General features: G+C 32.9%; 2 protein-coding genes, 1 long non-coding RNA gene and 1 pseudogene across 5 annotated transcripts; 3 read left to right on the forward strand and 1 right to left on the reverse strand.

The window, feature by feature from the left end:
- Positions 1-2,905: 2,905 nt before the first annotated feature.
- Positions 2,906-8,920, reverse strand: LOC109791993 (integral membrane protein (Protein of unknown function DUF92, transmembrane)). 2 transcript variants are annotated; one of them, XM_020351368.3, is made up of 5 exons: positions 8,417-8,920; positions 7,418-7,671; positions 6,085-6,208; positions 3,983-4,087; positions 2,906-3,557 (listed from the first exon to the last, which is right to left on the reverse strand). In XM_020351368.3, the coding sequence occupies exons 1-5, from the start codon at positions 8,903-8,905 to the stop codon at positions 3,465-3,467; spliced, it is 1,065 nt and encodes a 354-aa protein (XP_020206957.2). In that variant the 5' UTR covers positions 8,906-8,920; the 3' UTR covers positions 2,906-3,464. The 2 variants fall into 2 exon arrangements, with proteins under 2 accessions (XP_020206957.2, XP_020206955.2); XM_020351366.3 differs by having other exon boundaries at positions 6,085-6,220.
- An 18,655-nt stretch (positions 8,921-27,575) lies between these two features.
- On the forward strand, positions 27,576-29,824 carry LOC109791994 (protein FAR1-RELATED SEQUENCE 5-like). The gene is made up of 3 exons (XM_083064823.1): positions 27,576-28,448; positions 28,587-29,663; positions 29,747-29,824. The coding sequence occupies exons 1-3, from the start codon at positions 27,576-27,578 to the stop codon at positions 29,822-29,824; spliced, it is 2,028 nt and encodes a 675-aa protein (XP_082920949.1).
- Positions 29,825-33,653: 3,829 nt separating this feature from the next.
- LOC145952460 (F-box protein At5g46170 pseudogene) lies at positions 33,654-36,366 on the forward strand (annotated as a pseudogene). The gene is made up of 2 exons (XR_014429963.1): positions 33,654-36,254; positions 36,342-36,366. The product of XR_014429963.1 is annotated as an F-box protein At5g46170 pseudogene (transcript).
- A 20,631-nt stretch (positions 36,367-56,997) lies between these two features.
- Positions 56,998-58,527, forward strand: LOC145952615 (uncharacterized). Its single transcript, XR_014430092.1, has 2 exons — positions 56,998-57,359; positions 58,286-58,527. It is a non-coding gene; the product is annotated as an uncharacterized LOC145952615 (long non-coding RNA).
- The last annotated feature ends 13,562 nt before the right edge of the window (positions 58,528-72,089 follow it).

Below are 72,089 nucleotides of genomic sequence, written 5' to 3' on the forward strand. Positions count from 1 at the left end.
AGAAGCCTGAAAATGACTGTGAAATGGTGAATATCTGAGTCACAGGACCCACAAGAGAACGATATTCCTTGGAATAAGATCGAAGGGCATTAATATGATAACGTTATTTCACCTAAAAAATCTCCCTTAGATAAATGCTGATACATGACACCCTACAAGTCGTAGAACAAAAAGATCCTTAACAGTATGAGTTGTATTTGCAACCATACATATAATCAATATTTTTGCTTCATTTTCTTATATATTCGTATATCGAGTGATTGAGAATGAAACAGCAAGACAAATACTGTAGTCTAAAAGTCATATTCTGCATGTGTGAAGCAAAAAGTAACTAATCATGCAAACGTCATTGTGTATTTGCATGCGTACGTGTTCAATTACTTCATCAATACTTAATAATTTAGTATTCCTTCATTTATTATTAGAAACACTATTCAATGTATTTTAGTTTATATAACAAATATGGTTAAATTTATTTTTTACTTCCTCATGAAAGTTATTAATTTAATCCTTATTTTTTTTTTTTCGAAAAAAGAACTTCTTATCATCACTTTATATATATATAATTAAGTCATATATCAACAACAATATTATAGGATAATAGTAACATATTTTAAATTAATATGTGATATATGTAGTCACTTGTCAAAGTAGAATTTTACTACTAGAAAAGTGTTATTTTTCTGTAAAAAAATATTCGCAACAACAACAATGAGCTGTAGTTTATATTTAGAATATTGAGGGATTCAAATTCGAAAGCGAGAGGTGACATTTTAAACACATGGACCTAGAGGTCATAAAATCTTGATCAATTTTTTTTAGGGACGTGCTAAAATGTTGACCATAAACCATAATAGACATGTGGATTTGGCTGACTGAACCGGTTTCATATCCATAATCCATATGTAAGATTCTTCGACAAAGACAAATCCAATGATGATGGACCTTACAAACGCCATGTAATATCTAACCCCACTTGTGCCAACATTGTACTTTCATTCAGATGATGGACCTTAAAATTCCGTGTCTAAGTTTTATTAAATGGATCTTAGCTTAAGGAATGCATATTTTGTACTGATGAAACTTTTTTGATTGCAGAAAAGATATTGTCTTTTTATATAACCAGATTCGAGATAAATTATTTTCTTTCTAGAAGAATTAATATATCTACTGTACAATAATAAAAATGTAGTTATTTAGGAATTTAACATTAAATAAATTTTCTGTGATTAAATGAAAGTTATTTTTGACTAATTTTAATAAATGTGAACTGTACAAGGTTTGTTTGAATATGAAAAAAAAAATTAATTATATAAAAATGTTAATAAAATAAAGGTTTTTATCAATTTATATATTATTATAAATGACGTTATAAATAATTTAAAACTTTAAGATAATATGCATAATTTTTAATGAAGTAATGATTAAAAATAACATACGTGTATATATATAACCTTGAAAGTAATTTTTTTTTTATTGTTACACAATTACAAGCTGTGACCATGAATAGGTAAACAGAAAACATAAACTTCAAATACTATACTATAATTATACTTGATTGATTTGTCAATTGATAGGTGACCTGTTTCCAAGTGCAATGCTTAGTGGTTGACTTATTATGATTGGTTGATTGTAAGCTATAATATTGGTTGCTTAATCATTTCAATATTTTTGAACTTACTAATTGCATTATTGGGGGAGGTAAAATTCGTATGTTATGCTTCTAACCATCTTTTTTTTTTCTTTTCGAATTAATCCTTTGTTTTTGCATTTTTATTCTTTATCTCTTATTTTCAGTTTCAAGTTGATTTTTTTGTCAGGTTATTGGTTTTAATAACAATAAATGCTTAATAGACAAAAATACCATAATTTAGTGGTAAGAACTTCTATAATAATTGAATATTTAAAAAAAAGAAGAGTAAATTGAAAGAAAGGGAGAGGAAGCTAATTAAAATGAAACAAAATGTTTGGGGACCAAATCAGAAAAAGAAAATTTTAAGAACCAATACATTAATATTACTTCCTTTAGGCGGTGACAAACCTTTATGAAGTATATATGATGGGTTTCACGTTCCTTGACAAGTTTTTTTTTTTATTTTTAAAAAAACTTTTTATTGGTGTTGTAAGAACATTTAATATAACAAAGCATATAACTTTAGCATGTGAGAATTTCATACTGAAAATGATCACAAACCTATATTTGGGATGGAATATTCCAATCATAAATCCATTCACTTTAGACTCAATTTCAATCAAACTTAATTCCACAAATTTCAAATCATTTAAATCAAATTCACAACTATAGACAAAAACATACAATAATATATTGGCAGCTTGAAGCTGAAGCTCACAATTCATTATGGTTGTCATTGGTGATACGTTGCAAAGGGAATGACTGGAGAAATGTGAGGTCATGAGATGACAAACTTAACTATTCATGCTTTCCCCAAAAGGGTTTAAACTAGGATATAATACCTAAGTGCCCATGGTAGTGTCCTCTAATCAAATTCTGCTTCATATCTCTAATTTCTACCAATTTTAATTATAAAGATAAGGTAGCAATTACCAAGATGAAATTTCAATAATCTTGATTACAAAATACATAACACCAATACTACCTATAATACTATATCTAAGTTGCATAGAAGATTTATTTATTTATTTATTTTCAATTTGGTATAAAATATCCACTAAATTTGCTGATGATTGATTTACATTAGAGAACCTGCCTAACCGACCACTTTTAGTCAAATCTCTCTTTTCAACCACATTTTTTTTTATACACAATTTGAATCCGAAACCTTACTTAACAATACTAAACCTAATACTATTCGGACCGACAGAATCTAGTAATAAGTAAACAGGTCTATCTCTTAAAATTAAATATACCACACAAGAATGAAAGTCTAACTTAACTCTTCAAATATTCTTTCAAGGACTCTATTTCAAATGCTAGAGAGCATGCACTAAAAAATATGGATCAAGGCCAAGAACAAAGAAACCTCTCAAGTCCCAACAACCATAAATACAAGGGAAATCAAAATAGAATGACAGATAGAAATACTTGGGAGAAACTATTCTATTTCTTGAAATAGAAGTTCACATCTACATTTCGAAAGAACCACTGCTTACCATTCAAGAGACTTGAATCATGGCTACACCTAATACAAATTTGCTGTTTCGATCGCCACTGCTAATAATCTTTGTAACAACCAACATGCTTGAGTATGATCCGAATGAGCTTTTATCCACATTATACTTGCAGATAATTTCGTGTCAGGAAAGGCTGCTTCATATGTGGCACTCAAACATCCGGTAGTATAAATATCCAAGTCAGTTTTCAACGAGAAATAAACATGTAATACACCGCTCCAATGCTCAATATCAGTGTTCTATATAATAAGCACTTGTCAAGATTGCCACTATGTTAGATGATTGAGCTCCTCAAAAACCCTGCAACAAGTTTAGGAACCCCAGATCTGGAGGGCTTGCTGCATTAAGACTGCTATGATACTGCCCATTGATATGTTGATAATATTGACTGCATCATTGTTAAGCTGCAGACAACAGTAAAGTAATCATAAATAACTAGTGGCAAAGGTACCTGATATACAGATTAAGGTGATGAATCAAAGCCCAACATGGTTGACAAAAATAAAATCTAGCTTTGAGCATGTAGTAGAAAAGAAAATATCCATAAAAAATTATGGTTTGCACATTACTAATCGTAGTAACTCAGATAGGTATCATGTATGCATGCACAAAGCAGTCAAGCTCAAGCACTATTAGAATTTGCATCATCTCAAAATATTCAGGGTTCGGACAAATATTTTATCTTATGGGCAAATTCGCATAATGGCATGAAAGAACTTTATTTGAATCCTGTACTTGAACACAAGTACAAAACTTTAATATGCAACGAGATCAGACAGATTTTTGTGACAGCTTCGATAATGAAATATCACTGCTTTCATGAACCTACCCATTTAAATCCTTCCTTCTCTTGAAAAGCAGCACCAATTATGCTCTCACCAAGATTAGCAATCTGAGAAGCTAATACACATATAATTGCTTCATGTGAACCAATCTGTTTAACAAAAGAATAATAAAAATAAAGAATCAAGTCAGTAGCAAAAATTAAGTTCATGAAGTCTTGAGCAATTGACCATTAAGTAGTAATTATGTGTAAGGATTCTTCTTCAATGACTTTGCAATTGAGGTGATTTAAGTGGAAGAGAAAGGGAATGCAGTTGCGGAAGGGTGCCATCCCTTCATCAGTTTCATATCCAAAAGAGAGGGAACACTGTCCAAATATAACTAAATGCATGGGGATATTTCTTGTTGACTCTTTCTAACATAACTATATGGGACCAACTATTCTTAGGGAGTGTTTGAGTATCCGTTCACACACTTTCCAAGAATCCAAACGCGAAAGAAACATTTTTTTTTCCCGTTTTAAACAGAGAGAAGCAAACACTCCAAACCTCCAAATAGATTGGGCAAAAAAATGGGAGTCAATTTATGTTCTCCGAACTTATAGCACCCCCATGATGTTTGGTTGCATAACTTTTGCATTATATTTAACCTTTTTTCCCTATGTTAAAGTTCTATATGCCCATAGAAACCATTTATATTATATCCCTCACAAAACCAAAACAGGGAAATGTATTATTGAACTCATTTATTTTCTTTCATTACTTTCATAATACTCCTTTCATTCTCTTCTCTATGAAACAAAACCTAGCATATTTTTCCAATTTCACTGGCATATCTACAAGTGTAGTTGAGAAATCAGCTTTAGATCAAATAGCTTAATTATGTTTTGTTATATGTCAAATGAACTTAGCTCATGAATTCAAAGTTATGAAACAAGTAAACCGTAACATATTCCAAGGAGATAGACTCTAAATTGGCAATTTAAAGCTAAATTTCAGGAAAAGGAGCACCTCAGCTCTTCTGCTTGGTTATGCAAAATATTTTGTTTCATAAAAGTTCACTGAAGGTACTGATTTCTGCATATCTATAACATATCATCCCCATATTCATTATAAGATGCTTATAGAAACTGTACTTTCCAGTCAAGTGATTTGAAAAGATCCGCATACATACTTTGGTGTTCAGTGAGCAGAAAACTAACAAGTTGATCTACTTTCCAAAATGTCCTTTCAACAAACAAGCGAACAACGAAACTCATACAAACACAATCACTCCCATAGAAAAGCACAAACAGCCCAAAAATCCATAATGTGACCCTCATCAGCCTTGTAAAAAGTTAGCTGTTAATCTCACCCAAAACCCAACTCCAGCACCACTGACCAAGATAGCACTTAAACATATACTGACAGTAGTTTAGAAGGAAAAGATCATTTTTTTTGCCGGGGGGATGAGGAGTCTAATGTCTGTCTTGAGGCAAATTATAAAAGAACAATTCAAAAGTTGTTTTAGAAGCATTAACAAATAACAATTACTCTCTTTGTGCATTCTTAACAGAAACATAAAATAGAAAAAAATAGCAAAGCAAGGGAATAGACTTTCCAAAAATAAGCAGCCATCACCAACAACATTTGTGAGTGAAACCATTCCTCTTCCATCTCTTATGACAACATTTTGAGAAATAAACAGACCATCTCTAGATCATAAACTAACCACTTCCTGCAATTTTGGCACCAGGTTATTCAATTAATTTTACTATTTAGTTTCAAGGGATGAAGTGAACTTAATGTTTTATTTCATCCCTTTTATAGAAGACATTCTGGGGTAACGGGAATGAGCAATAATCATGTCTGAATTTAAACAGAATGATTATAATAACAAGCCTCAAAGCATACTGCTTTATGCAGATAGCATTCCTTAACTGTAGAATTATAGCTACACTGCCATATTTGACTGGGATTATTTTTTAGGACCTGATCTTTTTCAAAAGCTGTCCTAGGAAACTACAAAAAAAACAAAATAAAGAATATTCAAAACAAGCTAACTCAAATATACAGACATCGACCACTGGCACCTGCACACTTGTACTTCCCAAGATGCCACCCATCCTCATCACGTAGACATTTATGGAGTCAGAAATTAGTGAAGTACCTCACCCATGAGAAAACTGACAAATGCAAGAGCTATGGCTGCTAAAATGCCAGCCAAAGTTCCTTCAACACTAACAGCCCCTTCTGTGCCTCTTGGAACTACCTTGAATGTTGTAACTAGGTACCTGGATATTATGCTGGAGGAACTTAGTATTGAAATGCTTCCAAATATAAGATAAGTGAAACATATATCTTTCGGAAGAGCATAGATCTCAAGTTGCCATGATTACCATAATTCAGAATTAACGAGTAACTGCTTTAATAAATTCAGACAAAAAATAATATTGCCAATCAAGTAAAACGAACAAAATATTATACAAAGCCATGTAATGCATAGAATTCATATGGTAATGGATCAGTCCAATCCATGCTCCATAGTTATCAATCAGACAACTGGGGCGCATAACAACCAACTCTAAATTTGCTATAGTGGGAAGCAGGATGATATTTTAAATATTACAATACAAACAAAATAGTTTATTCTACACATGAACACTCAAAAAAAGAAAATAACCAAAAATTAAAGAAACTCATGATAAAAAATAATTCACACTTTACACACAATCACCATCAATCTAGGAGCAATAAGAACATAGTAATGAAGTCAAAAAAATGAAAGATGACTGAAATTAATAGAAAAGAAAATTAATAAGTTAGATAAAAATTAGCAGAATATGAAATAGGAAGTTTAAAGGAAGAAGAAAGAAAAGAATATAGGGGAAAAATAGTGTGAAGTGTGAAGCAATGTTTTACCAAAAAGAAAAAAACAATGATGCATCGAAGGTAAAAATTGGTTTTTGAAGCCTAAATAATGATTGCATTACTATAGCCCGCGATGGCCACTATTTGAATTCCAAAGTAGTCCAGTGCTGCTCCATTACTAGGTTATATCACGCTATTGACTACCATGGTATCCCTTGATTTCCATTTGGAAAGCTTATTAACAGAAATTACAAAATAGCTTAAAGAAGTTCTGCATCACAGAATTAAGAATTCTTGAAGGGCTTCCACCTGTTCAAGGAACGGAAATAATATTACAGTAGGGGGGACACTGGTGCCAAATTTTTAAAAAACAGTTCACAACCACCATTCTGGCCACAACACCAAGGTTTTTGGGGTCTCTACTGCATCATCATGACCAAAATTGTAGCCCTATCAGCCACATTAATCCACAATTTTCCACAATACCAATGATTCTAACAAAACCGCAATTTAAAACCTTGAGATTGGATTCTAAAGAACCTAACAAATAAAATAATCATGACAATTCTTCATAAAAAGATATTGATAACAACATAATACAACCAATATACACACCAGAGTAAACTACTCACGTTATTTTTCCATATGCCTTCCCGATCTCACTTGAGACTGTGTCACTCAACTTGGTACAGAAACTGGCAACAAACCCTAGTCTCCAAAGCCGAGAAAATGCCTCTCCCCCAACACCAAAAATTGTGAGGAAAGCACAAATGCAACCAGCAGCACTGGATCCAATAACACTGCCCGGACCCCTTCTTCCTCTTCTTTTCTCAGCAACCCCCTGAGCTACTTTCTGCGCCATTTTGACCTTTGTCGCAGCTGTACCCTAATAAACCCCAAACAAATCAACTCCAAAGAACACAAAACCTCAAACCCAGAGGCAAAAACAAGAAAATTCAAAATTCTCAGACCCGATTTCAGAATTGCATAGAACACCACGCATAACCAATTCTGCTCTCAAAATTAATCACTCCCCCAGAAACAAAATCTAGAAAAATCTCCAAATCCATTTTCAGAATTGCACATAATTCCCAGCAAAACCATTATTTCCCTCGAAAATTAATCCCTTCCAAATAAACCTAAACTGAGAGAAAAAAAAAAAAAGACAAGAAGTTCCTGCTGACAACAATGAAATGGATAAAATCTATCACTTCCCAACAAAGTCTCTACCCTAGAAACAAAAACAAGAAAAATCCCCCACACCCATTTTCAGAACCCAATAAAAAACCAACTTTGATCTCAATATTTGTCACTTCCAAACAACTCGAGGTAAATCTACACACCCATTTTCAGAACCCACTGAATAACCAACTTTGATCTCAACAATTGTCACTTCGAAACAACTCGAGGTAAATCTGCACACCCATTATCAAAACCCACTGTATAACCAACTTTGATCTCAACATTGTCACTAACAAACAACTCGAGGCAAATCCGCAACCCCCACCTCCCTAACTCCACACCACTCCTCAAAAAACCCAACTTTGCACTAAAACAAACACACCAGTTTGAAACCAAGCTCAGTAGCGAACCCCAAAAAGGAAAAAAAAAAAAAAAAAACTTGAGCTCACAATGACAAAGTAAGTGGCAACAAGCAAGAACCCAGAAGGCCCAAAAGCGCGCCAGGTGAGCGTTCCGAGCAGGAACGCCGCTCCGATGCCGGAGAGCGACAAGCCGGCGACGAGAAGGGGAGTGCCGAGGAGGAAGATCAGAGCGTTGCTGAGAAGTGCGGACTGCCACGTGGCGGGCGACGATTGGACTATGGCCATTGTTCCTCCAACGGCGTCTCGAATGGAAGCGTGCATGTTGAGGGGAGGGGAAGAGCGGCGAAGGCGAGGGTTGGGGGGTTTTGGAGACAGAAGAGAGGGTTGAAAAGAAGAAGAAGAAGCAAAGGAAGGGAGTGGGAAAGTGTTGAGAGTGGAAATTGAAAAGGCCATAAATTTGTATGAGGAGGGGTGGCGTGAAGGGGAAGGAAGAGTCGAAACGGAAAGAGAGAGAAGGTTACTACTCCATGTTGCTGATTCCATGGGATGGTAACTGTTGGCAAGTGTCACCTTCATTACACCACCTAATATCAAGATGGCAATTAATACAATTCATATAATTTCTCTTATATATATAAAAGAGAGTTATAATTATACCTATATAACTTTTATTAAGTATTACATCGTTCAATAACTTTATATTAAATGTGAATTTTGTAAATTTAGCCGTTAAATTGAAAGCTTATATCTCTTAGATTATATATACAAAATTTTATATTAATCCAAGATGATTTGATACTTCATTTTTATATAACAAAATTGACGTAATATATTCATTTTAAAATATACTAAAATATGAATACTTTGATTACCTTCAAGTTGTTGTTCAATTTTAACAAAATTTGATATACACGTATAAAATGATATGAACTTTCAATCTAACGGTTAGAATTACGAAATTCACATTTAATATAAAGTTATTAAGCAGTGTAATACTTAGTAAAAGTTACACGGGTATAATTATAACCCCTATATATATATATATATATATGTACGTATGTATATATGTGACACCCTCTAACACGCATATCATAATACAAATAATAAAATTTGGAATACCACATTCTTTCATTTTTAAAATACCAAACACGTTCAGATAGAGAGCACTACATTCATAACTTAAACAAATAACATAATCAGTGGTAATTATAAAAGAAATAAGGTTAAGGTTTTCAAAATAATTTAGCGGAAACAACATCCTAATTTAATCTTATCTACGCCCCGATGTCACATGTCCTATCAAAGCAAATCCCAACATAAAAGCCTAAGTTTCATCATTAACATCCTCAGCCTCATGCTGATAATCACCTGTATGACAGTCAAAGAAAATAGCACAAGAAAAAAGGAGTGAGAAACATCTCACTTTGGCTCACGGTGTATAAATATATGCCGGATAGCCAAACACAAACAAAATAGGTATAACATAGATAAATTAATAATAACATCATAGTTCACTCATCCAAGACATATCAATTTTTCATATAACATTAAAATACACATGTATGGACACGGACTACATTTTATCATGCATGTGGCGCCAGTAATATATCACATGGCATATTGCCGCTAGCAATACACGAAGAGTAGTCTAGGAGTACATGACGGGTCATACCCTCTGCACACTCTCACTAGAAGGACATACTACTAGAGTCTTGTCGGGATAGCTAAGCCGCGCAAGATACATCCCATGCACATAATGAGCGAGACTAGGACTTACAAATCGAGCTATCCCCAAGGACTAATCCCCAAAGCTTTTACACTAAGGGGCCTTCTCTAGCGATGTATTCTATATCGTACCCTTAAAAACATTTATGAACATGATGCATGTCATTCAAGACTCGATGCTTTTCTCATATCATGTTATCATGTTTCATTCTCATATCACATTGTCATGTCTCATTATCACATCACATGGTCCTGTCTCATCATCATATTCACTTTATCACATTATCACATCTCACTATCATATCACATTATCATATCGTATTCACAATTTTCACAGAGCACTGTAATTCATATCAAAAATCATCTATTTGCGAAATTAAATACATATTCATACATCTCCTACAACAAGAAATACAACAGAACAATCAGAAGGTAAAATAGAAAATATTAGAAATATGTCTGTTTCTCATAGGATTCCCACAGTGCACTCTAATTCATATCAAAACTTCTTTATTTGTGAAATTAAACACGTATTCATACATCTCATACAACAAGGCATACAACAGAACAATCAAAAAGCAAAACAGAAAACATTCATATTTTGTCTGTTACAATTACAAATGCATTCTCTTAGGGCTTCCCATAGGAACCCATAAAGATTTGAAAATTATACATTTATATTTAAATATAGGAAAAGCAATAGAAGAAACATATATAATTAGGAAAAATCCCACATACATGAGCATACAACAGACAACAAACATAGGATTGGGAGCCAATCCCACTACCCAACATACATTCCTACACCTAGAGTAAGGTTTCTCACTCTCTCCCTTACCTCGATAAGAAGGAGTTGAAACTAAAACCGGATCTTATTGGTCTCCTCCTCTAGGTTCCCCTTGGTCTTCAGAGAGTATAGAAGAAAAGATGTCAGAAGTGAAAAAATGTGTTTTTGGAGTGCCAGAACGTTCTATTTATAGGCATCAAATGTGGCCAGAATGACCCGTTTCAAATCCAGAACGACCCGTTCTGGACTCATGCATCATACGTAAATTTCACATCCAGAACGGACTGTTCCAAAACTAGAATGGTCCGTTCTGAAATTACATATTACCTACAACTGCCAAGTTTGGAACGACCCATTCTCAAAGTAGAACGGCCCGTTCTGGAATCACGTATTACTCATAAAATCATGTGTTGGAACGACCCGTTCCAACCTAATCTTTCTAGGCCATTTTAGTAGTTTGGAATAGCCCGTTCCAATTTGAGAACGACCTGTTCTGGGCTACTAAAAATCAAAATATTATAAAATAATTTTCATAAATATTTATTGTTAAAATAGTCATAATTATTAAAAACCTTTAAAACATTCTATAAAACCCACTAAAATAACTATAAGAAAATAATCTCCATAAATATAAAATAAATAATAAATAATTATTATACTAGTAGAAAATTCTGGATGTTACAATATATATATATATATATATATATATATATATATATATATATACCAGATGTCCCGAAGTGGATCTAGGAGGGTAAAGGGGAAAAAGGAAAGATATTAACAATGAACCAGATTTACACGGCGGTAGTCTGCACAATACTGGGTATCAAGGGCACACCTGACGAATTAGGCTTACAAATCCCAGGTTTTCGCAAACGCTTCAGATGATGCAAGAAAGTAAAGAAAGCAAATGAAGAAAGAAAGATTTTATTAACAGAAAAGCTTACAAAGAAATATCTCAGAGCTTCTCTCTCTAATCTCTCTCTCTAGGATGTTACAAAATGAAAGGGTACCTCACAACATGGTCGAGGCCTCCTTTTAAAGACTAAAAAATTACTGTTTCTACAGAACAAGTAACTTGACCTGAACTGTTCATAAGTGAGCTACAGTGCCGGTATCTTGACTGGAACTGTTGATTTCTTCAAATCGGGTAGATATCTACATACATTGCTGGGTTGGAATGATATTTGTAGATAGCCACAATGATATACAGTGCAGGGTATTCACAATATGTAATGTGAATATGTCCACCATTAAATAAAATTATCATGATTAATTTTAAATGAATTGATAATTATCAGATTTCTGCTAGGTTTATACCAAAGTAGTCATCTTCATTTTGATAAAATTCATCTAGAGAAGCTGTAGACTCTGATGAACTGGGTAAGGAGGATTTTGAAGTTTCATCTTCATTTTTTAGTAGAGCCAAGATTTCTTCAAGGTTCTTGGCAAAACTTTCTTTTGTTTTTGCAGACGCCAATGACGCTGTGATTCTTGCCTTTTGATTGAGAAACAATGATGTTTATGGGTCAGCCACTTTTAAATACTTTGTATTAGAGACAAACCAGTTTTTCACTTCTTGTGGGTTTGCCTTACTTGCATCAAATAGATTCCACCATTTGACATAAGAATTTCTTTGCAATGGAGGAGGTTGTAATGGATGTTGAGCTTTTCCGAATTTGTACTGCCATGAATGTATCCATGATAGTGAGAAGCTTGAAAAGAATTGAAGATCTGCTGGGATCCATGTACTTTGGTTATCATACATGGATTTGAAGATCTTAAACCCTTCATCTGCTGGTGATGGAAGGATTTCTTCAATTGGACCAAAGAAGTCCCACCATTGGAGAAACCAACTAGGGAACTTATATTGGACATTTCGTTTGAAATGTATTAGCCATGAATGACGGTTGGTCTTATTTTGATACCAGAATGTTTTACTCCAGGCATCAATATAATCCTAGTAATTATACCCAATGGGGTCAAAAAGCATTGAAAATTTCCGAGTAGTACTCGGGTTTTGGCCAAACTGGCTTGGTGTTAAAACCTTTAAAATTTGGAAGGTTGTATGAGTTACATTAGAAGGATCTTTGGGATCCTTATAATGCTTGATCGCTACAGAATCTGTATCAACCAGGATAAACTCATAAAACTTTCTTGTTTTGTTGAGGGCTAGAGGTTTAAAATGAAAACCCTCAGGAAAATTTTTTTGTGAAATTTTGTTTGGGTTTTTATCCCAAAATTTAGACTCCATTTGAGTGATAACCCAGAATTTATTCTTGGGAATGTAATGAGATTGAGCTTTTTGAGATTTGGTTTGGATTGCAATTTGATTTTGGGAGGTGGATTGGATCTGTTTGTTTGGAGTTTTTCCAATAAGGAGATCCAAAGCTTTTGATTCTTTTTCATCTTCTTCCTCTGACATGATGTCAACCCAAGTCTTATTTGGGATTGAAGTAAGACTTTGGTTTTGAAGACCCATGAGGGTTGAGATTGAAATTGGTATGGCATAGTCAAGCTTGGTTTGTTTTTGTGGTTGATTGGTTTGCTGAGTAGATGACTTGACAATTTGGTTTGGCTGAGTCAGTGACTCTAAAAGCTTGAGAACTGGTTGATTGGTATGCTGAGTAGATGACTCGACAACTTGGTTTTGTTGAGTCAGTGACTCTAAAAGTTTGAGAACCGGAGATGATGGTTCCATAGGTTGTTCCTTCCTGGGAGAAGTCGCCTGTTTTCCTCTACCTCGACCTCTGGCTGAGGCCAAAATTTCCTTTTTAGGCATTTGTTGTACTCTGTAAATATTCACGAGTTAGATAGTCAGGTAGAGAGTTAGAAGTGCCTTTGAGATACTCAATGTCAAAATCAAAAACACTTAAAATTGCTTGCCATCTGACAAAAATTTGTTTTGATGCAAGGTTTTTGACATCCTTTTGCAAAATTTCTCTGGCTGATTTGCAATCAACCCTAATTAAAAACTTTTGATTTAAAAGATCGGATTGAAATTTTGAAACACAAAGCACAATGGCTAAAACTTCTTTTTTAACAGTTGAATAATTCTGTTGTGCAGGGTTCCAATGTTTAGAAGTATATGCAACAATATGCTCTTTTTCTCCTAATTTTTGTTTGAGGATTCCCCCATAACCTAGGTTAGATGCATCTGTTTCAAAGATCTTAAAGGCTGGAGGGATTGGTAAAGAAAGACAAGGAAGGTTTTTGACCAATTGTTTGACATGTTTGACTGAAGTAGTATGATCGTTGTAACAAGAAGGAGGATTTTTCTTTAAACGATCATGCAGAGGTTTGATAATATTATTTAAATTGGGAATGAAATCTCCCACATAATTCAAACACCCTAAGAATCTCTGGAGTTGAGTCCTATCAGTAATCTTGTCAGGGAATTTATCAGCAAATTCTATGGATCTACTAATAGGAGTAATTTTTCCCTGATGGATAATGTGACCCAAAAACCGGATCTTTGTTTGGAAAAGACTAATTTTTGAGCTTGATACTGCTAAGCCATTTTGCTTAATAGTACGGACAAATATGTTTACATGTTTGAAATGTTGATCAATGGATTGGGAAAAGATTAAGACATCATCAATATAGACAATGAAAAAACTTGTATAAGGATTAAAAATGTCATTCATAATTTTTTGAAATTTTGAAGGAGCATTTTTTAAACCGAATGGCATAACATTCCATTCATACTGTCCAAAGGGAACAGTGAAGGCGGTCTTGTACCTCTCTTTTTCTTGTATCTGAATTTTCCAATATCCAGATTTCATGTCAAATTTTGAAAAGATTTTGGCTGAATGAAGACGGTTGAGAAGATCTCTTTTGTTTAGAATAGGATACCTAATCCATTGAAGAGCTTGGTTTAGAGGTTTGTAGTTTATGACTAGTCTAGGAGTTCCTCGTTCAATTTCAGCTTATTTATTGACATAAAAAGCTGCACAGGACCAAGGGCTTTTACTTGGTCTGATGAGGTTTTTGTTTAAGAGATCCTTGATCTCCTGTTGACAATATTGGAGTAATTGCTCATTCATTTGAATGGGTCTGGCCTTGGTTGGGATTTGACTTTCCTTGAAATCTTTTTCATATGGGAGACTAACAACATGTTGTTTTCTATCCCAAAAAGCATGAGGAAGGTCAGAACAAACAGAGTTTTGGATTGTAAGCAAAAGATTTTTGATTTTGTTCTGGATATGAGTTTGCTCAAGCTGGTGCTCAATATTTTTAAAGGAAATTTCTTCCTTCAGATAGTTGATCTGGTTGGATTTTTGTTCTATTAGGTTGATAGTTTTACTAATCGGTTTTTTAATAAATCTAAAGATAATAGATTTATTATCTTTGTGAGAAGTTATACCTTCATCAGTAATTTCTAAGGGAAATAATGCCCTAATGAAAGGAGTTCCCAGAATAACCTCGTTCCTAAGGTCCTTGACCAGTAAAAAAGAGGTTTCTATTTGTTGTCCTTGGTTTTCTATTGTGGCTTTGGAAAACTTGTATCTAAGTTGTAATTTAGATCCATTATCAATGCTAAGCTTTTCAGATGTTTTTTCAAAATATTTGGTTGGAATGAGCCCTTCTAGGATACAATTGGAGTCTGCTCCAGTATCAAAAAGCGTTGTGGTTTCTAAGAAAAAATCTTCAACAACAATCTTGATATTGATGAAGAATTTTTGAATGGTTAACCGGTTTATGAGACCTAAGAAATCACTCCAATCAACTTCATTATGTTCTAAATTCTGTTCAGAAGGAGGTTTTTCTTGGTCAGAATCATCATGTAATTGGGAAAGAATATTTTGATGAAGAACCTGTTGTTCCTTAATACTCTTAATTTCCCTTTTAAGATTGTGAATCTCAGCTTGGAGATCTTGGATAGTAGCAGGTTTGGTAGAAGTTTTTTCTAACTTCTTGAGGATAGGATTTAAGTCATACTTATTGGTTACAACAAAATTTCTGGGTTTTGACTCTAAAGTCTGTTTGAGTTTATTCAGAAAAATTCTTTTTTCTTTTGGGTCAGGAATAGAATTGATTGCTTCAAACAAAAGATCTTGTTCTTTTGTTAAAACATTTATGGTTGGGGCATCACTACTATCAGATGATGAAATTTCATCATCCTGCTGAATATTATGAATATCTTCATCAGAATAATCTTCCGTGGATTCTTCTTCAGAAGTTGCAACTAGAAGACTGCTAATTTGTTCTTCTAGTTCTGGTTCTAAATTGAGATTGCTAATTCTTCTTTTGAGTCTGCAGTATTTACTGATATGACCAGGTTTCTTGCAATTGTAATAGACTATAGATTTCTTCTTCCCAGGTGAGGGTTTTGATTCTGTTTTAGGTTCCCTAGTGGATGCTTGATTTCTTCTTGTAGGTTTCCTAAACCGACGTTGTTGTTTGTAGTGGGTAGGTTGGTCATGCTTAACAAATTTTTTGGTTTTTTGTTTAGAGCACCCTGGTAAACCAAACTGTTCACAAAAAGTGCCTAATTCTTTCCTATTTTGGGTTTTTTCTTTTGCTAGTTGCCTCTGAAGCTTATCATTTTGGCAAATTTCTAAGGCCGTTTTTTGTACAAAAGAAATTAATTGGCCATAACTCAGATGGTCATAAGGAATAATGTTATCAGGTGTTAAAGACCTAATCTTATCCCTAACCTTGTCTCCTAACGACCTTGGAAGACCGGCTAAAAATTTATCTTTCCAGAATGGTTGTTGACTATCTTCTCTGGTAAAAACCCTAGTGAGGAATGTATCCTTATACCACTTGAAATCTCCTAAGGTTTTACACTTGAGATTGGACAAAAGTTCAGCAGATCTATCTTTCCATAAAGATGGATCTCCTATAAAATGTGGGCTATGGTAAAAATTAAGGTATTGACAACATCTGGAATGGTCTCACCATTATTGAAGATTGGTTCACCATTGTCATCAATTTTAACAACTGAAAAAATCCCTAATTTTTGTGCTTCAGTGAGATAATGATCCCACCAACCTTTAAGTTGCCCTGTAAATCCTGATACTATAATGTTTGCTATAGCTTCCTCAGAACTCTCATGAGCTGTTTGATAGGCAGTACAAACCATGGTCATATGTTGTAACATATGCATGATATTGTATTTAGATTTACCATCAATATTCCATTCATAAACATTGTTGGCATTAAAACTACTATTATTGAGGTCCTTATCTTCTATGGCCAAGTCTAAGGCTGTGGAGGGATAAGGTTTTGTTAGACCTTTCCATTGGTTTCTAGAGGTGGTCATAATAGGATTAATCTGAATGGATTGAGGGTTACTAGAATCAGAATCTTGATCTGACCCTTGGTTTAAAACACTTATAGTTCTTGCTGGCATCCTTATTTTAGGTCTAGAAGAGGCTTCTTCAGTACCCTGGGGAGACTCAGGAATGGTTGTTGCTTTAAGTAAATTATTAATTTTACTTAATAATTCACTAGCATCAGAATCCATATTGGCTTTTGCCTTGGCTTTGTGCAAATTTTGTTTAGCCTTTTAACTAAGCTTAAAAGGCTGAAATAGAGGTTTTTCTAAATGTTTTGAACTTGTGGCTTGGTTAGCCAGTGATTGGCTTGATTCAGATCTATGGGCAGCTAATTTGTCACCTAAAACCTGAAGATACTTGTTTGTATAGTTAATTTGCTCCATAAGACTCTTAATGTCTTTAGGAGTCAAATTTTCATCCACATCCTTGGTTTTGAATGGTGCAGCAAGCACAGGGTTATTTTTGTCATCCCTAATTTGAGGGAGTTGGTATTGGGTCTTTGGAGGAAGTTCAGATTGGACTTTCTCTCCGTCTTTGAGATGCCAAACAACATTTGTGGAATATTGTCCTATGAGGTCATCTCTGAAAGGATAATCTATGTTTTTCTTAATGGTATAAGCATGAAACCAATCAAGAAAGGGGATATTGAGTTTAACATGATTCAAGAAATTATAATAAATCTTCTGAATCTGTATTCTTTTTGGACCTTGGTAATTTTTCAAAAACCAAGATCTTTGGGGTTGGTTTTCCTCCGAGGCAAAATCTTTACGGAGGGCCTCCTTATCAATTTGGAATTCAGATTGTATCATAATGATCATGGAGGGAAGAATAGGTTGGAGACTGGATAGACTTTTGATCATCCTCCTCATTGGTTTGGTAAACAGCTCTTGGAATGGTTGAATTTGTTTCTATTCCTCTAAGATTTGTTTCGTTCAATAAGAAGGTATTCATTTATTTCGTTCAATAACTCATGTTTTATATCAAATTTTAACAATTAAATTGTTGAATTTAAAGTTCTTAATGCACATATCAAATCTATAAAAAATTTTAAAAATTTAAAAATTATTTGATATTTCGTTTCATTAATTCAAATGAACAAATAACATGTTTACTCTAGTTTAAGTATACATAGACTTATTTCGTTTAATTACTCATGCTCTATATCAAATCTCAACGATCCAACCGTCAAATTTAAAATTCTTAATGCATAGATCAAATCTGCAAATTTTAAAAAGATTTAAAAAACATTTGATACTTCATTTCATTAATTCAAATAGATGTATAAAATAATTTTATAATTATCCATCAATTTGAATTAATAAAATGAAGTATCAAATGATTTTGAAATTTTTTAAAATTTGCAGACTTGATCTATATATTAAAAAATTTAAATTTAACGGTTGAATCATTAAAATTTGATGTAGAATATGAGTTATTGAACGGAGTAAGTCTAGGTAGACTTACTCCTAAAATAAATGGATCCCTCCTCATATATATATATATATATATGCACAATTATAATTCACGCAATATTTTAAAACTGATAATCATGAATTAATTTATACTCATGGGATGTGACTTTTACTAATCAAACATTATTTTAATACAGACGAGAATCAAACTTGAGGGTATCAAGTTGACCTCCAGTGTCCTAGATGAAAAAAGTTCATGTAATTTTATTTAGCTCAATTGTAAAAAATTAAAAGATAAGTAACAAAATGTACAATTTTACACCAAGTGATGGGCCCCTATAGAAGTAAAGTGTAAAGTAATTCTTTCAATTATAACTCTATTTTCAAGTTGAAGATTGAACTTTGATTTTTGATTAAAGAATATAAAAGTGTCAAATGATTTGTAATAATAATCTTTTGGTAGTTTGTTTGTTTTTTATATATCATCACCAAAGCTTCATGTAAAAAAGTTTACTATAATTGACACACCTTAATTAATTAACAAAGCAAGATGTATCACGTGTTAGTTCATGTAAATCTACTAATTAGAGTTGGTTTTTTGGGATGTAATTTTTAATGATTGGGTTGTGTAAAGAGTTTGAGTAATGAAATTATAATTGTAAGTTAAAATTTGATATTATTTTGACATCTTTTAATCGAGAATAATTGTGAATTGAGTTTTATATTAAGTGTAAGTAAAATTAAAAATAATTTCATGATAATGTTGCTATAATAATAATAATAATAATAATAATAATAATAATAATAATAATAATAATAATAATAATAATAATAATAATAATGGGACGAGGTTGATAATAGTAAAATGCAAAGTGACAATAATAATTAGAATAATAGTGATAATTATAGGGGTAATAAGCAAGATAATAATGATTAAGATGATAAGAATAATAATAAATACGGTGACAATAATATTGGAGGCTTAAAAATGTGACAAAGACAATATTGTTAATAGTGATAACAATAAATGATAAAATGATAATGTGGTGGGACAAAACTTAAATATAAATACTATTAGTGTTGTTATCTAATCAAAATTAGTTTTATTTCAATAATTAATATATGTTGATATGTAATGAAATTCCTTATTACACATTTTATTGGTGTAAAACTATAATTTTACTGGAGAACATCACTAATAATAAGTATAGTATTGTATGTAAGTTTTATTCAATGTGGTGGTAGTGACAATAATAGTTGTAGTAACAAAAATACAAATGAGAACAAATGGTGGTGGAGCATGGAAAGAAAAAAAAGAAGAAGGAAGAATTGTGATTTGTAGGATAGGAGTTAAGAATTGAAAAAGGAAATAGTTTTCTAATGTAGAATAAGGAACTAAGAACAAAAACATGAAAAAACATATAATTAGACATGAGTAAAGATGACACCCATGGTGTCTACTTGAAGACGAGGAATAACTTAAGCTAAAGATAAGTTTAAAATGGAAAACCCATGCATATGATGTGTCTTTTTTTAGTTAGATGATCAAAGCAAAATAATTCCTTCATTAACATATAAATAAGTGGAGCTTCTCAATTCTCCCTTAGAAAGCCTTGGATTTTCCTAATTATATCAACATATTTATCAAACTTCTTTGATTGTTTATTAAAAAATGAAATAATTAGGATTTGAATAAATTATAACTTTTTGAAACTCATGCTCCAAGAAATTTGAAGAACTTTAAAAATAGTGAATAGTTTAATATAAGTGAAGCCATAGGAACCAATATATCCATTGAAACTACGAACCCATTGTTCAGGATTATCCTTAATCACAGGTTAACTATGCAACTCATGATTTGATATTAGTTGTAGTGGTTTTCAATCTAAAAGTTTGATGACAACACTATTTATATGGTGCTAGATTTGAAGTATTCAATTATCATAAGAGTTTAAAATACTTGTATGATCAAAAGAAACTAAACATGAAACAATAAAGATGGATGGAGTTTTAAAAGACTATGACTTTGAGTTGCATTACCATCTAGGTAAGGAAAATGTTACAACATATCCACTTTGAGACAACAAATTTTGCATAGGTCAAGAATGATGTGTCTTAACCAAAAAGCTATTATAGGATAAAATTCTAGTTCTTTATTTTTCAATGGATCTCAAGTTGTCAAACACGACTTTGGAATCCACAATAACTTCAAAGGTTTTAGCAACAATAGGAAAGTCGATTGTGACTTCTTTTGCATGGGAAGAGCTTGAGTTTATGGTCTTTTATGCCTTCACCAAGAATGATGGAGAAAAAGTATTTAATACACCATCCTAAGCTTCCTAGAAGCCTTAATTAACTCAACATAAGGGATCAACATATCAAGATCAAGAAAAAGATGGGAGTTGAGAAAAATAGCTTGTTTAGGAGCATTTTTAAATGATTCCAACATCCCACTCTCCCTAAATTCGTTGAGTTTTTCATACTTGGCCTTAAAATGCCATGTCTCCCCCTTTTGCTAAAACTTACACTTGGTAACAACCTTAGAAAAGTTGATGCTATGCAAACATAACATCAACTTGGGGGGCAACTATTTTGGAGAAGCCAAGTCCATAGGTATTCCATGGCTAAAGTGTTTTGTCTCCTATCTCAACTTCATAACATGAACTATGCAAAAGTAACAATTGACCTTGGCACATTCTAATCGATCTCATCATGTTATAGTTAAATTGGTCATGTCATACTCAACCTTGTCAATCTATGGCCAACATCATCGTGCATGATGTAATGGGTATAGTAACAAACCTTCCACATATGATAACAAATTTTCCCTCATTTTGTGGGCAATGGTCACACTCTAATAGAGTATTGCTACTCTACTTGTGTTCGTATTGACTAGAGCATTGGAGTGTTTGCAAGCATCCACCATCGTTTCACCCTTATAACTGCCAAAGTTGATCGTTGTAAAACACTTCATGATCACATTTCAAACAATATATATTGTCGGGCACCAAGGGTTCATATATGCATATCCTAACATTAGTATGATATTGTCCTCTTTGATATGCCCCCATGGATTTTCTTTTGATCATCACCCAAAATGCCTCATACTAAGGGAGACTTTGTATACTTTATAAACTCATGTTCCTCCCCTTGTTCCAACAATGTGAAATTTTGTTTATATCCTAATACACATATGCACAAACATACACACATATATAAGGATGACTTAAATGAGAACACTTGTTTATATGAGAACATGAAAATAATTAATAACAACCCTTAGTTTAAATTAAACCACTTATATTAAAAGACTACAAATAAAGTTACCATGAATCATTGCCATCATAATTCCCTTTGTCATTGTCGTCATGTCAACACTATTGTAGTTGCCTGCACCTCCACCACATTGTCGCCACATTAACACCACCTCCACTACTACTAGGGATGGAAATAGGCTAGGTCAGGCTAGACTTTAAATATATAGGCGAAACTTGTTTTGCAAAATTAAAGCCTAAGCTTGGCCTATTATCTATCATAGTTTTTTTATAAGTTTGACCTGACCATTTTAAAGTCTGACTTGACCTATTAGCCTATTTAAGTTATTAATGTTAATTAGGTCAATAAACTTAATTTTTAAAATATGGTTTACTCAATATTATTAAAATTTAAATTCTAAAAGACATACAGGAGAAAAATTGAATCATTTTCTGTTGAAGGCAATTCATGCATAGTCATGTATGATAATGTATACTCATGCATAGGTTGTAAACATATAAACCCTATAATGACAAAAAAAAATTGTATAAAAACATTTTAAATATTGATAATTTTATTATTTTATAAATTTATTTATTTATATTTTTAATTATATATATATATATATATATTAATTTTTTATTATATTATATAAGTAAATATGTTGACGTATCAGGCCTAATAGGCTTTTCTATAAGTCTAAGCATGACCTTTTTATATAAGTAGACCTTTTTAAAAGTTTAAAATTGACCTTTTTATTAAATAGGCTAGACTAAACCAGACTTTAAAGAGGCCAGACTATAGACCCCTATTTAAGGTTTGACTTATTTTCATCCCTAATCACTACAAAAAAAGTGTAAAATAATGACTGAATTTAGCGATCGAAAAAATTAGTATCATTACCACCATTGTCGTTGATGCAACGCCACCACTACTACCACCACCATTGTCATAACCACCATCACCATTATTGACAATGGTGGTGGTGATGTGGCAACAATGTGGTGGTGGTGGTGACAACGATAGTTGCAATGATGATCACAATTGATAGACCATGGACCAAGGGTCCAGTGACTAGAGCTATGGCTAGAAGAATACAGGAAGAGTTGGACCTTGTGAAGACTAGTGGGCTTGTCAAGCCCAAGGTAATCTTCACTTGGAATGCTCTATCATGAAGAGAAGGCCTAGTTCTACTTGTATATATTGTATAGTTTTCAAATAGTCTTTTGTATAGGTTATTTTTGCCTTTGTATTTGTGAGGCACTTTATTTGCTTTTGTTAGTGTTTGTATATTGATTTCAAGGTAGGTTACTTGGAGAGTTTAACTCCATTTAACCTCCCTAGTTGATACATTCATTTTGTATTTTTTCAGTAGGGAAAAGGGGGTGACATTTAGCAATGCTTGGGGTGTGATTAGTAATTGGGCCAGAACTGGGCCTAGGCAAAATTTTGCATATTGGACTCATTTTGCTCCTAATTTTTCATAGATTTGATTTAGCTAGGTCTCATCATCATATGATGAACCTAACTAAACCAAATCAAAGTTTTTCAAATTAAATCATGGAGCCAAATGCATCCAAGGCCGCCTAGCTAGTTTCTTCCTCCTTGGCCGAAAATTACTTGTCTCACTTCAAAGGTTGGAAGCTTGCCTTGCAAACTTCTAAACCTTTGTAAGGTTAGCTTACCTTACCATGGTTCTTAAGTGAACCATGGTCAAGGTTAGCTTCTCCTACAAGCTAGCTAAACCGTGGGAGTTTAAGTTAACCCTACCATGGTTCCTAATGAACCATGGTTAAGGTTAGCTTCTCCTACAAGCTACCTCTCCCTATATATTTGTTTTCTCTACACTTGTACTCATTTTTGAACATTTGAGAAATAAAATTCTGATTTCTCTCTCAAGAGTCCCTCTCCAAAACCGAATGAGAACCTTCTCTCCTAGGTTTTCTAGCAAAGTTTTTCAACTTTGCCTTGGTTCCTCAAGCTTCCTTCACAAGCTTTAGGAAGTGGCCAAACCTCCTCTAAGACTTCTCCTCCATTGAAGATTCTTCAAAGGAGTTTTCAGAGGTCTCAAGGTGTCAACCTCAAGAAGCATCACGGTCCAAGCATGGAACTATTGGAGAACATCAATTTTCTTCACCTAGCTCCATCAACAATGATAATAATAAAGGCAACTACAATAGTGGTGGTATGTGGTAAATTTTGTTTTTGATAATTTTTTAATCTAAGTTGTTTTTTTGTTATTTCCATTGTGATCCTAAACCCTAAACCACCATCACCATCGTGACTGCTACCATCACCATCATCGTCACTAACACCACTATCATCACGATCATCATTATTGCCACCATTGTCGTTGTTATTGCCTCTATCACCATCACCATTTCCACTATCGTAGCCACTATTATCATTGTTGTCACTATCATCATCATCACCATCCCAACCACCTTTGTCGTTGTCGTAACCCCTCCTTACCACCACCATCTTCATCGCCACCACCCTCATTGTTGCCATCACAACCACTTGGATTGATCCTATGTGAACATACTTATACTTCTTAATGTGTTCATCTATCAATTGTCGAGAAATTAAATGAATTTTTTCATGGTGAGATGGGATCTCTATTTTTTTTTCAATAGTTTTAATGACATACTCACCTTTCAACAAATCTTTTAAATTCTTGGAATACAAATTGGAAATTTCTAACTTAGGTAATTTCCATTTGTTCAATTAAGTTTATATTTATGAAATTCTAAGTTTGTGGTGGATGATATGGTTTTGTACTTCTTCCTGATTCTTTTTCCTTATTAGATAACATCTTAATTAACCTAGACATTGTTGTGGCTTAGTTCTAATTTCTATTGGTACCACCTAGGTTGACCAATAGTTTTACTGCCTCACCTTTGGGACTTATTATTGAGACAACATATTGGCTAACTAACACCAAAACTTATCTCCTCACCACACACAAGATTTATGGCTAATTAACAAGTTAAATAGTAAGAAACAATGCTCCCAAATATAGATTTATAACAATTTAAAATAAAAACCATACAACACAAAACAAAATAAAAAATTCTTATAAGAAACAACTTAATGAAACAAGTCAAACTTAGGATAATGTAAAAAATTATACGACCATATATTTCTCTAGCAAGATTCAAATCGTTAGGCTCTAATATCATTTCTATCTTAGAGTATGCATAATAATGCAACATAAAGGATTTAAATAAGAGAGGAAGTAATTGAAAGAGAAACTTATTTACGTATAAAATATTTCTAGAGTACAAGAAGGGAATTACAAAGGAAAATTAAAGAAGAAGATTTTGGAATATTTTGGGAAAAGGGATAAAAAGGCTTTGATCGACGATGAACTAATTGATGCCCCCTCTTTACAATGGAAGGTATCTATAATGTTAAAAATTGTAGATCTCAGCCGCAAAATTCAAAACTAATTGATAAACAAGAACCACACTATTAAGAGATAAGATTCCTTCTGAAGATAAGCTTTTGTCGCTTGTAGTAGTTGGTCGACAAGTCTTGATAAAATTCAATTCTTCTTGAAAGGGAAGTTTCAATAAGCCATTTGTCGTTTCTCCCAACAATTTTAATTGGCTTACTAAAGAATCTTCAACTTTTGACTGTTTTTATTTTTCTTTTCTTTTTCTTTCAATTTCTTTTCTTTTTCAGTGAGTGGGTTTTGCTTCTAATCTGTCTAGGTTAGAATCTTTGAGATTTTTAATTTGGAATAAAAAACTTTGGTAGGATATTAACAATCAACTTTTGGGATGATTTATATAGACCAGGTATCAAACAAAATAAATTGATAAAAAAATTTATTTTTCTTGAGGGATTGATCCTTAATTAGGAATCTACCCACATCCTCTTGAAGACAATTTGGATATAATTTGGTAAGGGTCCAGACCCTCAAATCCCTTTTCCAAGGATATAATTCTCTAACACTAATCTTTGATAATATATTCTACGGGAGACTCATCTAAGGCTTTGTGTTCTATGGGCAATTGAGGATTATTTAATAGAGAAAATTTATTGGATGTTCCTATAGTGAAACCAAGGGTAGTTAAGGTATTTAGAAGTTTTTTGGTACTTGAGGGGGGTGACTTTTGATGTATTTCCTATGTTAACTTTTGAGAATGAAGGGGCAACGTCGTTCAAGGACAAGCTCTTAGACAATGGAGATGCCAATAGTCTCATTTTCCTATAAAATTCTCTTTTTAAAAAAAATGGAATATAATTATTTTTTCCTTTAACGAATTCTATTTCAAAATCAAAACAAGATAACAAACTTTGTCATCTAGTAAAAATTTGTTTTGAAATAATATTTTAACATCCTTTTTTTTAAATTTCTTTGGCTGATTTGCAATCAATTCGAAGTAAAAATCTTTTATTTATCAAATCATTTTGAAATTTGGTAATGTATAAAATAATAGATAAAATTTCTTTTTTGATAGTACTATAATTAAGCCGACTCTCATTCCATGTTTCATAATGGAAATTTACTATTTGTTTAGAGTTATTTCTTAATTTTTATTTCTTAATTTTTGTTTTAGGATGCCTCCAAATCCTAATTCAAAAGCATCAATTTTTTACAATCACAGAAGCTTTAGATGAGCTATTCTAGACAAGACAATGACTTGACTAAGAGTTTAACCTCTTTTACGGTGATGTCTCTGATAGTCAAATTTGATAAGTGGTCCATCCGTGCTGCATGTTTAGGCTTTAGGATGACCGTAGATATAATATTAAAATATTGAACGGTTGAGACTATGATGTAATGAGTAAGATTTAAGAATTGCAGAGTAGTCCTTGTAATTTATATATTTGTCCGTGTTTTATAGGTTTATGAAGGGTTTTGGTGTTGTTTAGGGTTTTCCATCATCAGTTGATTTGCGATCTGGTTACTGTGGTGTTTTGGTTGTAGCAGTTCCAATTAGCAGGTGCGATAGGCGGTGGCGTCATTTTGTGGAGAGCATCTTCGAAGTGGGCCTCCGACGGCCCGTCCATTGTTGTTGGTGGTAGTCCGCAATCGGTGCGAAGATTTGTTAGGTTTAACAGGTGAGCAATCGATTTTGTTTATTTTTGAAACCTAAAATGTCACGTACAAAAGGAAGCCATTTTGGAGGTTAACGTTTTTTGTTTATTTTGCATTTGATTTTATATGTATGTGCAATTTTGTTGATACATCTGTTGCTGGTGTGTACAGTTAATAGAGAGATTAATTGTTGTGGAAGTCTTTTGAGGTTCATATATTGATTTATTGTTATTAAACGTGAACGTAGAATGGAGTTTGAGAATTCAAGTATAGAGGTAAGTGACATTTGCGTCATGTTTAGGATTGTGTCCTTCAATATTGCGTTGTGTCATGTGTTTCCTAACTGTGATGATGAAGGTTGATATTGTTTTTAAGTTTGTGATGGTCTTAAAAGGTTTAATTGAGGATTAAAATTTTTTAGGTGGCAGTAGATAATTGTGAAAGCATAAATGAAGGAGTAGATAATTTTGAAGGCATAAATGAAGGAGTATTTAATTTTGAAGGAATAAATGAAGGAGAAGATAATATAAATGAGAATGAGGAAGATGAGAATTTGGTTATTGATTTACAGGAAATTTGTGAAGAATAAGTGGAAAATGTTGTTAATGAAGGAAGATTTGAGGTTTTTGACAGTGAAAACGGGGTGATAGTTTCTACTTTGGATGATATTTTTAATTTAGATTTGCATTTAAGTCCCCATGAGCTTAGGAATGTTCAATTTGTAAGTGTTGAGATGGCTTACTTATTTTATTACTGGTTTGCAAGAGTTAATGGATTTGCCGCAAGAAAGAGCAAGATTTTGAGAAATATTAAGGGGGAAAAATTACAACAAACATTTGTTTGTTTCAAGGAAGGATTTAGAGATAACCGTCATTTGAACATACAGAATCGAAAGCGAAAGCAAACACCAGTGACAAGGTGCGAATGTGAAGCAAAACTAAGAGTGCATATTGATAGCAGATGTGGACTATGGTACATTACATATTTTGTGGATGACCACAACCATAGTCTTTTGGAAGATAAGTATTGTAGAATGTTAGCTTCTTATAGAGATATGAGTGAGTTAGATATAATGCAGTTGAATAAAATGAGAAAAGTTGGCATAAGTAGTCCTCAAATTTATGGGTCACTTGCAGATCACCCTGGAGGGTATGAGAGACTTTCTTTTTGTAAAAAGGACATATACAATCAAATTGGAAGGCAAAGAAGGTTGCAAGGTTTGGATTCAAAATGTGCCTTGGAATTTTTGAATGGTTTAAAACGCAATGATCCTTTAATGTATGTTGGTCACACTGTTGATGAGGAAAACAGATTGCAACATTTGTTCTGGTGTGATGGCATGATGCAGATGGAGTATGAAGTTTTTGGTGATGTGTTAGCATTTGATGCAACATATGGGAAAAATAAGTATTTATGTCTTGTAGTTGTATTTTCTGGTGTTAATCATCACAATCATACGATAGTATTTGGGAGTGCTATTGTTTCAAATGAAAGTGAAGAAACATATATTTGGGTACTTGGGCAATTTGTAGAAGCCATGAAAGGAAAGTCACCAATATCTATTATCACTGATGGTGATGTTGCAATGAAAAATGCGATAAGAAAGGTATTTCCTAATTCACACCATAGATTGTGTGCATGACACTTATTAAGAAATGCGACAACTAACATTAAGAAGTCGGCATTTACAAAGGATTTAAGAAAATGCATGTTGGGTGAGTATGAAATTGGTGAATTTTGAAAGAAGTGGTCTGAAATGTTGAACAAGTTTGAGTTTCATGATCATCCTTGGGTTATAGAGTTATTTGAAAAGAGGAAGATGTGGTGTACAACTTATATTAGAGGGGCTTTCTTTGCTGGTTTTAGGGCAACTTCTCGGTGTGAAGGATTACATTCTGAGTTGAAAAAATATATTCATCCGAAGATTAATCTCACGGAGTTTGTTCAACAATTTAATCGTCTTGTGAGTTATATGCGTTATAGGGAAGTTGAAGCTGACTTTGCATCAATTCATGGTGATCATGTTCCAGAAACAGATTTTCATAACCTTGAGCTATCGGGGGCAAAGTGTTATACGAAAGAAATATTCAAATTATTTCGTGATCAGCTTCATAGTTCATGTTTGATGAGGGTGATTGGTTGCAAGCAGACATTTGGTTGTTGTATATACATAGTGAGAAAATATGAAATGATTCACAAACAATGGCATGTGTCATATCAATCAACACCGTGTGATTTGAAGTGTTCATGCTTAAGAATGAAATCAGTTGGCATTCCATGTGATCATATACTTGCAGTGTTGGTTCATCTGAATTTATCAGAGTTACCAAAATGTTTGGTGTTAAAAAGGTGGACTAAGGTGGCGAAGGATGAAGTGAAGGGCAATGTTAGTACACGTAGGTGGGACTCTGAGAAAGATGCTAGATACTTGTCATTAATGGAGTATTTTAAAGAGCTTAGTACTTTGGCATGTGAAACATATGATGATTATGTTGATAAAAGGGATAAAGTTGTAAATGAATTAGTTGAAACAAGAGGTAAAAAAGGTCATGAATCTCAAGAAGGCAATGCATTGGGTGATGAATTAAGTGTAGTTATAAGAAATCCTGCCATTGCTAGAAGTAAAGGAAGGTCCGTTGTTGAAGGTTCATGGTGCAAAGGTAGGAAATCAAAAAAGAGTATTAAGTGTAGTTTGTGTAAACAAATAGGTCATAACATGAGAACGTGTCGAAGACAACAAAATTTGGATGATATGGAACAAAGCACACGTGGAATGAGTTTTGAATTTGAAGAAAGTTATGTAGCTTACCAAAATGAAGAGGTACCGAATATAAATTATATTAAAATTATGTATTTGTTGGTTAAACAGAGTTAGATGTGATGTATGTAATGTTGTCATTGTAGGAAGATGAATACATTGAAGATTTGTTTGACAAATGCGATGAATTTGATAATGGGGTTGCTGAGATGTCTGTTTTGTAACACCCCGAATTTTTCTACTAATACTACGAATAATTATTATTTATTTTTATTTTTATGAAGATTATTTTCTTATAATTATTTTGATTAATTAAATGTGCTTGATTGATTTTTTAAAGGTTTTTATTAATAATCATTTATGAAAGTTATTTTGTATAATATTATTAATTATGATATTTTGTTATAATTATTATTTGAAGAAAATTATGTTTTAAATTGTATTGATATTTTATTTTAATTTGATATATATATATATATATTATTTATTTATTTATTAACTACTAATTCTGGATTCCATAGCCCCGGAACGGGCCGTTCCAACTCAAGCATTCATGAGTAAAATTTCAACCCAGAACGGGCCGTTCGACTTTGGGAACGGGCCGTTCTGGATGTGATTTAAAAGAACGAAGTATTGACTCAGAACGGGCCGTTCCACCATGAAACGGGTCGTTCCGAAAACCCCAGAACGGGCCGTTCTGATTTTGGAACGGGCCGTTCTTGGAGAGGCTTTTGTACGTGTTCTACGGGCTCAGAACGGGCCGTTTCGGATTCGGAACAGGCCATTCTGCCCACGGCCTGATGCCTATAAATGCGTTCCGGCACTCCAGAAAAACGCATTTTTCACTTTTGACATTTTTCCTCCTTTCTCTCTGAAGACGAAGGGGAACCTAGAGGGGGCGACCAACAAGATTCAGCTCCTTCTTATCGAGGTAAGGGGGGAGTGAGAAATCTTGCTCTGGGTGTGGGAATATATGTTGGGTAGTGGTATTGGCCCCCAATCCTGTGTATTGCTGTATTTTTGTATGCTCGTGTATGAGGGGTTTCTCCCAATTGTATCTGTTTTGCTTATTATTTTTCTTATATGCAATTAATTATATGATTTTAGATTTCTATAGGTTCCTATGGGAAACCCTATGAGAAATAGACAAAATATGAATATTTTCTGTTTTGATTTCTGATTGCTCTATTGTATTCCTTGTTAAAAGTAATGTGTAAGTATGTGATTAATTTTGAAAATAAATGTTTTGATATGATTTAGAGTGCTCTATGGGTTCCTACGGGAAACCCTATGAGAAATAGGCAAAATATGAATATTTTCTGTTTTGATTTCTGATTGTTCTGTTATATTCCTTGTTTGATGATATGTAAAAATATGTATTTAATTTTATAAATAAAAGAGTTTTGATATAAATTAAAGTGCTCTGTGGAGGCTTTGTGAATATGATGAGATAATGTGAAATGTGATTGAGATATGAGATATGAAATGTGATAATGAAATATGATGATGAAATGTGATGATGTGAAATGACCATGGGAAATGATAATGTGATATGAGAATGCACAGAGTCTTGATTGACATGCATCATTTGCATAAGTGTTTTAAGGGTACGATATGGAATACACCGCCAGAGAAGGCCCCCTAGTGTAAAAGCTTTGGGGATTAGTCCTTGGGGATAGCTCGGTTTGGAAGTCCCAGTCTCGCCCATTGTGTGCATGGGATGTATCTTGCGCGGCTTAGCTATCCCGACGAGACTCTGGTAGTATATCCTTCTAGTGAGAGTGTGCAGAGGGTGTGACCCGGCATGTACTCCTAGACTACTCTTCGTGTATTGCTAGCGGCAATATGTCATGTGATGTTTTACTGGCGCCACATGCATGATAATATGTAGTCCGTGTCCATACATGTGCATTTTCAATGTTATATGATAAAGTGATGGTTTATGTCTTGGATGAGTGAGATGAAATATTGTTATTAACATATCTATGCTATATTTGTCTTGTTTGTGTTTGGCTATCTGGCGTATATTTCTATACCGTGAGCTAGAGTGAGATGTTTCTCACTCCCTTTTCTCGTGTTGTTTTGTTTTGACTGTTATACAGGTGATCATCAGCGTGAGGCTGAAGATGTTGGTGATGAAGCTTAGGCTTCTATGTTAGGTTTTGCTCTGATAGGACATGTGACATCGGGACATAGATAGGATTAGTTTAAGATGTTCTTATTAAATTATTTTGGAAAATTCAATTTTATTTCTTTGTAATTTTACCGGCATGTTATTTGGATTAAGTTTATGAATGTGAACTCTTTACCCTTACGTGGTTGGAAATTTGATTTTTATTGATGAATTTTTTTTTTATAATTACTGTATATGTATGTTGGGGTAGAGGGTGTCACATTAAGTGGTATCAGAGCAGGTCGATCCAATCGACCGTGTGTGTTATGTGCTTATCACGACTCTGTTGTGTACTCTGACTGTGTCTTGTTTGTTGTGTACTATGATGATGTTGATGATGATGATGTTCTTCTTGTGTTGGTATTGTTGAGTTTGATGTTGTTAAGTTATTTTGTAATTAGAGGAATGATAGTCATGATAGTGTTAGCTAATACCATTATGACTGCTCTTCTTCATTCTTATGGTTGCTTATTTGTTTGATACTTCTTGCTTACATAAGAGGTAGTGGTTGAGTGATATCGCTTGTGTTGCAAGCATATGTGCGAGTAGTGGTAGACGAGATATTGTGCTAATATTGTAGGAACTATTGAGGCCTTAGATTTGGGTAAGACGTTGATTTTTTTTTTAGTGTATTAAGAGTTTACGATTGGTGGAATTTTTAAAAGCTATAGTTGTAGCTCTTGAATCCAAGGATGATGTATGTTGAGAATTGGAGTTTTGATATTCTTAAGGAGAGATTGAAGTGTTGATGATTTCTAGAGTTTGATGGTTGCACGTTGACCTTTTATGGTTTAGGTAGCATGTGAATTTTATTTTCTAAGCCTTTTGTACTGAATATGTGAGTTGTTTGGTTTAGATTTGTAGTAGGAAACTTTGATATGAATTTGAGGTGTGAGTTTGGAAGGGTTGAGGTATTTTTGTGGGCTTAGATATATTGATATACTATTGTTGTTTGGTGTAGAGGATATTTTCTCTGCGGTTTTGTTGTGCCAGTATGAGTACCGTATTGACAGATTTATATTTTTTGGTCTTCACAAAAGTTGTAGCCTTGGACGTTATCTTTCCAATGGAACTGAAATCAGGTAAAACGGAGGTCTAGAACTCTAGTTATAGCTACTTTGGTGATCAAAGGTCTAGCTGTAAGCGCTGAGTATATCTGCTGCGGTTTTTGAAATTTTTAGCTAAAAAGATGATCTTTTTAGAATCTTATGTCTTCGTAGGAGTTGTAGATTATTCTCTTAGCTTTCTTTTGAGATAGTTTTGAGATCATTTGGATGAGTATAAATCTCTAGGTATCATTTTCTTTGATCGTTGTTGAAGGGATATGTATGGTGTCATGATATTTTTGAATCGTTAGGCAATGCAAGGATAAGAATTGATTTTGTTAAGATGTTTTGGGGTGTTTTCATGTGGATTGAGAGGTTGTTTAAGGTTGTATGATGCTATGTGGTAAAGGTTGTTCATGTACATGCTTATGGATGGTATATTTGAAGGTTTAAAGTAGGTATTCTACACTAGTGCAAAAATGGGATTTAAAATCGGAGTTTTAAGATCGGTTACAAGATAACCGATCTTAAAAGTGATGCGGTGGAAATTTTGTAAATAATATGAACATTTTTAAAATCGGTTAAAATTTAACCGATTTTAAAAGTACTTTTACAATCGGTTATTATATGACCGATCTTAAAAGGTATGTCTGGCACAACTTTTAAGATCGGTTCAAATATAACCGATTTTAAAAATTATTTTTAAAATCGGTCACAATTTAACTGATTTTAAATCATGTTTTTTTTACTACTTTTAAGATCGGTTATATAGGAACCGATTTCGTATGTAACATACAAAATCGGTTCTTAGATAACCGATCTTAAATATCCTTTTCCGTTTCTACAATTTCGGCCTCCACTCTCTGCTTCGTTCGTTTGTTCGTGCTTAGGGTTCAGGCTTGTCGCTGCCCTTTCCTTCATTCGTGCTTAGGGTTTCTACTGCTGTTGTTCTCCATTCACATTTCTGTTGTTGTGCGTTCGTGTTCACAAGGGTTGTTCTTCGTTCAGGTTAGCAAAGAGACAGCTCTCCATTCGCGAATATTGAAGAATCTCCCATATGCTTACTCGCGTTGCAGCCCCTTCTCCTTCTCCCTGGCCGTGGGTGTGGCCTTGGAGGAGTCGGAGGCGGAGGCGGAGGGCGCCGTGACCCACCACTCCCCGACCCAGGTCCTGAAGAACTTCAACGAGATTCGGCTCCTCCGCATCGAGCTTCCGAGCGGTGAGCTCGGCATCGAGGACGGCGTCCTCCTGAAATGGCGCGCGAACTTCAGAAATTGCGTGATCCTGGGCGCGTCCTTCGTCTTCCACCCTAAATCGCAAGAGCCCTCCACAACCCTAGAGGCTCACGACGACAACGAAAGCATACCTGACTCCTTCTACACGAACGACGGCCTTAAACTGCGCGTGGTTTGGACCATTAGCTCCCTGATCGCCGCCTCCAGCCCATTATCTCGGAGCACGACACTCTGGAGAATTTGGTGTTGACCGACGCTGATGGACAGGGCGTGTTGTACATGAACAGGGAGCAGCTGCAGGAGCTGAGAGTGAAGCCTCTTTCCGCTTCTTCTGCTTCCAAGAGGACTCTGGTTCCGGCTCTTAACATGAGGCTCTGGTACGCCCCCAACTTGAGTTGAGTGATGGCCTCGTCTTGAAGGGTGCCACTCTTGTTGCCATTCGCCCCACTGACCACTCTCCCAAGGAGGCTTCTGATTTGTCTTGGGTTTCCTCCGCCTTTCAGGAGCCTTACAGGACGGCTGCTACAATGCATGTCAAGAGAAGGACTTATTGCCTTGAGATGAACTCCTTCTAATCTCAAGGTATTTCTCCTTTTCATCCATTCTACTTCTTACCACTCTATTTTCCTCTTTAGCTTCCACTAATCTTACATATTTCCTTCAAATCATTATTTCAGGAATCATAGGAACAAATTAGGAAACTCAAGTTTTCTTTGGGGCATACAGCTCGGTCAATGGAATCTGTGCCCCACATTGGAGTAGATACTAAAGAGACCTGCAACAAATCATGCTTGAGCGCAAAAACTGAATGCATCTGCTGCTTTTTTTAATTTGAGACAAATCATGATTGATTCTAAAGGCAATGAAACAAAAAAGTGGCCGGGTTGGCCTGGAGAGAATGTTTTCAGGATGCTGGTTCTAGTGCAAAAGGTTGGCAGTATCATTGGTCGAAAGGGCGAGTTTATAAAAAAAATTACAGAAGAGAGTAAGGCGCGGATTAAAATTCTTGATGGCCCACCTGGAATCTTAGAAAGAGCAGTGAGTTTCAATTTCCCTGTTATTTTATGCAGTAAGGATGACATTGGATATATATCATTGTCTGTTTGTCATGCTTATTTATTTGATCTCCTTGGTTCTTTGAATACAATTCGGTCTATTTTAACTTCCATCGTGGTTACTTAGAACTAATAGAGCTATATATTCTAGGAATTACGTAATACCTGATGATTCAACTGTAACAATAGTAAAAATGAAAGAAATCTTGAATTTAGAAGATAATGATTTATGAAAACTTGTATTTGACTTTTATTGGTATTTAGTATTTACTTGTATGTTTTATTTAAGACACCTATGACTTTTTATTGTTAATTGCGAATATCATTAATTTTGAGTAATTTGAGATTTTATATAAATAGTATATACATTATATAGACTATGTAAAAAATTTCAAAATAGCAGCTATACTGCTATAGCTTTTTTGGGGCTGGCTGCGATGTACTGCTATGCAGGATTTAAAACAGAGTTGGGTGTGGCTGCCTAGAATTGGAGTTGGTTGCTAATCCACTGAAACAGAGATTCACAGAGTCCATGGGATTGAAAATGAAATTAAAACGAGATGGTTATTGTTTGCTAGTACCAATTTTCATCATCTCTTATTTAGTATTTTTGAATTCTTTTTCTTTGATGATTTTGAAAGGTAATGGTTTCTGCAAAAGAAGAGCCAGATCACCCCATACCGCCTGCTGTTGATGGTTTGTTAATGGTTTCTTTTATGATCTTAAGGAAAAATGATTATTTTTGTTTTTATTTTATTCAGTTCCTATGCATATTCAGTTCCTATTTTATTCAGTTAATTATTTTAAATTTTAATGTATATTTGAAATGTGCTTTTATATTCTTCATTGGATCTTTTAAATTTGATTCAGTTCCTATGCATACTAGAATAAATTTGCATTCATATTTCAAATTTGAGAGTTAATACATGGTTATTTTAATATCATTTATGGTATTTATTCTCTTTTGAGAAATAGATGAATTATCTGATTTTGTTTGTTCATGCCAAATATATAGAGGGGAGAGAACTGGTGCAGATATTGCTTGCAGCTGGAGCTGATCTATCTGCTCAAGATTCACAGAATGGGAGGACAGCTTTGCATACTAGTGGACAGGCATAAAAATGAGGTGAAGAAGCATTAATGTGGTAGGAGTAATATTTTCTTTTCTTTGTAGCATGTTGCATCGTATCTTACATGAAGTAAACTGTGTGCCTGTGTGCCCCCCGCACAAGGTCCCAAAAGAATAAAAAGGCAGACCAAAAGTGGGTTAAAGCAACTATCATATCCTATCCAAGAATTTCCACCTTGTGGAGATTGCTGCCTCTTGCTTCCATCAATTTTCATTTATTAACTATGCATAATCCTAATTTAGTCTTTAATTTTTTGTAACAAACTATTCACTTTATTAGTGTGAGCAGGTTATATATTTGAACCTTTTGCACTGGATTTTATATATGAACCATTATAAGTGTGAGCAGGTTATGTTTGACTCATAAGAGAACAAATTTTAGTTTTGAATTTTGTTTACTTCGTAGAAATAATTGGCAGTTTATATGTTCCCTATCTTTTGGAAGGAAGCTTCACCATTATGTCCTTTTCATTAAGGTTCTAATGTAACTTTGTATCAGGATGATGATGGTGACAATGCTTTCCATATCAAGTGGCTGAACGCTGTTTATAAGATATTATAACTGCAACAATTTTTTACAACTATGTTACTCATTTAACTATTATAAGATTCATATTAAATTTTTTTTTATTTCAATAGACTTTTAAAACCGGTTATGTAACAACCGATTTTAAAAGTCTTGACTTTTAAGATCGGTTAAAATCATAACCGATCTTAAAAGTCAAGACTTTTAAGATCGGTTATAAATCAACCGATCTTAAAAGTCTACTTTTAAAATCGGTTGATAACCGATCTTAAAAGTCTACCTTTTCAAAATCGGCTCTTTTAAGATCGGTTCCATAACCGATTTTAAAAGTCCAAAATAACCGATTTTAAAAGCATTTTTTCCACTAGTGCTAATATGATTTAATATGCATGTATGTTGATATGTGGATAGATGACCTTAGGGATCAATTGGTGAATGTCGTGTGGTTAGTGAGATTGATCTTAGGGTGTGATATGATCATATTGTAGTTGAGGGTGGAGGTATATCCAAGACGGTTGTATGTTAAGTTATCTAAGTATTACTATTTTATTTTTATTTTATTTATTGATTGATTTATTTATTTTGATTGTATGAGATAAGTTTTCTAGTTCCTGTAAATTCCAGTTGAGGTAAACATGGATTTGTCTCAGGTAGAAGTTGTGTTTAAGTGGGGAGATATCTAAGCCAGTTAGTGAGATAAGAGTTTTATGAGGTTAGCTTATTATTATTGGAGATTTATTAAGAAATTTCTAAGATAGCATTGCCCTTAACTACATTCACTAGGAGAGGAGTATTGTCTTTATGTGGGATAGTAAGTATGAGAGTAGTTCCAACTCTTAAGGCAAGATTGACTAGTGTTAATATTATTAGATTTTAGTAAGCCTTTTGTGGTATATAGTAGTACTTATAAGATGAATTTGGATGCATTGTTGATGCAAGAAGGAAAGGTAGTAGCTTGTGTTTCTAGGCAATTGAAAATTCATGAGAGGAACTACCTTATCTATGAGTTAGTGGTTATGATATTACATTAAGATTTGGAGACACTACTTATATGATTCTAAGCTTGAGGTATTTCGCGATTGTTAGAGTTTTAAAAATATTTTGACCAAAAGAGATAGTTAGAATTTCTTAAGGACTAGGATTTTAATCTCAGTTGCTATCTAGGTAAAGGCAATGTGGTGACAGATGCCTTGAGTAGGATGATCTTTCATCTATCATTTTGAGGATTTAAAGGTTAAATTTGATTGAAGAGTTTAGAGATTTAAGCTTGATTTGTGAGCTTACCCTTAGAAGCATTGAATTGAGTATGTCGAAGGTGACTAGTGAATTAATGGATGAGATTAGAGGAGCCTAAGAGTTAGACCCTTTCTTAGTGAACCAAGTGGAGAAGATTGGTAAGGGTATAAATAGCCCATTTCGAGTGGAAGTTGATGGTGTTTTGTGGTTTCAGGATAGAATCTGTGTCTAATAATCCCGAATTAAGAAAGATGATCTTAGAAGAAGGCAATAAGAGTACTCTTAGTATTCACTTAGGAGCTATTAAGATGGAACATTAGAAAGTCAAATGCAGGAGACATTTTTTTTATTTGCCTCAGGTAATTTCGGGGACGAAATTTTTAAAAGGAGGAGAGAATTGTAACACCCCGAATTTTTCTACTAATACTACGAATAATTATTATTTATTTTTATATTTATGAAGATTATTTTCTTATAATTATTTTGATTAATTAAATGTGCTTGATTGATTTTTTAAAGGTTTTTATTAATAATCATTTATGAAAATTATTTTGTATAATATTATTAATTATGATATTTTGTTATAATTATTATTTGAAGAAAATTATGTTTTAAATTGTATTGATATTTTATTTTAATTTGATATATATATATTATTTATTTATTTATTAACTACTAATTCTGGATTCCATAGCCCCGGAACGGGCCGTTCCAGTTTGGGAACGGGCCGTTACAACTCAAGCATTCATGAGTAAAATTTCAACCCAGAACGGGCCGTTCGACTTTGGGAACGGCCCGTTCTGGATGTGATTTAAAAGAACGAAGTATTGACTCAGAACGGGCCGTTCCACCTTGAAACGGGTCGTTCCGAAAACCCCAGAACGGGCCGTTCTGATTTTGGAACGGGCCGTTCTTGGAGAGGCTTTTGTACGTGTTCTACGGGCTCAGAACGGGCCGTTCTGGATTCGGAACAGGCCGTTCTGGCAACGGCCTGATGCCTATAAATGCGTTCCGGCACTCCAAAAAAACGCATTTTTCACTTTTGACATTTTTCCTCCTTCCTCTCTGAAGACGAAAGGGAACCTAGAGGGGGCGACCAACAAGATTCAGCTCCTTCTTATCGAGGTAAGGGGGAGTGAGAAATCTTGCTCTGGGTGTGGGAATATATGTTGGGTAGTGGTATTGGCCCCCAATCCTGTGTATTGCTGTATTTTTGTATGCTCGTGTATGAGGGGTTTCTCCCAATTGTATCTGTTTTGCTTATTATTTTTCTTATATGCAATTAATTATATGATTTTAGATTTCTATAGGTTCCTATGGGAAACCCTATGAGAAATAGACAAAATATGAATATTTTCTGTTTTGATTTCTGATTGCTCTATTGTATTCCTTGTTAAAAGTAATGTGTAAGTATGTGATTAATTTTGAAAATAAATATGTTTTGATATGATTTAGAGTGCTCTATGGGTTCCTGCGGGAAACCCTATGAGAAATAGGCAAAATATGAATATTTTCTGTTTTGATTTCTGATTGTTCTGTTATATTCCTTGTTTGATGATATGTAAAAATATGTATTTAATTTTATAAATAAACGAGTTTTGATATAAATTAAAGTGCTCTGTGGAGGCTTTGTGAATATGATGAGATAATGTGAAATGTGATTGAGATATGAGATATGAAATGTGATAATGAAATATGATGACGAAATGTGATGATGTGAAATGACCATGGGAAATGATAATGTGATATGAGAATGCATAGAGTCTTGATTGACATGCATCATTTGCATAAGTGTTTTAAGGGTACGATATGGAATACACCGCCAGAGAAGGCCCCCTAGTGTAAAAGCTTTGGGGATTAGTCCTTGGGGATAGCTCGGTTTGGAAGTCCCAGTCTCGCCCATTGTGTGCATGGGATGTATCTTGCGCGGCTTAGCTATCCCGACGAGACTCTGGTAGTATATCCTTCTAGTGAGAGTGTGCAGAGGGTGTGACCCGGCATGTACTCCTAGACTACTCTTCGTGTATTGCTAGCGGCAATATGTAATGTGATGTTTTACTGGCGCCACATGCATGATAATATGTAGTCCGTGTCCATACATGTGCATTTTCAATGTTATATGATAAAGTGATGGTTTATGTCTTGGATGAGTGAGATGAAATATTGTTATTAACATATCTATGCTATATTTGTCTTGTTTGTGTTTGGCTATCCGACGTATATTTCTATACCGTGAGCTAGAGTGAGATGTTTCTCACTCCCTTTTCTCGTGTTGTTTTGTTTTGACTGTTATACAGGTGATCATCAGCGTGAGGCTAAAGATGTTGGTGATGAAGCTTAGGCTTCTATGTTAGGTTTTGCTCTGATAAGACATGTGACATCGGGACATAGATAGGATTAGTTTAAGATGTTCTTATTAAATTATTTTGGAAAATTCAATTTTATTTCTTTGTAATTTTACCGGCATGTTATTTGGATTAAGTTTATGAATGTGAACTCTTTACCCTTACGTGGTTGGAAATTTGATTTTTATTGATGATTTTTTATTTATTTATAATTACTGTATATGTATGTTGGGGTAGAGGGTGTCACATGTTTCACAGTCAGAATCAATATATAGTTATGAAGTGTCGTTATCTCCAGCATTCAGTGATGCAGGTAATGTTTATGAATTAGTAACTCAAGTGTGTTATTGTAGCTGTATGAGAAGTAGTAACTTTATTTTTATTGTATTACTATGATGTTATATTATTTTACTTGTGTATGTGCAATATTGCAAGTAATCGATTGCTGATAATTGTTATTAAATTTTATTTGCAGGTTTTTTATACAATTGATGACAGATGCAGTAGAATGGAAATGCATGAATTGACATAGTTTGGATTGAAAATTTAGATGAATGTGACTTTTGTTGGTTATTTATGGAGGAGTTTTATTTTATATTGTTTTTAATTGAAGTTGGAAAATATTATGCAGTAATGAAATTATGATAGATGAATTGATGTAGTTTGGATGGAAAAGTAAAGGTGAAATACAGTTTTGTTGTTTATTTTTCCAGCAATTGTATTTTGTAATATGATTAGTTGAATTGATAAAAAGATATAATTAATTAATATTTTCATGATTTGTAATTAAGAAAATATGAACATACAATATGGATGAAAATATTGTATGTTGATAGAATAAAATAAATTTTTAGTAGTTAGATTTTGTTTATAATATTACTATAATAGAAAAAAGAAAAGGCTGGTTGTTTTATACACTAACACAGGAATTGAGTTGTATGTTGAGACAGTTAATGAGAAACTAATTTGAATTCATTATTAATAATAAATTAGTAATTTTTATAATTTATTGAATTAATTTAGGGTTTCGTTTAGGGTTGGTTAAGTGTTTAATTGGAATAGGTAATAATTGGTAGTTAATGACCTTAAATGTTATACGATGAGCATTTTATGTAAGTGTCATTTTTTGAGTTGTTTTCGATTAAAGGAGTATAATAAAAGTAAAAAAAATAAATACTCATTAATGGGTTTAAAATGTTTAGCCTAAAATAAATGTCTGAAACGGTAAAAAAGATGATCGAAATTCCTATAACATGTGGTTTTATTGAATGATGTATTTAATTTTTGATTCTATGATTTTCTGATGAATAAGTAATAAAATCAAACGTAGGTGGTATTTTGAAATTGCATGTCCTAATGCAGTGTTGTCCATATGAATGAATATGTGACTTTGTTGACCCGAGCCACAATTCATTACATATACATAAGAACCATTGATGACATAATTGGTGAAGACAAAAATATAACATCAGTAACGATGAATATCCGGAAGATGACAATCTGAGATGGCAAAAAAAAGTACATAATGAAATAAGATACAGAAATATTTAAGTTTTGATGATTGTTAATTGTGATACACATCCAAAGAAAAAAGAAGTTTGAAATGATAGAGAAGCAGTTTATAAGAAAACAATAGTTATAAAAGAAGCATGAAGTCATGCTTTGTTAACACTGAGGACGAGTTTGTTTAAGTCAATAAGTTTTTCAATCTTAAGTCGTAAGCCTTTCTGGTATCCTTGACGTTTAACAAGCTGACCCCATTCCTTCCCGGGGTAGAACTCCTTTTTGTTGCGGTGTATTGATGTTCTTTTCATGTCAATTTGAACCATTTCTCCGTCTTCATCAATTAAGACACAAATATTGTATTTGTCTATGCTCCAAACATCAAAGTATTTAACCGGAAAATACTGCAAAGAATAGTGAAAGAAATTTTTTTACATTAATCTGTATACTAATTATTGTAATAAAAGAAGTTATTAATTACAAGAAAAATTGTGATGTAATTTCATACCAAAGGTTGTCTTCCAGTTGATGCAGCTTTTGTGATAGTGTGAAACCAAGCAACCCGATGTCTTGCCATATGTTGTGTTGGAAAAGGCAATTGTAGTTGTTGTTCTTGTGGTTGTGGTGAATCAGGGTCCGTTAGATCTACAATTTCCATTTTAGGCTCCAGAAGAGTAACATTAACATTGCTGAGAAAATTAAAAGTGCACAAAAATTAAAAAATTAAAAAAAAAATGATAAGTTAAAGTTATTGAAAATAAAGGGTTGCAATTATATGTACCTTTTTGAAGTGTGGGCATTTTCGTTATTAATTTGAGGATATAATATTTCCTCTTCAGCAGTAGTAAAGATACGCAAGTTAAAGTTGTTTGACCCCTTGTACCAGAACTCAGCAATATGTTTAGTTTTGATACCATAAAAATCTATCATTTCATTGACCCCTTTATTAAACATACCTACCGTTTTACATAAATTTTTGAGATAAACCTTGAACATATTCCCTTTTGGGTCAGTAATGATACACTCGCCTAGTTTTATTTTACAAATCCAGTACTTGTAAAAGCGTGCATTAATATAGATCCGACCCTACACAAAATGAAAGAAGGATATATATATATATATATATATATATATATATATATATATTATGAATACGATGGAATTATGGTAATTAAATTTAATTAACATACAATATAACCAAGTTAGGTAAATTCTGTGAAGGACGACTTATACAAGTGGTGTATGGATGCATGGCTTTTATTGAGCATTACATGTATGTAAACGTATTAATACTCCTTATGAAAGAACATGAAACTTTCAGAATTTTGTATTAAAGTTTTAAAATTAAAAAAAAAATTGAACGAAAAAAGTTAATGACCCTTCGTGATGTGTTTTTTTCATGTGGAAGGGGCCGTTGTGAATGTCAAAAGCAGTTGCGTTGTTACATTCGAAGATGTGTTTTTTGGGTCATTTTAAAATTAATTACATTAATACAAAATTGAGAAACTTTTATCTTCTGTGATAGGGTGTATGATAGGTAATACGATTAGATGCATCTAATGCTGAATGAATGATAATCTCAGTAGTTAATTAATTTAATATTATATGTACGGTGATTATTGATGCAGCACGTATGCAGGACTTGTAAAAGTTGTCTATGAGAGACATGACCAAAAACTTCACCTTATTTGGGGTGACGTTGCATCAGAAGTGTGTTGGTGGGTTTTCCGGATCTGGGTCGTTTAAGAACTCCATTTTTCTACATTGAAGGAGAAAGAAAGACAAGTAAAATGACAAGTTTAGGGTTTACGGTTGATGTTGTTCTATTTTTTCATATATAAACCCTAAAGTGTAAAGCTAAAAAGAGATAATGACAAAATAATGTATGGAATGCATCGAGATCATCATAAATCAATGTGGGTTATACATGCAATCAAAAACATTGATTTTATTTTTATGATACACATGAAGAACAGTGTAAAGGACGAATTTGAATGATTAATCGGTAAAATGTTAATCAGTAAAAAAAAGTGCATTTTTTTCAACAACGACAATGAAAAGGAAGAAGTTACCGAAAGAAGGACAATGAAGTTGTTCAGATGAGTGTGCAAAGAAGATGAGTCTGGCAAGAAAATGATTGTGCGAAGAAGATTACTTTCGGAAGAAGATGAAAGTTGTTTTTTGTGTTGTAGTTGGTTCGACGACACAAAATGGTGAAACGATGTCACTTTATCTCTGTTTAGGAGGCCCCTTTGAACCGTTGGAATTCGTGAAAAACTGAAAAATAAAAAGTCAGTCATTGTTGCCCCCGTTTCCGCAGTCGTTTTGTTTTGAAACGTCAACAGCTATCGAGGAATAAAGACTGTGGTTTTTGTCTTTTTGAATATTAAAACGACCCCACTCTACCTTTCGGTATCAGTAATAAGTATTTATCGTAATGGAAAAACCATATGAGGTGGTTTAATTTGTTTAATTATATTATTATTATTATACATTAAATTGAACATTAAGAATTTGTGGCCGTCTAATCCGGAAGTTGAGAATTTTAAAAATTAATAAAAATTTAGGATTCTTTAATAAAAAAGTAATGTTTTGAATTTATTGTTTTATTTATGAAATGGATTTCGTTATAAAGTAGTTTTGGATAGTATCTGTTACCAAATTTATTTAGTGCATGTTTGGATTAGATTTTCAAACGTGATTCTATACTCTCTCTTCACGTTGAATATGAATTTTACGTAGTAAATTTTTTTTGCTTCAACTAAACATGAAAATTCATGTTAGAATTGGAACCCAAACATGCACATAATTATTTTAAATTTCCATGTTCATAGCAATAAAATGGAGTGATTAGTAGAAATTTATTCAACCTTGTGTATTCAACTTTTGTGTTACTGACAAATATATATTAAATGATATTTAATTCATAAAATGTAGTTAGTAAGTACATTGATGATATAATGTTGTGTTTTTCGTGGTTCATTGATGGACTTAGGCAACAATAGTCGAAAATGATTTGTGGAATGTTTATTTGTGAAAAAAAAAATGTATATTACTGTAATTTAAAAATATAAATTTTTTAATATGAAAGCAAAATATTTATAATTTATGAAAAAATTGGGTTGCGATTGAGGTTGGTGTTGACGTATGTTGTTGGCACGTGGAAAGTATAATCCCAAAATTGGGGTTTATTGCTGAAATTATACGTGTGAAAATTTAAGTCAAAAATAAAACCATGCATGGGACTAATAATACAAAAAACGATATAAAAAAATTCTTGAAATTTATAAAATGTAAATAAAATAAATTAAATTTAATAATAAACAAACCTTTGTTATTGTGGAGGTGTATTCTTGTTTGGTGTGACCTGCAAAGACAACCAAATATATATTTCGGCAGCATACAAGCAAAGTAAATATTTTCATGCAAGTATTAATTAAACACATAAAAATATATAAATGGATGAGAATATTAAAGTAGCAGTATGAAAAAAATGAATTACAAAATATAAAATGTTCAGTTCTAAATTTGAAGTAGCAGTAGCAACCGTAAACCCGCGCATGTTCAGAATCAAGCTTTGTCAACATTCAAAACTAAATAATTGGGGTCATTCATTTTTTCAATTTTCAACATTTGGTGTTGGTTGTATCCTTGTCGCTTAATCAGCTGACCCCATTCTTTGCCCACGTAAAACTCCTTTTTGTTGCGCTTTGTACACTTTCTGTTAATGCCAGACTTGACCATATTTCCTTGCTCATCAATCAACACACAAATTTTGTACTTGTTAACGTTCTAGACATCAACATATTTGACTGGAAAATACTGCAATGAGTAAAAGTTGTTGGTGATAAATGTTAATATTCATTTATAAATATAAAACAAAAAATAGAATTCATTTTATTGCTGACCAATGGCTGTCGTCCGGTTGAAGCGGCCTTTGTCAGCGTTGGAAACCAGGTTATTGGATGTTTTTAAAGTTGGGTTGCAGGATGTGTTTGAAGTTGGGTTGGTGGAATGGTTTGATCATTGTGAACTAAATGTTGATGTTCAATTTCAGGTTGCATAATTTGCACAGTATCCATGCTGAGAAAATAAAAACTGTAATTTAGTACTACAAATATTAATAAAATAATAATACATTGGGGTTTATGTGTATGTAAACTTTACTCGATATCTGTTGAAGTGTTGTTGGTTTGTTTTTTCAACTGAGGATAGCATATTTCCTCCTCAGCAAAATTAAAAATACACATATGAAAATTGTTAGTGTCATTGTAGTAGAAGTCAACTATGTGTTTGGATGTCAGACCATAGAAATTTACAATTTGTTTTACCCCATAAAACATGCCAACAGTTTGACCTAAAATTTTCAAATTAAGTTTAAAGGTGTTCCCGTTTGGGTCTCTTATCATGCACTGGCCTAGTTCTATCTTACCATTCCAGTGTCTGTAAAACTGAGCATTTAAAAATATCCGATCCTAACAATAACAAAAGAATTCAACGAACGATCAGTATGAATATTAATACTTTATAATAGTATTAAACCATTTATATGGAATTTGAAAGAAAAAATATAAAATAACTTAACCTTATTCGGTGATAACTCAGATTTGAACTGTTTGACTATGTTATCCATTTCAGAATTCATAAGAGGGTCCATTTTCTGCATTTTAAGGTTTTTATTTAATATACAAGAACATGCAACAAAGACAATACATGGGACGATGAAAAGAGTTTTAGAATCAATGATTTTGTTTATGATAACAGTAATAATAATCATAAAAAACTAAAGGTTTGTTAATTTTTTCATGAAATTTGTTATACTATAAAACCGAAAGTTAGTGAAAGGTAAAACAACATACATTTAAGTGTCTTGAATATTTATGTGTTAAGAAACAAATGTGAATAAAATAAACTAAAAATATACAATTTTCGAATCAAATACAATCATACCAGTAGATGCTGTTTAGCGTTGCAAAATGGAAAGGCGGTGAATTTTGGTGAATCCCTTGGATGGATATTAGGATTTTGGCAGACGGAAGAGGAAGAAGATGAAATACTTGGTTTTAGGAATCGTCTGTATCTCACTTGTGAAAAGAAAATATGATTTTCTGAAACGTGTAATTATTAACTTTCGATCGTGCGTTTGGTAGTTGGAATTATAAATGCTTACGTGTATCTATGGAAAGCAAATGAAGGGTCACATGGGTTTATTTAGTAATGTTTGTTTCATTTAACGTTCCCATAGGTTACCGGAACCGTCGCATATATATGTATATATTTTATTTTATTGTAATTAGTTGTTTTATTTTTTTTGAATTCATTGTTTTTAATAATTTATGTTTATCAAATTTGTTATGTGTTTAATTTTTTTTATATTTTTTAAATTTCATCTTAATGTAGCATGTATTATAATTAAATATTTTAATATTAATAATTTGTTAATATGTTTAAAGTTTTTTTCAGTCTTAATTATTGAATTTATAATATTAATTACTTTTTCAATTACATTATTTATTAATTTCCTTTTTATTATTTATTAAATTTTTTTATTAATTTAATAATTTTATAAATTTATTAAAAATTTTGTTTTTAAGTTTTTAATAGTCATTGTTTGGTTTAACATTCCCATGTGTATTATTGTTGGTTAGCGGTTTATTTAAAAACAAATTTCTTCATAAACTATTAATTAATAAATTTGATTATATAATTTATTTAATAAATGTTTTCTTCAAATTGCATATACAAATGAAATAATATAATATATATATATTAACAATAAATAAAATTATAATATATATATTATATAATATTATGTATACAATACAAATACCAATTGATTACATGTTTAATACCTAATGGTAAACATTAAAACAGAAAGCCTAAACTAAATAAAGCAAAAAATTACATTAAGTTTAGGTTGAAAGAAGTGTCTCTTCACAAACTATCATTTGGTGTTCAAATGGGAGTACATGGTCAAAAGTCGTATATTCTAATGTCACGTCCATTGCATTCCATGTGGCGAAAAGTCCGCTTTCATTGTTGACAAATACAAGGGAATTCTCTGAAGAACAGGCGGGTAACATATATCCTGAAATGTGATTACTGACCTGCATACATGTCAACTTAGACCAAGATGTTGTGACACCATATTCCTTCATTTCCCATATGTCCACCATGTAGTCCCAGTTTGCATCATGCATGACTGTACATATAGCCAAACTGTCTCTTATATTTCTCAAACAACAGACACTATAGTCCTGTAATTCAACTTCATCCGGAATACTTAGTTGATAAAATTTTGACTCAAATATATTATAAGGCAAAATAACATCAGCATTTGTTTCATAGTTGAAAGTAATCCAGTGAAGAGAATCTGCAAAATACAGTCCCATAGATCCTTGATGAACAGAAACAGAAGGGTGTGTAATGGTGGAAAGGGAGTCATCTTCGAAATCCCTCCATGAATCATGATTGACAAAATACAGCAAAGCACGATGGGATGTATCACGTTTACTAAGATAAATTTGAAGGACAACATAATTATCTTCAGATCGGTCATAACCAAATCCATACAAGTTCATACCGAATACATCCTCGCATATAGCTATTATAGTAGCTGACCATGGACAAAATGAACGAGTAAATCCGGTAGAGGGATTCCAAATCAACATCGAAGTAGGCACCGAAATTAGTACCATTCCCCTATATGTACCAATGATTTTGTTGTACCGACTGGAGTTGGCCAATGGGGACCGAAGAATGCAAGTGGCGTCTGGAGCAACAAGAGGCTTCGTTACGTTTATTGATAGTATTTCATTTACAAAACATGAAAAGAACATAATTTTTTTGGAGATTCTATTTTGGTCTACTGCTAGGTCATAGTGCATTTTCGCCAGGATAGATTGAGCAAACAAACCAAACCAAAGCTTACACACCGCTTTGGCTCTGCAAAATGATTTCACGGGTCCCGCAAAAATATCTCGGTTATTATCTCCAATGGAAGTGCCATTGTAAGTGTGATTTTAAGTGTACAGAATCAGAGGAGTGTATTGGTCGACAAGTGAGACAATGATGAGTAACAAATGACGATGGTCATATTTATACCAAAAAGCAGTTTTACGAAGAGTCATATGCATACTAGAAGTTTCATCCCTTCTGTTTCCAAACACTGCACTCCCTGCGTCCGACGTCTGGTGGAGTACAACTGTTTATTTAATCTATGCACCTGTTTATATACATTTATTTTTTGTTTTATATTTTAAGTGGATTTAAGTGGATGAGGTTGCAGGGTTTTCAATATTTAATAAATATATAACTAATAAATATAGAATTGTCTATCCCAATAAATACATATTAATATATAAACAACATGTATAGAACGGGTGAATTATATTTTTTTAATTAATTATATAGTGAAGTACTGAATGAGAATCACATAAAATTCAGACTTTTAAGACAAAATATACAGAAAATTTTAACTCATACTTAACATTAAATAAATTATAATAATGTTATTTAAAAAGATGTTTATTATTTTGTGTTTTAAACTAATTTCAGAAAATGTTACGGATATTTGTGTCCGAACGCGTACAATTGTTCATAATGAACCTGGCTCCTTACTGGGGTCCTTACTGCATACGTGTATGAGTTTATGATGTGATTATTACTTTTTACTTGTGAAATCATCATTGCTTCTGGAATGATTCATTGCAGTGATACAAAAATTTGATATCATCTGTGTGTGCTTCGTTAATGTAAAAACCGCTTTTGTATCTTTTGGGGTTATTATCATTAATTATTTTATAACTAATTAATACCCATTTCGGTAAAGGGTTTTAGTGTAAATTAGCAACCCTTCATATTTGGTGTTATATGTAAACCCTTTCAACTTAAAAACAAGACTGCTATTTTTGTTCAACAAACACACGCTTTTCACATTCCGTCTTCCACAATCGAACATCATATATTTCCAGTTTCAAAGTGTTCGTATGTACATTCAAACTAATATTGTATAAAAGGCTAGGTTTGGTTTCGGTTTTGTTCAGGGTTCACTTCATCGTTGTCTCATCCAGGTATGTCAGTTTTCAGTTTGATTTGCAAATTTATTTAAACTACAGAATCCAACATAAATAATTGTTAGTAAAGAAATTTTTTGGTTCTGATTTTAAAAATGACATCTTCATCGACATTGGTAAACAATGGCAACTTCAAATACTGGTTTCAAACTTCCGGTTCAAAATTAACTCCAGGAATGGTAATTTAATATTATTTTTAACGTTAATTAGTACTGTTTATAAAGTGTTTTTGTTTGTAATGCAACTGTTTATATTTGAATATATAGGATTCAATGAAAATATGCAAGTACTTTAACAAATTTTGGGGTCATCATCTGTTGACTAATTTATGTTATGCCATGGATCCGAATGGGAATGTCACCACACTTGAAATTTGTAAAAGAAAACATAAACATTGGTTTAGAAGTGGCTGCACTCGTATGGCAAATTTCTATGAAATGAAGACAGTTCATATTATTTTCATGCACTTTATAGGAAATAATTATTTCCATGTACGTATATTCAATGACAAATATGTTGAAATAGATTATCCAATTGCAAACGCATTGATGGACCGAAGTAGTATTGACTTTTCAACCAACTTTTGGAAAACATTCAAAACCAACCTAAATAAGGAACAGGTACTCATTTTACAGTTAATCGTCCATAAATATAATGTGTGGAGTTTTTTGTATCAATATGTAATTTGATTTGTTTAAATTTTGTTATATTCATTTATACCAGGATATATTGCCACTCGGAGGAACTTTTAATTTCTTTTGGCAACATAAGATGAATCTTGGCATTGCGGTGATTAGTGATCCTGCAGGAAATGAATTTTGTTTTCAATTAGAATACGACTCAAGTGGAGTTGATTTCCAATTGAGAGGTGCTTTGCAACTGGTACAAAGTTATCATCTTAAACAGAATCATCTGCTTTGGATTCATTATGTGGAGCATAATAAGTTCTTAATAAGGGTTTTTTCTGCAAGTAAATTCGAAATTAATTATGATATTGGAAAAGACGAAGAAAATTTACAACAGTTTATGGTTGACAAAAGTTGGATAAAAATAATTACTCAAGATGATTTATTTGAATTTGAACCCCTGGTAAGTTTTGTTAGTAATTAAGTACTCATAATTAGTTTAAATAATAAATTATTTGATCACTAATTATAAAATTTTGTTGTTGTAGACTATTTCATGTCATGTTGTTAGAGATTTTATCCCAGATGAACAACAAAAAATAGTCATACAAGATGAAGAAGGTAATCAATATTTATGTCAACTTAAGGGAAGTTGTCATAAAAGGTACATGGCTGCAGGATGGTATGAGTTCGTCTGCTCAAACAACTTTTTGGTGGACGATGTCCTTCAATTTTATTTTACTCATGATCCAAACATCCTATATGTACAAAAAGGGTAATGGTGTTTGTCTTTATTGCAAGAGATATTGTATTACATGACTTTCCTTATGAGTTATAATTTGTAATCATTGACGCTACAATTATATTGTTAGTTTATAATGAAGTTGACTACATTAAATTAACACAAATTATACACACAATATGTTTATATTTAACGACTCAATTTAAACAGGCAGACTCCCATCAAATATGAATCAATTTCTGGATGTTAAAACAAAACTAAATGCAATTATATGTAACATGTCTATTAATGACAAATAATTGCACCGCAGAACTCAAACAGTCAGTGTTGACTGCATAAATAAATAAAGACAAGGTTGGGTGAGTTCAGTGCAAGTTGAACAATTATGATGAATATAACACATTCATCATTTTTAAAAAAGGAACAACTTAAATACATACAGCATATGATAAAACATTGTCATAAAAGGAAATAACCACCATATCCAAAAACATCAAAAAACAAACAAAAACATTTATCATGTCCTTAACATAGAAACAAAATATGCAGTGACTACGGCGGAGTAGGATACATCTTTCAAACAATCATTGCTCTTGTTTTTCCTTCGCACCTCTCAAATTTTCCATCTGTTCATTTAACATACAAACCTCCATCTCCAGCTCCAAATTTTGATTCATTGTTTTTTCAAGTTGTTCCTCCAGGATTTGAACATTATAGTAGTTGTAGTCACGAATCTTTTTACCCGTTGCTGCTAGTAGTCGACGAATCAATGAAGCCGACACATCCTCTTGAGCATCGTAGTCATTTGGTGCAAATTTTCCCAATGAAACCAGGTTCCCAACATCACCCGTAACCAATGTTCCATAGTACCTACGATACTCAACTCCTTCAACAATTTGTTTTCGCTCCAGTGTGAACATTGGCTCAGGATAACCACGAACGACACATATGTGAGACAACAATATTCTCATGCTTTGATGAACAAGAAACACCTCACAATTAGTGTCCTCTGCAATATCATGTGGCTTACTACCTAATAACAACAACAAAAAAACAAAAAGTAATTAAATATTTATAATCAAAAAATTAATCATAAATTAATGGAAAAATGAACCTTCTCCGCTACTCGTTGATTCTTTTGGACATTTTCTATGACCTTTGTTTTTATTTTTTTTGTCTTGAGTGCCTTGTTTGTTGCAGTACATTATCCAAGCGGACCATGCTTCTTCATACGTGGCATATGATTTATGCTTGTACCCTTGTAGCCACTAACCTGTGCTTCACATTCTTCCCAACAATAATAAATTCCTGGGTTCCGTCCCTCAAACACGACATAAACCTTTGGCTGAGAGCTGTTTGTACTCATTTTTTTTGTGTTGAAAGAGGAGGTAGGGATGAACTCAACCTCACAATACACATTACCATTTTATAATCAAATTACCACGTTAATAAATAATAATGCACAACATTTTTTAATTTATTAATATTGTACAAGACGTATATAAAAAAACATAAACCCATATGATTTGATATTTTGTTTTGGCATGTTATTTGGTGAATGAAAAACCAAAACAAAGGTGTACACACTGGACAACGAAATTAAAACTAATAAACTATTGGAAAACCATTGCCATCATTCAACTTTGCCACTCAGACATCCATTTAAATGAATGACTTCCAATCCACGAGTATGCGGTCAGTAGGTTCTGCAAATGAAGTTGGCACATAATGATGACAATAAAAATGATTTGATGTCCTCGGGTTGCTGTCCATGTTCAAAAAATATATCTATTGTATACATGGTAAGTTAATTATATTCACAACCAAAATGCTGCAACTTATGTCTGAAACAATGTCGGCTATTTTGTTGTCAAATTCTTGTACAAAGAAAAAATTATGATATAAAATTATAACAACATTTTTTTTTATTTAACGGGTATAATTCGTCAAAAAAAATGTGTGCATCAAAAAAATACTACGAAAATATATCTGTTTTATAATATGTATACAATGTATACAATATGTATACATTAAAATAAATAAAAGAAGATTTTTAATTATATTTAAGAACTTTAATCGTCAACTAAAAAATTGAAACAAAATGAGTGGTTACCAAAATATATCTTGTTTATAATATGTATACATAAAAATAATGTTATTTATTATATGTATTAAAATACTGAAAAATATACAATAACAATACGTTTGAAATTATTAATGAATAAATTAAACAAAAAATTTTTATACTGTAAACGGTTGTACAACAAATGAAATTTTATATTTATTAAAGTAATTTAATTTACTTAAGAAGACGTGGTGTTGTGCATTATGATTCTCTTACTTTTACTTGTGTTGTGTATCACATGCTGCCAGCTGCCTACCCCTTGTGGTACTTCGCGCGTTGTGTTCTTTTATTACTGCATGAGGTGACTACTCACCACCGTCTGACTTGTCACCAAGGACATGCCGCATCACATCAGTTATGACCAGGCTTTGACCAACCATTCCCACAATGCCGCATGGACACGCTGTTTTTTCTAATTTCCAGTTTCTCTATTTATACATGATGCCTCTCATTCTCGCCCGAAGTGTTCCTCCTTTGCTTTGCGTAAATTTTTTGTTCTCCGCTACAATTCTTTGCTGTAAGTGTTATTTTCCTATTAATTTATGTTTTTATATATCATATTTATATGACAATAATATAAATTGTTCATACTTCATATATATTTTGTCAATATATTTGTATTGTTCGTTTGCAGGTTAGAAATAAATTTCATGTATTTACTACTAATTTTTACACGTAAGTCTAATATAACAATTGAATATTTCAGTTTATCCTTAAATTAATTTTCTAATCAAATGTCATGTATATGAAGTATTTATTAAAATACAATACTATATTTATTATAACCCATATTGTAATAAATTTGGTACTTAATAAATACTATGTAACATAAAAAATTTAAAATTAAAGTTTAAACATTTTAATATAAAAAATTTATGTTTTCATATATCTAAGTTATATTGTAAGTTAATATAAATAATATATTTAAGCAGTATTTTAAATATTTTATAATAAACACATTTAAGTCAAAAATTCAAATTATTAAACACAACGTACGAAAAATCCTCAACCTACTGAAATTATATTATTTTTAACATATTATAAGTTAACTGATTTGAATTAATTTAAATAAATGTACGTAGCGTGTTTAACTAAATTATTAAATAGTATAAATATCATAAATATATATATATATATATATATATATATATATATATATATATACTGAATGTACTATTTAATAATTGTAAATAAAAACCATACATCAAATTTATTTTATTTATTTAAATTGAAATACATGATAAATATAAAATAATTGACAAAATCAAATAATAATATTACAATAATATTTGTTTTTATTTTATATTAGAAATGTCTCGTAGAGGATTGGATTACGTGCCAGACAGCGATGAGGGGCAAGACTTACTTCGCTCAGAGGAAGAAATCATACATCAACAATTACTATCTCAATGGAGAAGGATTAGGGCAGGTAAGGAAGTTGCTGACGCTACAGAACAACGGTCATTGTCTCCATTATCACCACCACCGCAGGAACTTGGAGACGGCAATGATGACCACACATTTAGGTCATTTAACATACCCACTATTATTCCTGGACCTGCTGGTATGGTGCAAGCTGAGATCAGGAACTGACAATCTGATAATCCTTTATCAACGCAACAGTTGCATTCAGATATTGGCTGAGTTGCCAACATGGTCTTTAACACTAACCCGTGGCGTTATGCTCTTCATTATGTAAAATCCAGAGGTTTTTTCCATTATTCATCTCTATCTCTTTAAATATTCCCACACAATTAAAATAATGTGTTGTATCTGTTTATTAACAATAGGACTACCAGAAGTGACACCATTGATTAACATAGACCATAATTTAGAAAGAGTTCCAACTGTTGTTGCTTTTGTGGACTCCATGACCCCAACAGGCCAGGGCAATTATACAATTAATTTGAAGGTATCATTACTAACTTTGGTAAACTTCATAAAATTTATTTAATTTAATAATAACATAATGTTTAATTTAGGACCCAATTGCAACCATTGGGGCAAGCCTACATTACAAAGCAAAGGAGCACCCACAATACGGCCAACACATTGTTGTTGGTTGTGTCTTAGTGTTGAGGCAGGTAATATTTGTACTATAACAATATATCAAATTTTACTTAATTGTTCAATTTATTTACTTTAAGTTTTGTTCAGATTGTTGTCTTTGTCCCAGCCCGTTTTCGTGGTCCTTACTTTTTAAACATAACCAAAAATAATGTGCAACAGGTGAGTATACACACTCAAATATAATTTAATAACATTTTTATATTGCATATAAACCAATTAATATTATTTACTAATTGTTTCTTCAATGTTTGTTACAGGTAATTGAAAAGGATATATGACTTAATGATCATAACATTATTGTATTTTAAGTCTATGTTGTTTTTTAATATGGATGACTGTTATTTAATGTTTTATTTTGATTGTTAAATTTTCATTTGCTGGATAATTATTATTCAATATTGCTATAATTGTCGTATGGTGGCTTACCAACTCGTCAATAGTGCATGACAAGTTTCAATTTCATAAATAATTTATAAAGTTCAACTTTAATTTTCAAAATTGTTAAAAATAATCTATAATTTTTAATAAAAGTTTTATCAAATTTTCAAATACCAATGATTGCAGGTGGTTAATTAGTATAAAGTTTTATATTTATTATCCATAATAATCAATTTTATAAAAAATTTTGATAAACTCTACGGTCACTTGTCAAAAATCGTAGTATGAGTTATAAAAATGTAAACCTGATTATAAGCAATTTTCATTTGACAAAAAATTCTATAAATATAGTATCAATTGGTTCTAAGTCATTAGAGACAGTTGGAACCATTTAAAATACATCAAACTTACTTATAACCAACTGTCATTGTACATGTGCGTCATACTATTTCACTAAACTTTAAACTCAAACATGTACATTGATTCATGTAAATTTACTACAAAAGAAAACAATACAAAACATTTAATATATACTTATAAATATTGTATGAATATATATATATATATATATATATATATATATATATATATATATATATATTTAGTAAAACATGTATATGAAATACAAATATCTACCTTTAGAATTTATTCTAAATTATAAGTAAATAACATAAACTATATAAGGTATAAAATCAAATTAGTGTGTACAATGTAACATCCCAGTTTTTATTATTATATGGTATTTGGTCATAATTTTGTGATTATATTTTACTTCAATTGTAGCTAATTCACATTTCATTTATGCTTAATTGTAGGCTTTAGAAATATGTGTGTTGTTGATAGTTGTGTATTTTTTTGTTTCTCGCTAAGCTGACTGGCAAGCCTCGGTTTTTGGGGCAGAACCTGGGATCTAGTTACCCAAATGATACAAACTTTGTGACAATGGAAATCTAAGAGAAAACCCTACAACTTTCATGAAGAATCCATTTTCACATTCTGTCGTATAGAAGGTCAAAATCGGAATTTTATTTGTTAAAATCGTTTCTCGCTGGGCTGTTTGACAAGTTTCGGTTTTTGGGGCATAACTTGGGCTGTGATTGTCCAAATGATGCACACTTGATGGCTATGGAAAGATAAGAGAAAAATCTAAAACTTTCATGAAGTAGCTATTCGCAAATTCGGCCGTCTAGAAGGTCAAATTCGGTGGTCAAAAATCGGTGCGGAAAAGAATATGGCATCCAACTCATCCCATTTCGTTTTGTCTAAGATTTTTTCATTATTTTCCATTTTTTTAATGTTCTATGGAGGCTATAAATAGGCCTTCACTTCTCCATTGCAAACCATCCCTCAATTCTCATTCTCTCTTCTCTTATACTCTCTTCTTCTCCTCTTCTTCTCTTTGAAGACCTAGAGGAATCCATAGGAGGTGGTTCTACCCTAGTAGAAGGAGCCTAGAGGAGGAAGCTCTTCTTTAGTTTCAGCGCCTGTTATCCAGGTAAGGGGGGAGTGAGAAACCTCGCTCTGGGTGTGGGATTGTATGCTGGGTAGTGGGATTGGCCCCCAATCCTGTGTTTGTTGTATGTCATATTGTTTGTATGTTCTAATTGCTGGGTTAATATGTGTGTATGAATAGAAATTCTGTTGAGATTATGATTGTGAAAGTTATGAATATGATATGATAATGTGAATGTGATGTTTCTAATGATATGATGAGATGATAATGTGATATAATGTGATGATAATGTGATATGATGTGATGATGAAATATGATGTGAAATGGCCATGAGATATGATTGACCATGAGATAGATAATGTGATAATGTGACAATGAGATATGAAATGTGATAAAGAGAAATGACCATGGAAAGTGATAAAGTGATATGAGAATGCATAGAGTCTTGTTTGACATGCATCATTTGCATAAAGTGATAAGGGTACGATATGGAATACGCCGCCAGAGAAGGCCCCCTAGTGTAAAAACTGTGGGGATCAGTCCTTGGGGATGGCTCGGTTTGGAAGTCCCAGTCTCGCCCATTGTGTGCATGGGATGTATCTTGCGCGGCTTAGCTATCCCGACGAGACTCTGGTAGTATGTCCTTCTAGTGAGAGTGCGCAGAGGTTGTGTCCCGGCATGTACTCCTAGACTACTCTTTGTGTATTGCTAGCGGCAATATACTACGTGATAAGTGACTGGCGCCACATGCATGATAAAATGTAGTCCGTGTCCATACATGTGTCTTTTGATGTTATATGACAAATGAATATGCCTTGAATGAGTAAGATGTGATATTGTTATTAATCTATGTTATACATATTTTGTTTGTGCTTGGCTATCTGGTATATATTTCTACACTGTGAGCCGAGTGAGATGTTTTCTCACTCCCTTTTTCTTTGTGTTGTTTTTCTCTGACTGTTATACAGGTGATTATCAGTATGAGGCTGAGAATGTTGGTCGTGAAGCTTAGGCTTCTTTATGGGCTATGCTCTGATAGGACATGTGACATCGGGGCATAGATAAGATTAGATTAGGATGTTAATGTTATTATTTTGGAAACTTGAGATTTATTTCTTTGTAATTTCTGCTGATTGTGTTTGTTAAAAATGTGATACTCTTTAAACATGTTTGATTATTAAATGTTATATTTAAATTTATTGAGTTATGATATGCGGGGTAGAGGGTGTCACATTTAGTGGTATCAGAGCAGGTCGATCAAATCGACCGTGAGTTATGAGTCTACTGTGCTTGTGTGATAGTTGAGAAATTTATACTAGCATGATGGTTGATTATGTTTGTTGTCATGTGTACTATTTTCTTAGATTATGGCTGGTAGAAATGATCGTGCAATTGCTGATGCTCTTCAAGCGTTAGCACAAGCCGTGAGTAACAATAATAGGGCTGAAATCACTCCTAACTGGTTAGAGCGATTTCAACAAAATAATCCACCTACTTTCCAAGGAGGATATGACCCAGATGTTGCGATGAATTGGCTAATGGAAATCGAAAAGATTTTTAATGCCATGGAGTGTCCTTTCGCTCAGAAGGTGAGGCTGGCTACCTTCATGTTGACTGCTGATGCCCATTTTTGGTGGGAAGGAGCTCTTCAAAGGATGATTGATGGAGGAGTGCAATTGAATTGGGACAACTTCAAGAGAGTCTTCTTCGAAAAGTATTTCCCGGATGATGTAAGAAGCCAGAAAGAAGTTGAATTTCTCGAGCTGAAACAAGGAAATGATACAGTGGCAGAGTATGCTGCAAAATTTGATGCCTTGGTTCGCTATTGTACTCATTACCATGGTGAGGGTGGTGAAAGGGCTAAGTGTATTAAGTTCGTGAATGGCCTTCGTCCGGAGATAAAAACAGCAATTAATTATCAAGAGATCTATCACTATCCAACGCTTGTCAACAAGAGTAGAATCTATGATCGTGATAATCGTGCACGTGCTAGTTTCTACAAAGGGGCTGGAGGTCCTATACGTGCTGCAGGTTCTAGTGCTCTGGGTAAGAGTAAGCCTTACTCTGTTCCTACCAAAATTCAAGGAAATCATGCTAAGAGTAGATCCGTTGCTAGAAATTCTTTCGTAAGTGGTGCTGCTAGTGTAGGAGGCTCTGTTTCTACCCCTACTAATCGATGCAAGAAATGTGGGCTGCGTGGGCATGAACACTATAACTGTCCCGACAAAGAAATAACATGTTTCAATTGCAATGGCAAAGGTCATATTAGTACTCAGTGTCCACAATCGCCAAAGCAACGTATGATGGGAACAGGAGCTAATTCTCAACCTAAACGTCCAACAACTACTGGAAGAGTATTTGCTCTTAGTAGTGCTGAAGCTACTCAGTCTGATAATTTAATACAAGGTATTTGTTTCATAGCTGAGAATCCTTTGGTTGTACTGTTTGACTCTGGTGCAACTCATTCTTTCATTTCTTTTGCCTGTGTCCAAAAATTGAAATTGCCAGTGTCTTATTTGAGCTATGATCTAGTTGTAGAAACTCCCACAGAAGGTCCCATATCTACTTCTAGTATTTGCCTCAAATGCCCAATTGCTATTTCTGAAAGACAGTTTCTGGTTGACCTTATCTGTTTGCCTCTTAGTCAACTCGATATCATTCTTGGAATGGACTGGTTATCTTCCAATCATGTCCTACTAAATTGTTTTGAAAAATCCATATCTTTTGGTGAGAATAAGGGCGCAGAGTTTTTAAGTGCTAACAAAATAAAAACTTGTTTAAAGGAAAATGAAAAGGTTTACATGATTCTCGCCTGTTTAACTCTTGAGAAAGACCATGAGCCTAGTAAGATTCCCATAGTAAGAGAGTTTCCTGAAGTTTTCCCTAAGGACATATCTAGCTTACCACCTGAGAGGGAGATTGAGTTTTCCATAGACTTAGTACCTGGTACTGCACCCATATCCATAGCACCTTATAGAATGTCCCCTAAGGAGTTAGCTGAACTCAAGAAACAGATAGAAGAACTTCAAGAGAAACAATTCATTAGACCTAGTGTCTCACCTTGGGGAGCGCCTGTTTTGTTGGTCAAGAAGAAAGATGGGAGCATGAGGTTGTGCGTAGACTATAGGCAACTAAATAAAGTAACCATCAAGAATAAGTATCCATTGCCTAGAATAGATGACCTTATGGACCAGCTAGTTGGGGCTTGTGTGTTTAGTAAGATAGATTTGAGATCAGGTTATCACCAAATCCGAGTGAAATCCGAGGATATCCCAAAGACTGCTTTTAGAACCCGCTATGGGCACTATGAGTATTTAGTTATGCCTTTCGGTGTAACTAATGCACCTGGAGTATTCATGGATTATATGAATAGGATCTTTCACCCCTATTTGGATAGATTTGTAGTAGTCTTCATAGACGACATCCTTGTATATTCTAAGACTAAGGAAGAACATGCTGAACACCTTAGGATTGTCCTTCAAACCCTTAAGGAGAAGCAGTTATATGCTAAATTGTCTAAGTGTGAATTCTGGCTCAATAGTGTAAGCTTTTTGGGACATGTGATTTCTGAAGGAGGGATAGCTGTAGACCCTTCTAAGGTAGAAGCTGTACTTGAGTGGAAAACACCTAAGTCAGTTTTTGAGATCAGGAGTTTTCTGGGGTTAGCTGGGTATTATAGGAGGTTTATAGAGGGTTTTTCTAAATTAGCATTACCTTTGACCAAATTGACTAGGAAGAATCAACCTTTTGTGTGGGACTCTAAGTGTGAAGAGAACTTTCAGGAACTTAAGAGGAGGTTAACTAGTGCCCCTATTTTAGCATTACCTGACCCTAATGAAACCTTTGTAGTGTATTGTGATGCCTCTAAGATGGGTTTAGGAGGGGTACTTATGCAGAAGGGAAAGGTGATAGCCTATGCTTCTAGGCAATTGAAAATCCATGAACAAAACTACCCTACCCATGACCTTGAATTAGCTGCAGTAGTATTTGTTCTTAAGTTGTGGAGGCATTACTTGTTTGGGTCTAGATTTGAAGTTTTTAGTGATCATAAGAGCCTTAAGTACTTATTTGACCAAAAAGAACTAAATATGAGGCAGAGGAGATGGTTAGAGTTCCTTAAGGATTATGATTTTCAATTAAATTACCACCCTGGCAAGGCTAATGTTGTAGCTGATGCTCTGAGTAGAAAATCCTTGAGAATCTCTTCTTTGATGATTAAGGAGTTGCACATGATTGAAGAGTTTAGAGATATGAGCTTAGTGTGTGAACTGACCTCTAGGAGTATTAAGTTGGGAGCCTTGAGAGTGACTAATAACTTGATAGATGAGATTAGAAAAGGTCAGAAAGCAGATCCTTTCTTATTGAGTCAAGTAGAGAAGTTGAATCAAGGTGTGGAAAGTGAGTTTAAAGTTGGAGTAGATGGGGTGTTAAGATTTAAGGACAGGTTATGCATTCCTAGTGTGCCTGAGCTTAAGAAAGCAATCCTAGAAGAAGGTCATAGGAGTAGCCTTAGTATCCATCCAGGAGCCACTAAGATGTACCAAGACCTTAGGAAAATGTTCTGGTGGCCTAAGATGAAGAGGGAGGTAGAGGAATTTGTGTATGCTTGCTTAGTATGTCAGAAAGCTAAAGTAGAACACCAGAAACCTTCAGGTCTGCTACAACCTTTAGATGTGCCTGTGTGGAAATGGGATAGCATCTCGATGGATTTTGTAGTAGGATTACCTAGGACAAGGAAGAACTTGGATGCTATATGGGTCATTGTGGATAGATTAACTAAGTCTGCCCATTTTATTCCCATTAACATTAGATACCCTTTGGAGAGATTAACCAAGTTGTACATAGGTGAGATTGTAAGGTTGCATGGGGTTCCTACTAGTATAGTTTCTGATAGAGATCCTAGGTTCACCTCTAGATTTTGGGAGAGCTTGCATAAGGCGTTAGGCACTAAGCTTAGGTTGAGTTCAGCATATCACCCCCAAACAGATGGCCAGACTGAGAGGACCATACAATCCTTAGAAGACTTGTTGAGAGCTTGTATCTTAGAACATGGAGGTACTTGGGATAGTTTCCTACCTTTGATAGAGTTTACCTACAATAATAGCTACCATTCCAGTATTGGGATGGCACCCTATGAGGCTTTGTATGGTAGGAGATGTAGAACACCTTTGTGTTGGGTAGAACCTGGAGAGAGTGCCATTTTGGGACCTGAGATAGTTCAACAAACCACCGAAAAGGTTAAGATGATCCAGGATAAAATGAGAGCGTCCCAAAGTAGACAAAAGAGCTACTATGATAAAAGAAGGAAAGACCTTGAGTTTAAAGAGGGAGATCATGTATTCCTTAAAGTAACTCCTTGGACTGGAATTGGTAGAGCACTTAAATCTCGCAAACTTACTCCAAGATTCATTGGTCCCTACCAGATCCTTAAAAGAGTTGGTGATGTAGCCTACCAAATTGCGTTACCTCCATCCCTATCAAATCTTCATGATGTCTTCCATGTTTCTCAACTTAGAAAATACATTCATGACCCATCTCATATTGTGGAACCCGACAACATTCAGTTAAAGGATAACCTCACTTATGAAACCATACCTTTGAGAATTGAGGACAAGAGGGTAAGGCAACTAAGAGGTAAGGAAATTCCATTAGTCAAAGTTGTTTGGGGAGGAAACTTTGAAGAAGACGCTACATGGGAACTAGAAAGCAAAATGCGGGAAGCTCATCCATTCCTGTTTTCAGGTAAATTTCGAGGACGAAATTTCTTAAAGGAGGGGAGAATTGTAACATCCCAGTTTTTATTATTATATGGTATTTGGTCATAATTTTGTGATTATATTTTACTTCAATTGTAGCTAATTCACATTTCATTTATGCTTAATTGTAGGCTTTAGAAATATGTGTGTTGTTGATAGTTGTGTATTTTTTTGTTTCTCGCTAAGCTGACTGGCAAGCCTCGGTTTTTGGGGCAGAACCTGGGATCTAGTTACCCAAATGATACAAACTTTGTGACAATGGAAATCTAAGAGAAAACCCTACAACTTTCATGAAGAATCCATTTTCACATTCTGTCGTATAGAAGGTCAAAATCGGAATTTTATTTGTTAAAATCGTTTCTCGCTGGGCTGTTTGACAAGTTTCGGTTTTTGGGGCATAACTTGGGCTGTGATTGTCCAAATGATGCACACTTGGTGGCTATGGAAAGATAAGAGAAAAATCTAAAACTTTCATGAAGTAGCTATTCGCAAATTCGGCCGTCTAGAAGGTCAAATTCGGTGGTCAAAAATCGGTGCGGAAAAGAATATGGCATCCAACTCATCCCATTTCGTTTTGTCTAAGATTTTTTCATTATTTTCCATTTTTTTAATGTTCTATGGAGGCTATAAATAGGCCTTCACTTCTCCATTGCAAACCATCCCTCAATTCTCATTCTCTCTTCTCTTATACTCTCTTCTTCTCCTCTTCTTCTCTTTGAAGACCTAGAGGAATCCATAGGAGGTGGTTCTACCCTAGTAGAAGGAGCCTAGAGGAGGAAGCTCTTCTTTAGTTTCAGCGCCTGTTATCCAGGTAAGGGGGGAGTGAGAAACCTCGCTCTGGGTGTGGGATTGTATGCTGGGTAGTGGGATTGGCCCCCAATCCTGTGTTTGTTGTATGTCATATTGTTTGTATGTTCTAATTGCTGGGTTAATATGTGTGTATGAATAGAAATTCTGTTGAGATTATGATTGTGAAAGTTATGAATATGATATGATAATGTGAATGTGATGTTTCTAATGATATGATGAGATGATAATGTGATATAATGTGATGATAATGTGATATGATGTGATGATGAAATATGATGTGAAATGGCCATGAGATATGATTGACCATGAGATAGATAATGTGATAATGTGACAATGAGATATGAAATGTGATAAAGAGAAATGACCATGGAAAGTGATAAAGTGATATGAGAATGCATAGAGTCTTGTTTGACATGCATCATTTGCATAAAGTGATAAGGGTACGATATGGAATACGCCGCCAGAGAAGGCCCCCTAGTGTAAAAACTGTGGGGATCAGTCCTTGGGGATGGCTCGGTTTGGAAGTCCCAGTCTCGCCCATTGTGTGCATGGGATGTATCTTGCGCGGCTTAGCTATCCCGACGAGACTCTGGTAGTATGTCCTTCTAGTGAGAGTGCGCAGAGGTTGTGTCCCGGCATGTACTCCTAGACTACTCTTTGTGTATTGCTAGCGGCAATATACTACGTGATAAGTGACTGGCGCCACATGCATGATAAAATGTAGTCCGTGTCCATACATGTGTCTTTTGATGTTATATGACAAATGAATATGCCTTGAATGAGTAAGATGTGATATTGTTATTAATCTATGTTATACATATTTTGTTTGTGCTTGGCTATCTGGTATATATTTCTACACTGTGAGCCGAGTGAGATGTTTTCTCACTCCCTTTTTCTTTGTGTTGTTTTTCTCTGACTGTTATACAGGTGATTATCAGTATGAGGCTGAGAATGTTGGTCGTGAAGCTTAGGCTTCTTTATGGGCTATGCTCTGATAGGACATGTGACATCGGGGCATAGATAAGATTAGATTAGAATGTTAATGTTATTATTTTGGAAACTTGAGATTTATTTCTTTGTAATTTCTGCTGATTGTGTTTGTTAAAAATGTGATACTCTTTAAACATGTTTGATTATTAAATGTTATATTTAAATTTATTGAGTTATGATATGCGGGGTAGAGGGTGTCACATACAAAAATTGGTTTATGGTTTGTGGTTCTCAGTTTACGGATAACATTTTATGCTTTATTGTCACGATACCCTTTAATGTTAACACAAAAATTAATATATATTTTAATATTATACATTTTTTAAGTTTTTATAAGTATTGTGTTATTTTTTTACTAAAACATTTATAGTGAATATTATAAATATATAACAATTCCACACAATAACTATATAAATTATAAAATTTTAATTATATAATATTACAAAAACTATAAAATAAAAACTCAAACTATAAACACCAAAAATAATAATATTCTGTGTATATGATTTATGGTATGTGGTTTTCAGATTAAGGTTTACCTTTTTATGCTATATTATGACTAAACCTTACAAATATTAACCCTAAATATACATAGTGTAACTTCTACTTAAATAACAATTCATATCGGATTTACATAATACAATTCATATTAACTTTCCCTATCTCAAGTATGTAGTAAATACATTAAGACTAACTTATCATTAAATGACCCTTCATTCAGGGTTTCCTTCATACTTTACTGTAACTTCTACGACTATGTCCTTAACATCTTAACACAAACATTTATATTTATTTAAACATGATATACATAAAATATAACTATATAAATTCAATTAATTATATATATACACATATACATATATAAATATATATAAATTACAATTTATACAAAGTAACAACTACATAAGTCAAACTATAAAAAGTTAAAAATACAAATAATTGGGAGTACAGTTTATTATTTATCATTTCGGTTTTAGGATTAAACTTTTATCTTTCATTAACCCTAAACTTTAAAGTCTTACGTACATATCCTAACTGTTGCCATATGTGATGTGATAGACCATTTTAAGAAGTGGTGCATGGTACACCATGAGTTTTGACCATAACAATCATGTAAACTAATAACTTATAATACACCTTATCACACAAGATATAAAACTAAAACTAACAAAATTTTCCAATGATTTACCTAAACACAAAATTATATTTATAATACAAAATTTTGTTTCTTGTTATCTTCTAATTACAATTACAAATTTACGCATATAATTAATGTAAACCTCTAATTCTAATAGAAAAAGATTATGAATTGAAAAACTGTATTTATATTAATATAAACCACTAATCCTAATAGAAAAATATTATCAATTAGAAAACTATATTTAATTTAATGTAAACCTCTAATTCTAATACATAAACATTATGAATTTAAAAACTATACTTAAATTTTTAAATGTAATTTAGGAGAATGAAATAAATATATAATTTTGCTTTAAAAAATTGTTATGACAAATATGTACTTACAACGGCCCGTTCCGAATGCAGAACGACCCGTTGTGGTTTAACTACTGCTGACTTTGTTTTCAATCTGGAACGGCCCGGGCTAATGTCGGAACGGGCCGGTCACATTTCGGAACGGCCCGTTGTGGTTTAACTAGTGCTAACTTTGTTTTCAATCTGGAACGGCCCGGGCTAATGTCGGAACGGGCCGGTCACATTTCGGAACGGCCCATTCTCATCCATTCGTCATGTGTTTCTTTTCATCTGGAACGGCCCGCTGTCAACCATTATTCATGTCTTATTTTGACATCCGCAACGGCCCGTTCGTTCCGAAACTCATTAGCAGGTGCTGCACTACATCGTAACACGTGTTATTTTTTTTTGTGTTTTTTAAATAAATTCAATAATTTGACTCAAATAAACGAAAAATTGGATCCACTGTCATAAGGTCTATAATGGTCTATTACTTTATATGTATCTTATGGTTAAAATTCATGTTGCACTTATATACCACTTATATAAGTGATTCATCAGAGAAGTTACCTTAAACGCTAATGCTAAACCGTAAACAATAAACCCTAAACCCAAAACACTCACATACATGACAATTTATAAAAACTTTACTTCATACTATTCATATTAACATTCAATGTTTGAAGTATGTACTTAATAGTTAAACCTAAGTTCTATCACTAAAGCCTTTAATGTTAACAAAAACTTTAATATATATTATAACAACATATATAAATTTAATATCTAATTTGAAACAATTGTTTTTTTTCTCTTCACTAAAAAACCAATATTATATATTGATCAAAAATAAAATTTTTATTATTAAAAAATGAAAACTCAAATACCAATATTGTAAACACTAAAAATTAATTATTTGTGTGTACCGTTAAACATTTATGGTTTCTCAAAATAATGACTTCTTCTTATGAATTCTTATATATATTGATTTTATAATATTCAAATTTTTTTATAATAAATAAATTAACCATTGTTTTAACAAATGACACAAATTTTGTATTTCTTTTTTCTTTAAATTTTTTCTTATATTATTTTTTTATTATAAAGTCTTATATAAATAACTATCATAATCAAAAGTTCTGCATTTGTAGACTATAAACATTAAATTAATATGAAATTTCTTAAGTATGACACAAATGATTTTTCACTCTTGAAAATATTATGTAAGTATCATAAATTTTAAATTATAACTAATTTTGTTATAATACTATTTATTTTTGTTCACTACATCACATTTACATTTTTACCCACTACCTCGCTGCATCAATAATTAATTTTACATATGCTGTTTTTGAATATTCATTGAATAACTGATAAAGTTTTCAAAACGGAAGGGCAACCAAAGCAGCGTAATTTTAACAATTAAAGCCCAACCAAATGTTCCAAACTACTGCTCTACGTAATGATGGACGCTGTTTGCGGGGTTTCATGAAGCTTTTACTGTCCCGAGGAGCCTCATTAAATTGCCAAGACACCTGTATCCATCCCTCTCATCAATTAATCCAAAACTTTTTCAATATTAATCCAAATATCACGATCCTAGCATCCAGCGAAGCGTCACAATATCACTATTGCTGTCACAAATCATTAAATTAATAAAAAAATTTACAAAATTAATTATTACGGTTTGCAGTACAAAAATAGCACACATTTCTTACAAAATATCACTGCTGCATGCAATTAATTCTTCGGTGACTACACGTCAAACATTAAATCAACTATTAATGAATTTCATTATTAATCCTAAGTCTACAAAATTTATACAATAAAATAAATTCTCAATTACAAAACCTTAACACACTTTACTCCTTTACAATGGACACAAATAAACTACATTCTTCACCACTTGCTATGAATTCTCCTGATGCCAACCGCATGAACACACAACCAATTACTATTGAAATGGCAGGGCCATCAACAAACAAAAGTCCAACCATTACGTCGTCAACAAATGCTGAAACCTTTGAAACCACTTCAACTTCTTTTGGGTTAGTTTAACAATGCATTTATTGTAAATCACTTGTATTCATTCATGGAAGTTCTATGCTTGCTAAACAATACTTTTTTTACAGGCCAATAGAAGTTATTGCTCTAACCAATAATCTTGACACAACCAAGCAACATGAAAATCATTCCAAGGTAACATTTATTTTCTACTACATCTCAAAAATCATTGACATTACGTACATACATATGCTGAATTCATTTAATGGTTCATTTTGTAGAATGCAATTGAACTACTACTTGCTCAGAAAACTATTCAGGCCATATACTCCGCAACAAAACTCATTTCTAACATGACTCAGGTTTCGCATCAAACATCTTATACTTTTTTTTTATTCAACAACCTCAATCATATATACTAACTTATTTATTTACAACCTTCATTTATAGGGTGTTAATGACCGTCTCCAGGAAATGGAGAAACAACTAAATGAAATACATAACAAGCTTGCAAAGATTGAGTCTCAAATTAATATTACAAGAGACATAACTATCAGTGCAATTTCTCAGTCAATGAATGTTCAAAAAAATTCTCTAACATTACCAACTACAAATCCAGATACAGGAGTAAACACCACACCTAAGAGAATATATTCTCGGAATTCATCTCCATTGACAAAGCAATCCCAACGCAAGTTCGTCAATCAGTCACACATTCTCAATCAAGTTGATACAAGACCAAGTAAGCGTAAGATGATCGGTAAAATCATTTTGAGCAATAACAATATAGTTGGATATTCATCTTCTAACAAGACGAATGCAATTGAAGTGGAAGTTGATCATCGTCAGTCAACCCAACGACCCAACTACAATCAAAATAGTAGTTTTTCCATTCCACTCAAACGGAAGGTCCTATACACTTTACTTTACATTTCATTCACAATACATTCAATTACTTCTCAATCAAATTAGTTTTTCCATTCAACTGACTACAATTTATTTTTTTTAGCCAACAATTAATGAAGGGTCATTGGAGTCACCTTCGCAATTGAATGTCTACAGAAACTTGACATTTAACGACTCAACTGCACAAACCAATGTTAAAATACCTAACATACCAACTGAGTTAACACAAAATGCAAAAAACCAGCTTCAACAACCAAACAACACGGATGTGGAACATATACCATCAAGCGATGATAAGTTAGATGGTATCGTTGGTGTAGGCCACATTTTGCCACAGGTAAACATTTTTACATTTTTAATTTTTTTTTCATTCAACTCGTCTAACACAGCTCTATTGTAGAAAATCAACTCAATCTTTAGGCCCACCCAAGACATGGCATTAACAAAAGATCAATTACGACTATGCACCTATATTTTTTACCTTAACTATAAACTCAGGTTACCATTTTCATAACTCCTTCATACTGTATTAAATATTTACAACTTCATTTTTTTTTATTTTACTTAATTTTGTAATTTTTTTTTGTAGTGAAGTACTCATAAAAATCAATTACACAGAGGTTACAAGACAACAATTACAATGTTTAAGTCCTGGAAATAAAATCAAACGTCAGGTATACGTCACAATTATCAATTTCATAATGTTTATTCATGTACAACAATACTCATTACCCTTTCTGCTCTCTAACCTCATTAGGTTGCTACTTGGATGTCAATGAAGATCACTGATATGCAGGACAAGATTACTGACCAAACCATTTGGTCTCTTCCTCCAGAATTTGCGGTAACCTTACATTGTTTTTATTTTTCTAACATTTTTTTTTTCAAGTCCACAACCCACTACACTTTACTTTTGTTTTGTCACTAATAATTTTCTCAATTTGTAAATATTGTCATATAACTTTTACAGTAAAATACTGTAATTTTACTTTTAATTTTTTTATAATGTACAATTATAAAGTTCAAATAACATCTATTATCAACATTTTGATGATTAGTTATTCTTGTTTACTACACCTAATAACATGTATCAAAATTGTCATATTTGCAGAGAGCTATCATTGAAGGAGACACAATTGAAGACCTATTGGAAACATATGCCAAACACTGGATAAAACCATATAAAAAATTAAAATATGTATACTTCATTCCATATTTCTTACACATCAAATACTAAACTATTTATTTAACTACATTTGTTTTACACATTTAATACAATATATTCCTTCTGATAGATATATGTGCCAATTGAGGAATATAGCGGACACTAGTATTTAATGGTTCTTAGCTTAGAAGACAATGTAATATACCATTTGGATTCTTATCTGAAGGAGGAAAGATTTGGTCGTAGACGTGACAACATGATGCGAATTGTATGTCACAATTAACTCCAAATAAATCAACCATGCTAAATTCACTATCAATTTCATACATACTTTTTTTCTCTTTCAGTCCAATGTCATAATACAAATGATGGAATCAAGTTTTTATCCTCAAGATTTTGTTAAAGAATTAGTACATGGAGAAAGCTGGGATATTTTGCAAGGAAGGGAAGTTCCAAATTGTGGCCATAGGTAACCAATACTAATTTACTTTACATTTCTTTTTCATAATCAATTTTACATTCACAATTTCTCTTTTCCAATGCATAACAGTAACAACTCTATTATTTGGGTTTTGCAATGGATGGATATGGAATATGCATTCCAACCAAACTTAATCAAAGTGGTGAGCAAATAATGCAATACAATTCAAATTACATTTTATTTTACTTATGCATATTAATTTATGTCAAACAATGTCACATTTTCAGAGCCTTGATGAAGAAACTGTTCGAATAAAAATTGCGTTAGATTTGGTATCCAGTGATCATAATGAATGTAAATGCACCATCCACATCAGAGCTGCAGAATTCTGTCAAAATATTGGACTTTCATAAATTCAATGCAGACAAACAACTTCATGAATCAACCTGCACCTTTACGATTAACATCATATGCTGTGCTGGACATTTTTTGATGCTTATTCTGGATGCAAAAATTACTATCACTTGGCCCAATTAATATTTGCTTCCTTTTTTTGAATATATATTTTGTAAGACATCCAATATAATTGTACCTTTCTTCCCAAGTTTCCAACACTCACCCAAACAATCACATATCATATTTTGTCATTTATTAAATGCAATGAATCCAATATAATTGTACTTTAAATGTAGTATTTAAACATGTTTTTTAATTATATTCTACATCCAAAAACACGAATCCATTTTTAATCACATGCTTTTTATTATTTTAATGCTTAAGACTAAAATAACTATTCATTACTGACATTATTAAATCACTATTTCTGCCATTAACAACTTTCAATCAATAGTTAATGACCAATTTCATCTACTACAAACATGCACGAATCCATACCCAATTAAAAACTATGAAAATTTAACATACCAATATCTTAAATATCTAAATTTACAACGACATAATGCAACTTCAAACCGCTTCCCACATTCTAACTTAAACCACACTTTACGACACAACTCACCATAACTATAACCTATCTATCATATTTCACATAACCAACCCAAAAAATATATACTTGCCACACCAAATTCATACTAACTAATCTGTTCAATTTCACGTTTCAACAAATTAACATGCAATATCAGCTAACAAATACATATCTTCATTTCATCAAACTGCTATATATCATTTATAATTGCTAATCAACCATTGTTTACCCAGACGAATATAATCAACCTCACTTTTAAACACAA

The sequence above is a fragment of the Cajanus cajan genome, chromosome 10 (assembly GCF_000230855.2).
Source record: "Cajanus cajan strain Asha chromosome 10, NIPB_CcT2T_4, whole genome shotgun sequence".
NCBI classification, from domain to species: domain Eukaryota; kingdom Viridiplantae; phylum Streptophyta; class Magnoliopsida; order Fabales; family Fabaceae; genus Cajanus; species Cajanus cajan.

Excerpts from the sequence above, each read along its gene's own strand:
- LOC109791993 (XM_020351366.3), bottom strand. The coding sequence starts at position 8,905 with ATGAAGGTGACACTTGCCAACAGTTACCATCCCATGGAATCAGCAACA. Across the intron at positions 7,672-8,416 it reads TTGCCACTTACTTTGTCATT|GGTACAGCTGCGACAAAGGT; the intron begins GTGAGCTCAAGT and ends GGGGTTTATTAG. Across the intron at positions 6,221-7,417 it reads AAGGCATATGGAAAAATAAC|CATAATATCCAGGTACCTAG; the intron begins GTGAGTAGTTTA and ends AAGTTCCTCCAG.
- LOC109791994 (XM_083064823.1), top strand. The coding sequence starts at position 27,576 with ATGGCTTACTTATTTTATTACTGGTTTGCAAGAGTTAATGGATTTGCC. Across the intron at positions 28,449-28,586 it reads TGAAAAATGCGATAAGAAAG|AAGTGGTCTGAAATGTTGAA; the intron begins GTATTTCCTAAT and ends GAATTTTGAAAG. Across the intron at positions 29,664-29,746 it reads TAGCTTACCAAAATGAAGAG|GAAGATGAATACATTGAAGA; the intron begins GTACCGAATATA and ends TTGTCATTGTAG.